The sequence below is a fragment of the Loxodonta africana genome, chromosome 11 (assembly GCF_030014295.1).
Source record: "Loxodonta africana isolate mLoxAfr1 chromosome 11, mLoxAfr1.hap2, whole genome shotgun sequence".
Classification (NCBI taxonomy): Eukaryota; Metazoa; Chordata; class Mammalia; order Proboscidea; family Elephantidae; genus Loxodonta; species Loxodonta africana.
In genome coordinates, this window is record NC_087352.1 from 78,875,076 (window position 1) to 78,947,164 (window position 72,089).

A 72,089-nucleotide genomic window follows, 5' to 3' on the forward strand; every position below is an offset into this window, starting at 1 on the left:
GGGGATGGGAAGATAGAGAGAGAGGGAAGATGGCAAAATTGGCACGAAACGAGAGACTGAAAGGGCTGACTCAATGGGGGAGAGCAAGAGGGAGAAGGGAGTAAGATGTATGTAAACCTACATGTGACAGACTGATTGGAATGGTAAATGTTCACTTGAAGCTTAATAAAAATTAATTAAAAAAAAAAGAAGGAAAAAAAGAAAATGAAAATTATTCCTATTACAGAAAGCATTATTTTTTGAAAATGCATTTATGGGGATTACTGTACAGAGATAATCAATATGCCTTTTGCAGATTTTAATTGATACATATTCATTGTGTTACTAATTAATCAAGTACGCATTATTTTATAGAACTGAATATAGGCATGCCTTAATTTCATACTCTTCATTACACCTGCCTCTGCGCATGCTTTTTCTTCAAGATTGGATTTCTGACCCATTTCTTTCTTACTACCTACTCATTATTATTCCAGGCACACTCATATGCCCGCACACCATATGAAACCATGATTTTCTTCTCAGACCACACTGATTATCAATTCCCTAAATTCCTGAAAGCCACACATGAAAAAAAAAAAAAAACCCATTGCCTTGGAGTTGATCCCGACTCATAGCAACTATATAGACAGAGTCGATCTACCACTTAGTGTTTCCAAGGAGCACCTGGTAGATTCAAACTGCCGACCTTTTGGTTAGCAGCCACAGCTGTTAACAACTATGCCACCAGGGTTTCCATAGGGCAGTGTTATATGTCACTGAGTTATTTCTCATTTAAGTAAGTGAATTTATCTGGTCCTAACAACTTTAACAACTTAAGGCATCCATAGGGTTTTCAAAGGCTGATGTTTTAGAAGTAGATCACCAGACATTTTTCTAAGGCATTTCTCGATGGACACAAATCTCTAACTTTTCATTTTGCAGCCAAGCACATAATCATTTGTTACACCCAGTGACCCAAGAAAGTAAAGGTTCCCATGAAGAACTCAGAAAACGGATATGACAAGTATGCACCAGAGAAAAGAATATGACAATGGAAAACAGAGCTTTCTCTTAGTTCTGATATAACAAAGAATATATTTTGCCTAAGAAATAGATTTTGCTCAATTTGTGAAGAAAAACAAGAATAATAACCTCCTGCACCCCAAATTTCAGAAGCTTGAACAAAATTCAGGTTAATATCTATTTTTACTCAGGTCATTGAGCTAGGAGGTTGGAAACTAGGGGGTTGGGAAATCTCTCCTTGGATTTTCTACATCCATCAGGATGCAAGGACAGGATCAGCATAGAGGATCATGTGAACTGTTTTCAAGGCAAAATGTGAAGGTGATGTACCTTATTTCCACTCATTTTATTGGTCAGAGCTCAATCACATGGCCCCATGTAATTCCAAAATGACTGGAAGTGAAGTTAAGCAGTGTTCCTAGAATGAAGATGAGAAACAAAGATATTGGTGTGTACTTGCCTTCTCTGATAGACACAGACAGACCATACCAGTGACCCCTTCTCCTGGAGTCCCTTATTAATGTGCAGACCACTTGGCACAGTATAAACAAAGAGGAAATCAAGTATATATTGACACTGTGTTGCATTAAGATGTCAGTTATGATCTCTTGTGCAGCTGTGAAGATCATTGTGCTGGTGAAATAATGTGCAATTTAAATTCAATTATGTGAGAATTTATACTTGGTTTAGGAGGGGTGTGTGAGGGTGTGAGGGTGAATTTGTGCTAAAATCCACACTTGAGTCTTCTGCAGAAGCATTGTTGTTTTAAAATGTACTGTTGACACATTAGTGTGTCCTACTGCTTGTCTGAATGAAGGAGGATGGCGCAAAGGATGGGCTCTATCCTTAGACCAGCACCTATGGGTGAGAGTAGGGTAGATTTCATTAAAGAGGAGAAAGACACACAACTCGGAGTTTACAAAAATGGGGGTGCTTCTTAGGTGAGAGACGAACTGGAGTACAGAAGTAAGTTTAGATATGAGGGCATATCTTTGCAGGCTGCACCTAGGTTAGGTTTTCTCCTTCTGTTAAAGGAATGATCATATTCAAAATATTCTTTTAATCCCATTTCTTTTTGTCCATAAATCTGTATTTTAATATCACTTATTTAACCTCAACTTATCTGTAAAGTTAGGTAAGCCTATACATACTTGGGAGCCCTGATGGTACAGTGGTTAAGTGCTATGGCTGCTAACCAAAAGGTCAGCAGTTTGAATCCACAAGCTGCTCCTTGGAAACCCTATGGGGCAGCTCTGCCCTGTCCTATGGGGTCTCTATGAGTCGGAATCGACTTGATGGCAATGAGTTTTATACATACTTAGGTATGATAATATGGGGAACAGAAATGTGGCAGTAAATAGAGATATTTATTTGATGCATTCTATGTGGAAGTAACAGATTGTTGGGCAGAAGTCCCGGACAGTGACCACTGACGAAATCAACTTTGGCCACAGAAGGCCTGGGAATTCTGCTCAAGGCACAAAATGCTATTGGATGAAGGGTTTGGAAGTTAAACTCACACTTTCACAAATAATAGTAAAAGGGATTTCTGAATTAAGAGGAGCTGTTTAACTGATACTTGAGTTATTTGGAAGAGTCTTGTAGTGCTTCAAATGCAAGATTAAGTCCAGCCTAGAGTTATGGTAAAAAGACATGAAGATACACAGAACACATTATTAAAAAAAAAGAAGAAAAAAAAGTCATCCATAAACAGATGATGAAAGAGTAAGTTGAAAATTACTTTCTCTATTTTCATGGGAATTTTTTTTTTTCCTTTACTGGGATTGAACATTCTGGATAAAGAGCCAGTTTAACACGTCTGTTGGAAGGTACAGTTTAGGTTTGGCTATGTTTCAGCTTACAGTCGTTTTCCCTTCTCTTTCTCTTCTCCCCTTACCTCATTCTATTGCCAGGAAACAGAGATCAGAACATGGAACTAAAATTAGTTTTGTAAATCTGTTGCTACGGCAACTTATAAATCAATTCAAAGTCCGACCTTTGACTCTGAAGTTTATCAACAAACTTCCTTAAATATAAATGTCTCGGTAATGGTATATGTAGTTGTAATTAAGAAAACATCATTGTGCCCTGTTTTCAACAAAAAGTTTATTTTTAAAGAAAGTCTGTCTAAAGAGTTTATTCTTTAAGAAAGGAGATGGTATAATGTTCTTTTTAAGTTAGAAGGCCCCTTTTGAAATATGACTCAACTGACACAAAAAAAGTCACAAAAATTGATACATACCTACTTTTTTTAGAAACATCAATTGGCAGCAATGTGAACAAACACTGTGAGGCCAGCAACATGAATAAACTCACTGATAAATCTGTATAATTCAATGTTTAGGTAAAATTTTCATTTTTAAATTATACTCTATTTTAGGAGGCCTGGTTGCACAGTGATTAAAACTCTTGGCTGCTAACCATAAGGTCGGTGGTTCAAACTCATTGCCATCTAGTGGATTCTGCCTTCATAGCGACCCTATAGGACAGAGTAGAACTGCCCCATAGGGTTTCCAAGGAGCAGATGGGGGATTTGAACTGCCAACCTTTTGGTTAGCAGCTGAATTCTTACATTGGAAACCCTAGGGGGCACTTCTATTCTGTCCTACAGGGTCCCTATGAGTCAGCATCAACTGAATGGCAGTGGGGTTGGTTTTCTTTTATTTTAGTCCTAAAATTCCTGTTCTCCTTTGACTCTGCTGGTTTGTGTTCTGTGAGTCATATTTCATGGCCCTAAAATATTAACTTTTATCAGAAGAAATTTCAATCATCAGGGAAAAGAAAACTTTGATGACCGTGGTTTGAAAGATAGTTCCTAATAGTGTGTGCAGTATTAGCAATTCAGAGAGGGCAGTGAATTAAAAAAGAAGAAAAAAAAGCACGTTAAAGAAAAGTAAGTTGGAGGAAAGGAGACATGTTAAGCAACAAAGTATACCTGGGAGACAAGATCTCTAAAATGAAAAACGATAATAATTAAAGCAAAATAAGAATCAGCAGTGTCTCCAAGCATGTTCTTGACTCTGCACTTTGAGAAGGTGACTTCGAGGGGTAAACATTACTATGCCTTTAGGCATATAACCTCCTAAGCCCCAATACCGTGATTAGTTATTGTAGTGTTCTTTGGAGAAAGGATCACTACATATTTTCAAATACCTAGCCCTTGAGAAGCAGTATGTATGTTTGTGTATTTCGCATAGAATCTCTTAGCTCCAGAAAGGTCTGCTATTAAGTGTTTCTTTTCAGTGCTTATCGTGTATCTGTGTTAATATGGTCTTTTTAAGATCAAAAAAGATAAAAGTGGTTTCTTACCCGACTGTTAGGTGTCAAGATTACAATGGCAGTGGGAGATCATGAAGCTAAGTGAATCTTATTAGGATTTCAGAATATATAGGAATACAGAAAAACTATCTTTTTTTTTTTATCCAAAAAGTAAATTTCTGTGGTCATGCAATAGGTGTAGGTAACACACTGACCAAGTAGGCTAAAGTAAGAAAAATGTATAAAAGCCCAATGGGTGACTAATTCGTCTGAATCCAATTCTATGGATGAGCTAGAGGATATCCATAAACTGTTTTTTGTGTCCAAATAAAGAGTTAGGTAAACAAGACACATTATAATTATTGGCAGTTAAACTAATTGTTCTACACATAGCAAGATGCTTTGTTTAAATTCACCTGATTAATTCTCTCAGAACAAGGCCAGTATGTTTTAAGCCTTTTGTTCTTAGGACTCACTGTTGCCTAAGAATAGGCACATCCATTTTCCCAACAGTGTGAAGTGGGCCTTATGACCTCTACTTCCTCCTTCCCTTCTACGATGCCATTAGCAGATTCTGTGCAATGGCCAAAGGCCCATTAAAAAGCAGAAATGTGATTTTGATCTTTTTACTTTCTCACTAAATTATAGAATCATTTCTCTAGTTGGCAGCTACAGACAATTTTATAACAGTTTATTTTTCAGTACCTCTCTGAAAAGCACCAATTTATGGTTTAAGGTGCTCATTTACATCAAGACAGAATACTCAGTAGTTCGATGGGCCATTCTTGCAAACATTTGGTTTGCAAGTGACCTTCATGCTTGGAGTTTTTTTTTTTTTTTTTCCCCTCAGAACAAGAGGAATATTAAACATGTTTTAATTTAATTTTTATTTTCAATAGAGTCACATACGTTTTTAAAAGCACTCAATTTCCTATCCTGAAGGAAGAAGTATTATCAGTTAAAAAAGTAATTTATCCAAACTCTTAAAAATGAAAGCTGTGATGCTAGATTTCTCTGCTTAAAAATATGATAGACAACACAAATTCTTTCAGTGTAACTCTGGCCTGGAGCTCTATATTTGCACACTAGTAAATCCTGTTGCGTTTTTCTTCTCATGTAATGCACTTTGTCACTTTATTTTCTTTCTTCTTAAAGTGCATATACTTTATTTCGACAATACATTTACATGTCTTAAGTGACTATCTCTCAGCTTGATTTTTAAAAATATACTTTATATATTTTGCAATTCTAGCACATGTAGCCCATTGTTTTCATAATTTATTTTTCTAAAATACAGATTAATACAAATGAAAAATAAAAAATCTTAATTTGTCTGTCAATGACATGATATTCATCATTAAGATTTAACTTGGTATTAGATTACTGAACAGGTCCAAACAGAATGCAAGCTCCTCTTGATACAGGTCAATAGCTGTATGTGCAGTTATTGTCTTTAAGTTCAACCCACAGTTATTGCATATCCATTATATTGAGGCACTGCTCAAGGTCTTGTCTTGAAAAGGGTACCGTTTAAGTCTCTATGAATCTTCTAGAGAAGTTAGATGAGATGGCATTATTTAAAATTTTAAAAAGAATAATTTCATTAAACCAGGATAAATGATATAATATGTCCAAGGTGCTGAAAAAGCACTGAAAGAATAATTATTCTAGTCATCGTTGTTCAGGAAATGTTTTCTGATGAATATAATAGCTAATCAGTAACATAGAAGACGGAAAGAAATTAACCAGATGAAGACTGGGAGAACAGTGTTTCAATCAAAGGAGCATCACAAATAAATCATGTTCATACAAAATAGCATGGTTATGTGCTGGGAGCTGCAGTTTAAAGGGCAGGACATGGAGTGGCAAATGTTGAATTAGGAGTAGACTGGGGTCGCCTCATCAAGGGCCTTTATGCCAGATGATGGAGATTAAACATTTTCCTTTAGCAGTTGGAGAGCAATTGAGAAATTTCAAACAAGGGACTGAGTAACACAGTCATATTTTATTTAAGAAGGATGAATCTGACTACAATCTGGAGCCTCATTTTAATGGTAACATGGCTGGATAAAGGGAGACCATTTAGGAAAACTAGGATAGCATATTGGAGTGTACTCAAGGCACAGCCAAGAAGCAAATTCTGCAGGACTTGGTAAAAAAAAAAAATCAAATGAAGGTGGATGAAAAACAGGGAGGAAACTAGACTAATTATTAGGTTTCTGAAATTTGTACCTGGCTTTTAGGAGGGAATAGCAGGAATGATTTTGCAGAAAAGAAGATGAATTCAGATTTGAACAATTTGAGTTTGAAGGAAGTATAAGACATTCCGCTGAACATTGGAATGCAGGTTTTCAGCTCCAGTTTCAGGTTGGAGCAAATGAATATAACTGGATCTTTGAGCTTCAAGGATTGACAGATGTCTTTAAGCTAAAAGAAATAAGATATAGTAAAAAAAAAAAAAAAAAAAAAAGATATAGTAGGACATTTTAAATCCTGCTAGATAAATTTTCCCCAGCAAAAGTGTTCCTTCATTTGCTTTCATATTCTTTGGTCTGTGCTTTTTTTTTTTTTTTTTCCATGTATTGAAAATGGTAAAGAAATAGCTAGATGTATTAAATCTGACTAATGGGGCTTTTCTTCCAGGCTTCTCATTCTTCTCTCCTCCCTTTAGTGTGAGAATTTTTTTGACAGATTTTGATGATGAAATTACCTAAATGATTAGACAATCTCTTTAGGTTTTGCGGAAACCCTGGTGGCGTAGTGGTAAAGTGCTATGGCTGCTAACCAAAAGGTCGGCAGTTCAAGTCTGCCAGGTGCTCCTTGGAAACTATGGGGCAGTTCTACTCTGTCCTATAGGGTCGCTATGAGTCGGAATCGACTTGACGGCTGTGGGTTTGGTTTTCGGTTTTAGGTTTTGCAGGTATTTCTTTTTATCATGTTTGGAAAATGTGTTCTTCTAGCAAATCAAATATTATGGTAAACTGAACAAAACTTATTAAAAACAAATTACCCACTGCTACTGAGTTGATTCCAATTCATATCAACCCCATAGGGTTTCCAAGGCTGTGAATCTCTACAGAAGCAGATTGCCATATCTTACTCCTGCAGAGCTGCTAGTGGTTTCCAATGGCTGATCTTTCAGTTAGCAGTTGAGTGTTTCACCCATAGTGCCACCGGGGCTCCTTATTATAAACCAATTGGATTGTTAAATTCTGAAGAATCAAATGTAGAACCCAAACTAAAACCCATTGCCTTTGAGTGGATGCCAATCCACAGTGGCCCTACAGGACAGAATAAACTGCCCCCTTGGGGTTTCCAAGGCTATAAACCTTTACAGAAGTAGACTGTCACATCTTTTGCTCACAGAGCTGCAGGTGGGTTCAAACATCTGACCTTTTGATGAGCAGCTGAGCACTTAATGACTACACCACCAGGACTTCTTTAGATATAGACAGTTATACTAAATATTAATGAATATTAATTCTCTAAAAGGAGTAATTTGATATTATGGTGTGCTGTTGTGCTAATTTTTAATATTGAGTTTTTAAAATGTAGTGCTCACTCATTATTAAGAAATATACTTTTAGGCTTACATTCAATTCATTTCACTTGCAGACACTGACTGATGAGCTCAGAAAGTCCAAAAATGAGTGTGTTGTTATTGGAGAGTCAGAAGAGGTAGTGTAAACACAACAGCCTCTGGAGCTGAACTCATATCCCAACTCAGCCATTCAGTAGCTTTGAAACTTTTGGTAAGTTACAGGCAGTCCCAGGTTATGAATCAGATCTACCCCTGAATCTTTTAAGTTTTTAAGTCGAATTTGTAGGTAAGTCGGAACGGGTGCACGTGGTTCTTATTTAGCGCATGAAAAAGCTCAGAGTGTTTTCAATGATTTAAAAGCTGCATGTGCAGCTAGGGAAGGTGATTGGGACAAGGAATTTGTTGCATGTAGGAATGGGTTCGATAGTTTCAAAGTGAGGGCAAATTTGCATAACATTAAACAGCAAGTATGAGTGGTCTGTAAGCTGGATGTTCATAACCCAGGGATTGCCTGTATTTAACACTGTGCCTCAGTTTTCTCTGTTGCCTCATCTCGCCACATAGTTAAGTGTTATGTAAAGAATTGATAAGTACCTACGGATGCTTATAATCTAGAATAAGTGAATAGAAAAACTACAGAATTAATTACAATGAACAAACAACAACAGTAACAACAAAAAAGCATTATAAGTCAAGAATCTGCTCCCCCCCCGCCAAAAAAAAAATCGTTGCTGTCGAGTTGATTCCAACTCATAGATGGGCCATATAGGACAGAGTAGAACTGCCCCATAGGTTTTTCATGGAGAGACCAGTGGATTCAAGCTGCCAACCTTTTGGTTAACAGCCAAGCTCTTAACCACTGTGCCACCAGGGCTCCTGCAAATCAAGAAGAATTATTAAATACATAAGGAAAGTAGAGATTCAAAATTGGGTCATGACACCTGCCTAAGGATAAGAACAAATAGACATGGTGAAGTAGATTGGATATCAAAACAGAGATTTTACTTAGTTTGTAACAGTGACAAATAAAATCTGTCAGATACTGAAAAAGCTAACAATTTTCTCATTTGTAAAATTGAATAAAATCAGCTCTAGTTAATAATGGTACTATTTAGTAATTATCATTATTTTTATAATATTTATATCATATTTTTATGCAAATAATGCACACACTATGTTATTTTGCCAACTGTACCCTCCTCCCAGGAGGTATTTTTGTAAGCGTGCTATGCTACTTTTTTACAGCAACATATAAAAAATGTAGCAGAGAGTGCTTATGAAAATACCTCACAGGGAGAGGGCATAGTTGGCAAAAGAAAAAGTAGAATGCACATGTTATTTGTGTAAAAATACAGTAATTATTTTAATATTTTATTATAATGATAAATGTCTTATTATATAATATTCATTAATGATATAGGTTCTCACTCAATTACCTAGTAATTAAATAGGTTACTATACAGCTGAATGTACAGTTAAATACAGAGAGATAGATAGGGTCTTAATTACTTTCCCAAAGTCATATGCTCTTATATAGCATATGTGAAAGTACCATATTTTTACGCAAATAGTGCATGCCTTCTACATTTGTTTGCCAACTGTGCCCTCCCCTTTGAGGTATTTTCATAAGTGCTCTATGCTAACTTTTTTACAGCAACATATTAAAAAAAATCGGCATAATGGTGTTTACAAAAATATCTCACAAGGGGCAGGGCACAGTTGGCAAACAAATGTAGAAGGCATGTGTAAAAATACAGTAGACCTGCCATCTGAATCTATTTCCAATGGTCTTTGGATTACTCTATGCATTGAGTATCAGAAGCAAATTATATACTTCCTGAGAAACTTTAAAAAAAAAAAAGCTATAAAGTATAATAGATATGTAAATTTAGGTATAAATTTAAGGCTCAACAGAATTTTAACAGATAAAGATGAGATAGAAAATTATTCTGATATAGGAAACACCATGAGGAAATACACAGTGAAGTGGCTCATAGAATATTCCAGGAAAAACTAAATTTGACTGAAGATACCATAATGTTATAAACCTGACTTACATTAAAAAATTAGGAAGTAATAATACACTATTAGACCCAAAAGCATTTCATTCATGTCCAACCCTTTTCCTTAATGTACTGAAGACAACTATATGCACAAATAAATTACTGGAAAAAAAGGAGAGTGGTATATATATTTTTTTTCCTCCTGAGAAATTAGACACAAGACTCATCCCAGAATTCTGGTGGACTGTAGGGAAGGAATCATCTCTGACTCTGCCTTTTAATCCCCAACTCAAAATTTTTGATCCAATTATGTCCCAATCAGATATACACATTTCACAGCATAGACTCGTCTAAAAACTATATGTTTGGCCCCTTGCCAGGTTCTGAATATGTTAAACATGTCTGGGGCTAGCTCTCTTGTGAACTGTCTACAGTGCAGCATTGCCTTACCTAGCAAAAGAGAAAAAAACAAAAGAAAGCAAACAACAACACAAACATGGCTGTGTGGTATGTAACTTTTATTTCATTTAAAAGTGTACTCATGAGAAAATATGACCAAATCAGTCCAACTGTCTGGGAAAAAGATTAAAAAAAAAATGGAGTTATCAATTTTGGAGTGATTCAAACAGAAGAAATACTTAAAGATATATTATGGATAATAACTTTAAAAGAAAGTATGTAGAGGGAATAAGGCGATTAAATCCATGGGAAGGAAGGATGAGGAACACATAGCATATACATAGGTAGATATATAAAGAAGTAGTGTTAGCTTATGTTCAGGAAGATTAATGACAATGGTTGGAGGGGTTGTGGGAAAGATTTCTAAATCTATTAATCTAGATGCATCTCAGTTTCTATGTTACTTCTCTACCAAGCCACACACTCTGAAAGAAATGTATCTTTAGAGAACAAGACTGGATTGCCTTTGTTTATTGTAGTCATTTTGCCTTGAAAATCAACACAATTATCTGGGGATTTGCGCTCAACAATGTGAAAGTTTTAATTTCCCCTGGCTGGATGCAACACTGAAGGCCAATACAGGAAAGGTGTGACCAGGAGCTAGCTTAGTTCCTGACTCTGTAAGTCCACAGCCACTGTCTATTCTGAAGATGACCAAGATTCAATCCAAGGTAAGCAAGCAAACCAGAGTTAGCCAGAAAAAGAGTTCCTTTGTAAGGCCAACAGTAGTGTGAGCCAAATCTTCCCCTTTTCTCACTGCAAGCTGCTCTGAGGCTACACTGCTGCCCCAGCCGTGTGGGAAAAAATGTGCTTTCACAGAGAAGGACCATGTCTACAATCTCAGAACTTTAAACCACTTTGTTCATCAATATGAAACCATTCTGACCTACAGATGTGACATAAAAAATTCCGTGCACTCGTTGTTGAGCTATTCTGAGAGGAAAAAGAAAGACTACATGTAAAAAAGCTTATTTTGTTTCCCCTAGTTCCTAAAATTAAGGGAGGCAATACTGCCTCACCCAGAAATGTAAACTTAACATATAACTATCTTCCAAATTCTCATGACACTATTGAAAGAGTAAAATTCTGCATCATTTCTAAAGAAAACTGAAGGTCAATCCTCAAGCTTCAATTGATGAGAGACTGAACTGATAGAAATGGAAAAGACAGTGAAGCAAACGGAATGTGCCAAAGTATTTTGTTCACAACACCATCTCACCTACCACAACCATTGCCTAGAATAATTTATCCTCCATCTCCTTACAGACTGATTCCTTGTTATCCATCGGGACACAGCTAAAACTTGATAGATGTTCCTACAACCATCCTTTTCAGTACCTTGAGCCCCCTAATAACCTTTTATACTTAAAAGGATCCTAAATAATCTAAGAATTTAAGTCAAACCTGGCAGGAATGAACTGATTATAAAGAAGTAGTTTGAATTTAAGCACAAAAGAAAAGATGTGCATGAAATATAAAAGAACAATTATGTTTAGTGTAATATATTTGAGAGGATAGATGAGTTACTTGAGCCTGGCCAGCCTAGCTCCTGAATGTTGCACAATGCTCCATCACAGTGAACACTCTAACTAAGTAGGTCCTTACATAGGAAGGCTTGATGGGTATCTCTCCAAGACTGCCTGAGATAACAGAGCATGCACTGGGTAGTATCTCTAGTGTTAAAACTCCAAGACATTTGTGGAAGTTTTTTCTTCCTTCCCAGATAGGCAAGAAACCACCTAGGTTTTTTCAAGGATGAAAAGTTCATCAAAACAATTTCAACTCTCTTCTCCATCATGCTCAAGAGGCAGTCATTTTGAATAGAACATGTTTTAAAATAAAAAAAGGTGTGCATCAGGGCTGTATCCTTTCACCATATTTATTCAATCTCTATGCTGAGCAAATTTGCTGAGAAGCTGGACTGTATAAAGAAGAATGACACATCAAGATTGGAGGACCAACCAAAGCCAAACCCATCAAAGTTGAGTCAATTCTGACTCATAGCGACCCTATAGGACAGAGTAGATCTGCCTCATAGAGTTTTCAAAAAACACCTGGTGGATTCAAACTGCCAATCATTTTTTGGTTAGCAGATGTAGCATTTAACCACTACACCACCAGGGCTTCCAAGATTGGAGGACGACTTATTAATAACTTGCAATATGCAGATGACATGGCCTTGCTTGCTGAAAGTGAAGAGGACTTGAAGTGCTTAAAGCTGAAGATCAAAGACTACCACCTTCAGTATGGATTACACCTCAACATAAAGAAAACAAAATTCCTCACAACTGGGCCAATAAGCAACATCATGATAAACAGAGAAAATATTGAAGTTGTCAAGGATTTCATTTAGTTGGATCCACAATCAGCGTCCATGGGAGCAGGAATCAAGAAATCAAAGAGGTACTGTGTTGGGCAAATTTGCTGCAAAAGACTTCTTTAAAGTGTTGAAAAGCAAAGAAGTCACTTTGAGGACTAAGGTGCACTTGATCCAAGCCATGACATTTTCTATCACTTCATATGCATGGGAAACCTGGACAATGAATAAGGAAGACAGAAGAAGAATTGACACATTTATCTTATGTTGTTGGGGAAGCATATTGAATCTGTGGTGGACTGCCAGAAGACCAAACAAGTCTGTCTTGGAAGAAGTATAGCTAGAGTGCTCCTTGGAAGCATGCATGGCAAGACTTCATCTCACCTGCTTTGAACATGTCCTCAGGAAGGACCAGACCGTGGAGGAGGACATCATGCTTGGTAAGGTAGAGGGTCAATGGGAAAATCCTGGACAAGATGGATTGACACAGTGGGTGTAACGATGGGCTCAAACATAGCAAAGATTGTGAGGATGACATAGAATTGGGTAGGGTTTTGTTCTGTTGTATGTAGAATCACTACGAATCGGAACCTACTCAACATCACCTAACAACAACATATAAGGGTCAAGCCGTAATTAAAATTCTCTAACTTCCTCAGCTGTATTTAGGAATAAGGACTCTTTATGGGCTAGAAGTATAGAACCCATAGAAAACATCACAGGTGTTATAGTGTCAGCTACTGATTGAGGCGAAACCATAGTTATCACAACAACAACAAAAAGAAAACAATAACAGTAGCTCATCTTTGTTGAGAAAAGTATGGCCAAAACAGACAATAAATTTCACAATCAATAATTAAAATAAAATCTATCTGATCTCAATATCTATGTTCTTAAACATTATGTTATCCTTCATGTAGAACCAAATGACTCCCAGAGGAGCCTGAATACTGCTCCCCGTTTATCAGGAGCTATCATGGATAAAGAGAAGAAAATATGAGTATGTAGGAGACTAAAGTATGCAACGAGTTGAGAGAGTCAAGCCAAACATCAACTGCTCATCTTCTCTTACCTTTAGATCCAGGGCAGTTCAGAGTGGTTTCTTAGAATATAGCACCAACCCACCCAGTAGGTTTGATAAAAAATAATCTCTGCTGTTGGGCAGGCAGTCAAAAAGGGAAACTTCTATCAGGAGAACAAGAATTGGAAAATTGTCTGTGCTTATCAAAATACCAGGCGCAAACAATTTTTGATCATTCATTTTTTTCTCTAGTCCTCATATCAATAAAAATTCCATTTATACACAAATATATTTAAAACATATTTTCAGACAAGTTTATCTCAAATTCTCAAATATTTTAAGTTATAATAATAAACACATATCAAAGGAAAACTGAAATGTCAATTACTTGATGTTTTCTTCTTGATTAAAAAATACGCTTATATACAAAAGAATCCATATTAATATCCATGAAAATTCCAAATAAATTGTATTTAGATCACATTCATATACACATGCATGCACACACATGGTTTTTCTAAAGCTGTTTAGTTCTACCTGATATTCATACCAATGAAAAAATTTCCCTATGGATATTCATGAGAATAGCCAAATAGTATCATTGCAGCCTTCATTGAAAAAGTTTCCCCAATTCTTTTTTAAAATATCAGTAAAACTCAGAAATCTCTAATATTCATAGTAATATCAAAAACTAATTTGGAAAGTGTATTTATCTTCATCATTAGGTAGGGCATTCTGTTAACTATAAGATAGCATTTTTTTTTTTTTTTAGCATGACTGAATTAATCACCGTCATTGACTGGAGACACATGAGAAATGAAGAAAACCCACCAGCGTGAAGTAAAGTAGGTAGAAATGCTCATTGTCTTTGTGGATCATGGCGCGCAGTTCTATAGCTACCACGATGTAAACAACCACAGTCTTGAGCTAAGTATCTTAAGCTGCTATAGCTCCTTTTCCACCATCAGTATTTCCACTTCACTGATGTTTCAGAGATAATCCCCTCAAGTGACAGAGGTGGGGAAAGATTTACTGTGACATACACTGAGAAATGTAATTGAAAGTGACGTAGGCAAAGGCGAAGTGAGGAAAAAATTCTATTAGTAACATGAAGATGTTTGAATGCCCTCACTCCTGAATAGCAAAGAACTAGATGATAAGGCTTAGAGGAAATTCAGTCCAGGACCACTGAAGGGATTAAACGAACACCAGCTATAAAAAATATAAAAAATAGGACGAAGAGATTTGCACATTTATCTGGCCTCTGGCTTCTCTTTCTCAAGTGGGGATACTAGAACCTTTGAAAGAGAAGTGACACACCTGTTCTTACTGCTGCAAACACTAAATCTATACAGACCATTCATTACTCTGAAATAAATTGAAACATCAGAAACATGAGTCCATGAAAAAATATTAAAGAGAAACTGAACTTTCAGTATGATGTGAAATTCCAAAGCAGAGCCATAGCTATGGAAAGTTATTGATTATAAGAACAAGGATATCATTTCAGAAAACTTTTTGGCATCCTTAATAAAATGAAAAATGGAATTAACTATATGCTGCAAAGTTAGACTGTCTTATAGGGGAGAACTAGCTGAGATAAAAAGAAAAAGAATGATATCATGAAATTTAAAGGTTTACATTATGATGAGCTTACTCTACACCAGGAACTATTATAAACATTTGGAAACCCTGGTGGCATAGTGGTTAAGACCTACAGCTGTTAACCAAAAGGTCAGCAGTTCAAATCCACCAGGCGCCCCTTGGAAACCCTATGGGGCAGTTCTAATCTGTCCTTTAGAGTCGCTATGAGTCAGAATTAACTCAATGGCAACAGGTTGATCTCTTTTTTTTTTTTTTTTTTGGTTTTATTATAAACACGCATGCCAATTAATTTGATCATCACAGAAAACCCATGGTGTAGGTATTATTACCCCCACTTTATCAACGGGAAAATTGAGGCAATAAAGGTTATGAATATGCCAAAGATGGTACAGCTAAAATTGACAAAGTCAAATTCAAATGTACTTTTTTCTGATTCCAAAGTCCATGACATTAAATCTTTTCCCGAACACTAGGCTTACTACACATCAAAACCAACTATTTGCCTTCAAGTCAGTTCTGACTCACGGCAAACTCATATGTTCCAGAGCAGAACAGTATTCCACAGAGTTTTCAGGGGTTGATTTTTCTAAATTAAATCACCAGGGTTTTCTTCTGAGATGCCTCTGGGTAGACTTGAACCTCTAACTTTTCATTAGCAGTTGAACACATTAATCATTTGCAGCACCAGGGACTCCCAAGCATCCTAAATTTATCAATTTTTATGAAAAGATAAGATTTACTTCTTAAATTCAATAACAAGGACTTATTTTTTAAAACATAAGGTAATTGTTAATAAAATTGACAACAAATATCTAAATTACTTCATTTCACAGATATTTTAGGCATCCCAATCATTGTGGGACAACATCTTTCATAACCCATCAATATAGTGATAGCTTTGTCATTCACTTATAAAGCTGTGAGAACTAACATTAGCAAACACAGATAACTGTGCATAAGGTCATTAAATTACCCATAAAATATCACTTAAGTGTTAAGAGAGACCATTTTGGTAAGGACAACAATCTTTACCTAGTTACTTTTTTTTTTTCCCCGCTTGGACACTCAATAGAGTTTTGCTGGTTTAAAATCAGGAAGAGTACTTGTGAGGACTGTATACTTTTACCAAAAACAAAACAAACCCCCCCCCCAACTGCTGCAGTTGAGTTGATTCCAACTCATAACAACCATATTTATGCAATCTGTATGCTGAACATATCATTTGAGAAGTTGGACTGTTTGAAGAATGCCACAAAAGAATTGAAGGAAGAATCATTAACAACCCGCAATATGCAGATGACACAAATTGTCTTGCTGGAAAAAAAGGGGATTTGAAGCACTTAAAAATGAAGATCAAGGACTATGGCCTTCAGTATGGATTACACATCAACATAATGAAAACAAAAATCCTCACAACTGGACCAATACACAGCATCATGAAAAATGAAGAAAATATTGACATTGTTAAGGATTTTATTTTACTTAGATCCATAATCAACGCCCATGGAAGCAGTGGCCAAGAAATCAAACGATGTATTACATTGGGTAAATATGCTGCAAAAGATCTCTTTATAATATTAAAAAGCAAAGATGTCACCTTGACTAAGGTGTTTTCAACCAAGCCCAAGCCACGGTGTTTTCAATTGCTTCATATGCATGAGAAACCTGGACAATAACTAGGAAGATCATAGAATAGTATCTTTGAATTATGGTGTTGGCAAAGAATGTTGAATATACCATGACCTGTCAGGAGAACAAACAAGTACAGGCAGAATGCTCCTTAGAAGCGAGGATGTTGAGACTTCACCTCACATACTTCAGAAGAATTATCAGGAGGGACCAAACCCTGGAGAAGGGCACCACGCTTGGTAAAGTAGATGGTCAGAAAAAAAGAGGAAGACCCTCAGTGTGGATTGACACAGTGGCTGCAACAATGGGCTCCAATATTGCAACTATTTTGTGGATGGTGCAGGTCTGGGCATTGGTTTCATTCTGTTGTACAGAGAGGGTTGCTATGAGTCAGAACTTACTCAAGGGCACCTAACAACAGCAGCAACAACAAGTAAATGAAATCAATCAATCCTCCTGCACCTCCTTCCCTGGCTCTAGCAGATAGTTTTCTTAGGCTTTCATTTCCTAACGGACTCACAACAACAGCTGCTGAGCCCTTGGGTCACTTCAAGGTACAAGGGTCACTGACTGCGTCCATCGGTGCAGTATATAGCTAGATTGTAATGCACTGACGAAGAGAACCAGCAATGTTAGCAAAGACACGCTTTTTGGCAACTAATGCTGTGAAGAAATAGTGCTAGGCAGATACATTGCTCCTGGGGGATATTCCATTTAGAAGTAACTCTCTTCAGGGAAGATTAATTTCTCAGTTTGGTCATATATTTCAATGGTATGTTTCCCTGTACTACCTGAAAATTTTATTGCTTTTTAGCACAATATATAAATTCAATACTAAGTAATACAGCAGTGTACTTTGATGGTAAGATATATTATCTAGAAATAGCATATATCTCTTCAATAATATATAGAACACATGTCTCTAGCAATCTAGCATGTCTCTAGCTCATTGAAAAAAACTTATTTATAAATTTAACCAAAAAAGAGCAAAATTCAAATATTTCTTTTGCTCAGTGTCAGTTTTACTCAGTTTCCTGAGATATAAACATATATTATAGTAGCATAAATTTATTATCATAACTACAGGAGAGTAAAGAGGCAGTCTAAAACATTGGCTTATTATAGTTCTTTGGGCAGAAAATGATTTTTAAATATGATAAGATTATCTTTTATGTTTTCAGAAATATGACTCAGATCGGGTGTCCCAAATTCTTTTGAATACATTCAAATTAAAACATACAAAGCAAATGGATATTAGCAACTCTGGTTTTAGTATTATTAACCAATTCAATTGTATTGCATAATTTTCACCAGCAGAAGATGTTTCTTTACCTCAAAATGGTAGGCTATTTGAAATATTCCATTATAATAATTTCAGCTATTAATAATTCTTCTGTATATTACCATATTTCATGTATCTATTTACCTATCTCTTGTCTATCCAACGCAAGATTCTGCTGAGCTTTTATCCTAGAGTATCAACACTGAGTGAGTTTTCTAACTGCTGTCCTAACCACTGATCTATTATTTCACATTAATCCTGAAATAATTTGTTTTTGGTTTTACTCTACACCTCATTAGGGTAAACTTTGGCTTCATATTTCTTAATATATTTATAATGTCAAGGGTAGACATTAACAGGGCACGTCAGATACTGCTTGACTCTACCGGTATTTTGGAAGTTTCCATGTTGTTCAGGGAAAAACTTGAAAAGAGAGATGGGGAAGGCAGTGAATCATCATCAACACTGCCATGTATTGTGGAATGGCTTTTAAATGTGTTTCTGTGTTTTCCTGATATTGTCTGCAAATGTTTCAATTATTTGCTAGTCTGTGACCTACTGTTAAGGTCTTCCTCACACCAAGCCTTCAATAAGCATATGAAACATAAATCAATCACTGCATGCACGGTCAAGTGGTTTACATTCTCTTAGAGTTTCAAAAATCTTTTCAAATTTTGATAACGCCATCACTTATATGCTCTCATCAAATTTGGTTTAAAGCCCTGCTGTTGTTAGGTGCCATCAAGTTGGTTCTGACTCACAGCGACCCTATGTACAGCAGAATGAAACACTGCCTGTGCCATCCTCACAGTCATTGTTATGCTTGAGCCCATTGTTGCAGCCACTGTGTCAGTCCATCTCATGGCGGGTCTTCCTTTTTTTCACTGACCCTCTGCTTTACCAAACGTGATGTCCTTCCCCAGGGACTGATCCCTCCTGATAACATGTCCAAGGTATGTGAGACATAGTCTCACCATCCTTGCTTCTAAGGAGCATGCTGGTTGTACTTCTTCCAAGATGGATTTGTTCATTTTTTTAAAGCTCTAGGTAATGACAATAAATTAAAAAATAATAATAAAATAATCAGCATTAAAAATCTCTACTAAGGAGAAACAAAATTTTTAAAATCATTTTTGATAACCATGTCTTTATCTCTTATCTCAGCTAGAGGAATTGCTGGCTTATACTTCATCCTTCAACGAAACGTGGTTCCTGAACTGTCCTGACCATGCATGGACAATGCTTTTACCCGGCATTAGTCATCATGTCACATTGAATATGTCTGTCAGTGAGTTTTGTAGTCTACAAACAGAAAGTGCTAGCAAAGTAATGATTCCCCATTGTGGTTGCTCATACAAGTATTTTGAATATGTTTTCTTGTCTTACATTTAAATTTATTGTTAACAAAATATGCTTAGATTTTAATTTCTATTTGTTGTACTGTGTGGTCTGAGAACAACGTCTGGCTCTCATTGTTCCTCATTTCCAGATAGCTGAACTCTGACTATGTGCCTACACAATGATTGTGGGATCACTGCAAAGATGTGTCACCACCATTTGGCCCATCCATAGTCAATCTTTTTTTTTTTTTTTAATGCCTTCCAATAATGGAGTATTAGATGGAAAGAACTAGATGGTACCTGGTTACCACTACTGAACATTCTGGTCAGGGACACAATAGATGAATCCTGATATAAAGGGAGAAAAAATGTTGAACAGAACTTCAAATTCTTAAAGAATCCAGACTTATTGGACCTACTGAGGCTGCAAGAGTCCCCAAGACTATGACCTTGAGTTACTGTTCAAATTTTGAATTGAAACTATCCTTTGAAGTCACCTTTAAACTAGTAACAGTGTAGCCCAAAGAATATGGATTGTCATCCTTGAGTATTATGTTTCTTTAAAAAAAAAAAAAAAATTATACAAGACCAAAGGACCAACAGCTACTTTAAAGCATAGATGAGAAGATTGGGGGCAGGGAGACGAGAACAGAAATAACAAGAATATTGACACAATGTGAAGAATGTAACCAGTGTCATTGATCATTATGTCTAGAAATTATGGAGTGAGAGCTGGTTTTGCTGTGTATATTTTTACCAAAAATAAAATTGAATAAAAAAAAAAGAAATAAAAACAGAAAAATAGTGGAGTACTAGAGTCTGCCCTAATAATATTTAAATTCAACTTCCTTCTTAAGTAGCCTTGAATTGGACTCTGTAAGGTATTTATATACATAGGGCCACCCTACATTTAAAACATTTCATCAAACTTTCATCTAACTAAGCCAGCTTCATCCACAAATCTAATAGCAAATTAAAATTCTAGCATATCTAGATGTACCAATCAGAATTACAATTCATGCCCTAGAGAGTAATTCAATAAATTCTTACATTCTTATGAAACTATTCTTTTTACCATTTGTCTTGGCATAAAATTAACTATCTAATGAAATGATCCAGGATTTGTTTCGTAAATTAATGAATTTGAAGGTTAATCACAATATTTTCTAATTTCCCCTTATGTTTTCATACATATACCTCCAATGTAATCAGGTCATATGTGTCCTAAGGACATATGTTACGTCTTATACAAGTTTCTTGTCTTCAGGATTAACTCTTCATTTGCTACATTGTGCACATGATGAGACTATGAATTCATTTAGCTCAAAAATCTTTTTTTTTCCCCTTGGCTTTCTCACTTTCTAGTATGTTATTTGGCACATAGTGGGGATTTCAGTAAATGTTTTTGAATAAATACTAACAAATAATTGTTGAACTATTTTAAAAGTGAATCATTTATATAGTAAAGGAGTAGATTTAATTTACAAACTCACATGAGATAAACTTGCCACAAGTAAATGAAGTTTGATAAGAAATTTTAATGGGGGCAAAAGATAAGTAGAGTTGTCATTTATAATGAATGTGAAAAGAATAAACTTAGAATCCTACTAGAGAAACTGAAATTGTCTATCATTTTCTTCTGATTTATGGTTTAAAATATTTTAACTTTAAAATACTTTCAAGTTAATTCATTTTTCTGTTTAACATAACAGTGAATTTTTTGTTTCTAATATTTTCATAACTCTATCCCACAATAGCATGCTTTGAATTACAAGTGATTTCATAGATATAAAGGCAATATTTATGTTCTGTTTTATGCTAGCTTTCTTTTTTTTTTTTTTCCTAATATCCTTGAATCACATACATTTATGCGGGCAGTGATATGAAATTAAGGTATTTATTAACATAAAATGATTTTTTTATGCTTTGAATTATGTTCTCTGAGTATTAATTTTGTAGGATTAACATAATGAAGTGAGGGCTGAAGTTCACATGCTCTGCATAGACATATATAACATAAATGTAAAAAAGTTGAAAATCAAGTCAAAATCAGATTATTTAGGCATGATATAATTTGACATGGCAAATAAAGAACAATAGCATTTCAACTTTGAAAAATACAGATGATTGCCTTGATTCTCCATTTCAATCAAGACGATGGAAACTGTCTAGGAACCATGTGGCTCTTCCATCTTTTAAGTGAGAGTCAGTGTTATTAAGGCTTAACAACGCTCTTTCACATATACTATTTTATTTGAATCTCGTATTATTTTGTAAGCTAGGATAGTGTAGGAGTTATGGTTTTTGTTTTAAAACTGATATAAAAGTCTCAATTGGTCTAAAAAAAAAAAAATTACCATCGAGTCGATTCCGACTCATAGTGACCCTGTAGGACAGAGTAGAACTGCTCCATAGGGTTTGCAAGGAGCAGCTAGTAGATTCAGTAGTGGATTCAAACTGCTGACCTTTTGATTAGCAGCCAAACTCTTAATCACTGCACCACTAGGGCTCCTCAGTTGGTCTCGTGGCATATAAATTTTAATTTTTTTCTGTAAGGTAATTTAAAACAAACATTTTACTATCCACATATATGTCCAATTTGTTCTTTTTCTAACAGCATGTTGACATATAATTCTCCCCAGTTCCTGGTAACCTGTAATCTAATTTTTATCTATATGAATTAGTTTACTTCGGACATTACGTATAAATGGAATCATACAATCCTTGGACTTTTGTGACTAACCTCTTCCATGTAGCATAGTATTTTCAAGATTCAACTGTGTTGTAGCATGTATCATTATTCAATCTCTTTTTATGATTAAATAATATCCTTTTTATGGATATATTACAATTTGTTTATCCATTCATCAGTTGATGGACATTTGGGTTGTTTTCTACCTTTTTGGCCATTAAGAATAATACTGCTAAAATATTTTTGTAAAAATATTTGTGTGAACATGCCTTCTTATTTTCTCTTGATTATATATCTAGGATTGGAATTACTGCAGCACAAGGTAAACGTAAGTTTATTTGGAGAACTGACAGACTACTTTCCAAAGTGACTGCATCAACTTACATATATATACATGTTGCTGTTACTGTTGTGCCGTCGGGTCAGTTCTGATTCACAGCGATCCAATGTACAACAGAACAAAACACTGCCTGGTCCTGTGCCATTCTCATGATCATTGTTATGCTTGAGAACATTGTAGCAACCACTATGTCAATCTATCTCATTGAGGGTTCCTCTTCTTGGCTGATCCTCTGCTTTACCAGGCATGATGTCCTTCTCCAGGGATGGTCCCTCCTGATAATATGTTCAAAGTATGTAAGACAAAGTCTCATTATCCTCACTTCTAAGGAGCATCTAGTGGTACTTTTTCCAAGACAGATTTGTTCATTCTTTTGGCAGTACATGGTATATTCAATATTATTCACCAACATAATTAATTCCAAAGTGTCAATTCCTCTTCTGTCTTTCTTATTCATTGTCCAGCTTCCATATGCATATGAGGCAGTTCAAATCACCATGGCTTGGGTCAGGTGCACCTTAGTCCTTAAAGTGGCCTCTTTGCTTTTTAACAGTTTAAAGAGGTCTTATCCAGCAGATTTGTCCAATGCAATGCACCGTTTGATTTCTTGACTACTGCTTCTATGGGTGTTGATTGTGGATCCAAGTAAAATGAAATCCTTGACATCTCCAGTCTTTTCTCCATTTATCACCATGTTGCGTATTGGTCCAATTGTGAAGATTTCTGTTTTCTTTATTTTGAGGTGTAATCCACGCTGAAGGCTATAGTCTTTGATCTTCATCAGTAAGTGCTTCAAGTCCTCTTCACTTTCAGCAAGCCAGGTCGTGTCATCTGCATAAAGCATGATCCTGGTGCCCAGTTCTTCCTCATATAGTCCAGTTTGCTCACCATACAGATTGTATAAATATGGTGACATGATACAACCCTGATGCACACCTTTCCTGACTTTAAACCACATAGTACGCCCAGTTTGAACGACTGCCTCTTGAGCTATGTAGAGGTTCCTCATGAGCATAATTAAGCATTCTAGAATTCCCGTTCTTAGCAACGTAATCCATAATTTGTTATGATCCACACAAATACTTTTGCATAGTCAATAAAATACATGTAAACATCTTTCTGGTATTCTGTACTTTCAGCCAAGATCCATCTGACATCAGCAATGAGATCCCTCATTCCACGTCCTCTTCTGAATCCCTCTTGAACCTCAGGATGTTGTTGATGTAGTGCTGCAACTGCTTTTGAATGATCTTTGACAAAATTTTATTTGCATGTGATATTAATGATATTGTTCAATAATTGAAGCTCTTTACTTATCCTAGATTAAAGTCCATTATAGTATATATAATTTGCAAATATTTTCTCCCGTTTTGTGGTTGTCTTTTAATTTTCCTGCGGATATTTTTTGAAACACTTTTTTTTTTATGTTTTATTATTTCCTTTGGAAACCTGGCAGTGTAGTGGTTAAGTACTATGGCTGCTAACCAAAGGGTTGGCAGTTCGAATCTGCCAGGCGCTCCTTGGAAACTCTACAGGGCAGTTCTACTCTGTCCTATAGGGTCGCTATGAGTCGGAATCGACTCGATGGTACTGGGTTTGGTTGTTTTTGGGGTTTTATTATTTTACGTCACATGTAAGAATCCTTTGGCAAATCCAATTTAAGGAGTCTGGCCCCATGTTTTTTTCTTATATAATTATTTTTTTAGCTTTTATATTTATGCCTTTATTCCATTTTGAGTTAAATTTTCTATATGGTGTGAAGTAAGGGTGTAACTTTATTCTTTTGCATTTGAAGATCCAGTTGTCCTAGAATAATTTATTGACGAGACTATTTTTCCCCGCTGAATGGTCTTGGCACCCTTATGAAAATTCAGTTGATTGTAAATACAGCGGGTTTATGTCTGAGTTCCGTATTCTATTCCGTTAATCTATAAATCTACCTTGTGCCAGTATTACACTGTCTTGACTACCATCGCTTGGTAGTAAGCTTTGAAACTGGGAAATGTGAATTCTCCTACTTTGTCCTTTTTCAAGATTGATTTAGCTATTCTTGGTTTCCTGCAACCCTACATGAATTTTAGAATCAGCTTGCCAGTTTCTCCAGAAGAGTTAGCTGGGATTCTGACAGGGATTTTATTGAATCTGTAGGTCAGCGTAGGGAGAAATGCCATGTTAAAAATGTTAAGTTTTCACCCGAACGTGAGATATTTTCCCGAGTTTTTAGATCTTCTCTACATTCTTTCAAAAATATTTTACAGTTTTCAGAGTGTAAGTTTTGGATTTTGTTAAATTTATTCCTAAGAACTTTATTTTTTGGTGCCATTATAAGCTAAATTATTTTCTTATTTTCATTTTCAGATTGTTCTTTGCAAGTGTGTAGAAATATAATTAATATTTACATATTGATCTTGTATCCAATAATCTTGCTGAATTAATTAGTTTTAATAGTTTCTTTAATGGATTCATTGGGATTTTTTTACATACAAAATCATGTCCTCTGCAAGTAGAAATAATTTTATTTCTTTCTTTCAAATCAGATGTTTTCCTTTCTTTTCTTTTTTTGTCTACTTGTCTCATTCAAGAACATTCAATAAAATGTTGAAAAGAAGTGAGAAGAGAGAGCATACTTGTGTTTATCATCTTAGGAGAAAAAAATTTTTTTAATCATTGTACATGATGTTAGCTGTGGGTATTTTGTAGGTGCACTTTATCAGATTAAGGAAGTTCGCTTCTATGCTTAGTTTACTGAGTGTTTTTATTATGAAACAGTGTTAGATCTTGTAAAATGTGTTTTTTTTTCTTTTCTGTGTATTGAGATGACCATGTTATATTTTTCTATTGATATGATGTGTTACAGGAATTCTATTTGTGCTTGGTTTCAATTTTTCCTCTTTTATTCATTCTTTTATATTGAATGTGTGTGTGTGTGATTGCATTTTATGTCCTTTTTTGAATGATTAGCCATAACTCTTGGTTGTATTTTATACTCATTGCTTTAGGCTTTAAAATACACATCTTTAACTTATAGCAGTCTATTGTCAAGTGATAAGAAACCACTTCACACAGCATAAGACCTTTACCAGAGTATGTTTCCATTTCTTCTTTCAGCCTTTGTGCTAATATTTTTTTAAAAAATAATAATACTTAGAATGTTATAAGCAACACAACAGATTTTTTAAGTTTTTATTTAGACAATCAATATTTTTAAAAGTTAAATAATCAGAAAAAAGTAGTTTATGTTTTTCCCTATAGTTACAATTTCCAGTGTTGTTTATACCTTTGTGTGATTCCAGAATTCTTTCTAAAACATTTTCTTTCAGTCTTCAGGACTTTCATATATATACATATAAAATATATAAATATATATATATATACACACACACACAGAAACCCTGGTGGTGTAGTGGTTAAGGGCCATGGCTGCTAACCAAAAGGTCAGCATTTCAAATCCACCAGGCACTCCTTGGAAACTCTATGGGGAAGTTCTACTCTGTCCTATAGGGTCAAGATGAGTCGGAATCAACTCGACGGCAATGGGATGTGTGTGTGTATATATATGTATATAGTTTGTTTATGACTTCTTTTTTTAATTGTGATAAAATCTACACAACAAAAATTTTTTTAATTTCTCATTTTCAAGTGCACAAACCTACTGGCATTAATGACATTTATAGTTTTGTGCAACCATCACCAGTATTTATCTGCAAAACTTTTTATTACCCTAGGCAGAAAGGCATTTGACAAAAACCCAAAACTCTTCTATAATAAAAAGACTCAACAAACTAAGGATAAATGGAAGGAAATCCCTCAACATGATAAGGGAGAATTGTAAAAAACCCACAGCTAACACCATCATCAATGGTGAAAGAATGAAAGCTTTCCCCCTAAGACCTTTGTCTTAATCTAGAACCTGGAAGGACAGTGCAACAGTCTCTTGGATTGATGATCCCTGATGGCTATGGAATCTGGGGAAGACTACACTTTAGAAGAAAAAGAATTGCCAGCTTTATTCAAATTTTTGATATGGGGTTTCTGAGTCCTAACTACATCTCTGAAGCCCCCAGTCCTAACACAAAAATGCAAAACATAGCTAAGGAAGCTGAAGTTATTAAGAGAAAACAGTGAGGCATTGAGAAATTGGATAAAGAACTGTGACCCAGAATAAAAGCACTGGGTGAGTGGTTGCCCTAGTAAGTTGGAAAAAAGTGATTAAAAAAAGAATCAGGCTACTCAGCTGGAAAATGGGAACTGAAATTACAAACCAACTTATTTTTCTTTTCAAAAGGAAGAAAATCAACTTAGTCTTTGGAGCTCCAGCAATTCGGATGCCTTACATGTTATCCAGAATTGACTAGAGAGTGGAAACAGTAACAGTCCGTACACATTTTTCCCCAGCTGATATTAACTGTCATAAGAGTTCTTTTCCAATACTCTGGGAAGATCCACAAAATATTGCGAAGGTGTTCTGCAGTGTGTTTTCAGTCTACAATGCTCCACACTGGTTTTTGGTTGACTTCACTTGACTAATGGAACAGGCATGATAATGACCAAAAGATAACCTCCTGCTTCAGGGAGTGCTGTGGCTTCAGAAAACCAACAATCTGCTTTTTCTAACAGTTAACAATTCAGGCTGCATCTCCTGCCTTGGAAACCCATGAGGAGGGATTGCTGACAGCAGTCCTTGAAGCTTTTCCACAGACATTGAAGTGGGAAAAACTGCACTACTACATTCAGAACTGAGTTTTCCACAGATAGTTATTAGAAGTTATTAACACTGATTTTTATTAGGGTTCTCCATTTTTGTGGCAGTCTTGTTGTCAAGAACTCATGTAATAACCAAGAGAAATGGAGTTGGATGGCAAGTTTCTCACGTATTGGTGGTAGCAACCCAGTTTGTGGGAAATATGAAGAAACTAAAAAAGAAGATAACAAAATAAAATCAACAAACAAACAAAAAAAACCCCTCAAGATTGCAGTGCTTACTGCCTAGTTAGAATTATTCACAAAGGCGACGTCTGCTTATGTGTGGCCACCAACACTAAGAGAGGGCCTCCTAATGAAAAGTTACTATGTCACTATTGACAGAAGTCAGGACACTGGATAAAGAAATGCTGAAGAAGATTGAGGAAGATGCAAGAGCTGCAACTGAGCGCTGAAGCTCTACCACCTCCTGTAGAAGGTCGGCCCCCCTCAGGAAGTTTAACGGGAAATAAAAGGCAAATGCTGCAAGCTAATTTTTTTTTTTTTTTAATGAGCAAACAGCATAATGGGGGAACCTCAGAGCCCTGAATGGGAGAATTTTACGTATCAGTTTATTTTCTCTACCTTAATCTCTCCCTGTCCTTCTTTGTGAATAATGGAGCCACATATTTTGCAATTTCTACTGATATTTCTTGTTTTGCCTGACCCAGAAAAAAAAAATTCAAATTTGTATATTTCTGGAAAACCTTCCACTTGTTCCTTCTTGCATGAAGTTATCATTGCAATTAGGTTCTCGGTTAAAGAAACATGCTTTTCTCTTGTTTCCTGATGTGCCTATTAATCTGTTGAGAAGGGACATTCTATGTAAACTAAGAGCTACCATATTCTGTACTCCGAATGAAGTGTTTTTGGAGCTCCTTCGAGACAAGCCACCTGAACCGGTAAATATTTGCTTTCTTAAACAAAAAGGAGTTGGAAAAGAGTATCCGTCTCCCCTGATTTGAAAAAAACAGGCTTAATAACAGAAAGTAGATCCATCTTTAAGGGTCTTAGGAACACATGATGCCAACTAAATAAAAGTTATCAGTCACGTTATTTTAGCTTACAACAAAGAAAAGCAATGCCTTGTAATACTCTCATGATACCTTTGAGAGAGGAAGGAAAAATTGACAAGGAAAATGAACTTATTTATATATTTGTATAAAATCTTGAAGAAATAAATATTTTTGAGGTTTCTCCAACACTTGTGGTACCCAACCATGCTACTGCCTCTATCTTTGTAACCATGTCGGCTAACTTTTTTTTTTTTCTGTAAATCTTTGGCAGAAAAATCAAGGTCTTTCTTTGTGTTTACCTATGGCACCTTTCGACATTTTTGGCAGTGGATCCTTCTGGATTCAGATATTCATCTAATCTATCTTTTTAAGGTAGATCAAAATTCAACATTTTATTCACACAGTTCAATACAATTTCAAGTTTTTTAACTTATTAGTTTGAAATAATTTTAGATTGACAATTGCAAAAATATTACAGCTTCTAGTGGTGTGATTATGCAAAAAGAAGCCTGACTATATTTCTATTGCTTACTTCTCTGTGTTATTGAATTCTGTTGCTCTAAGGATGCCCAAATGTGTATGAGTGGAAGAAGCAGTTACTCCTGTGATCGAAAGGGCTCAGGCTTTAATTCTGGCACATTTAACTTATTTACATGTACCTCATGCTGCTATTGCAATTTTACAAGTTCATAAGGCACAACATTTACCACTCTGCTGCCAGGCTACCTGTAAACCAAAAAAAAAAAAAAAACCAGACACACAAACCTGTTGCCATGGAGTTCATTCCAACTCCTGGCAACCCTATAGAACAGAGTAGATCTGCCCCATAGGGTTTCCAAGGAAAGGCTGGTAGATTCAAGCTGCTGTCCTTTTGGTTAGCAGCCAAGCTCTTAACCACTGCACTACTTATTGTCTAATCCTACTGTTAATCTTTTTTTTCTTGACAGCTATAAATTTTGAATCCAGCTACTCTGTTCCCAAAACTTCACCAAATATATGAATATGACAGTCTCACAATCACAGACGAAGATACTCAACCTCATTCTGATTTCTTTGGTATGCCTATTCGAAACATTGATTTAATACTGTTCACTGACGGATTTGTCTGAAAGACACAAAGGGAAACGTGAAAGCATCTTATACAGAAGTCAGTCTTCATGAGATGTTACAGTCTTATCTTTTCCCAAACATAAATCAGGCCAGGCGGAAGAATTTATAGCTCTTATATGACCTGTTAAATTAGTTAATCTAAAAGCGAATCTCTCTGTTGATAGTAAATATGTTTTGGGGGTATATTATGCTGCAGGCCCTGGTGGCATAGTGCTTAAGAGCTATGGTTGCGCTTAAGAGCTATGGTTGCTAACCAAAAGATCACAGTTCAAATCCACCGGGATTGCTCCTTGGAAACCCTATGGGGCTATTCTATTCTGTCCTATAGGGTTGCTATGAGTCAGAATCAACTTGATGGCAACAGGTTTGGTTAGTTTTTTATGCTACAGACTAACTTTGGAAGAACAGAGGCTTTCTAACATCAGTGAGAACTAAAATATATCATAGGGAAAAGAATTGCTGATTTATTAGAGTCATTGCAACTTCTTCAACAAATTTCTCTACTGCATTAGTGTGCTCATACCAGGTAACGAGATGCAATACGTAAAAGGGAAATAAATTTGCAGACCAAGCTGCAAAAAGGGCTATGTTTTCAACTGGGGAAATAAGCTTTCCATGACTTCTTTCTAGATACTACTATTCACAGTTTCCAAAATTTGTTACTTCCCAAGAATGAGAAAATTAGAAATCAAAGGGAGCTAAGAAAACAACACAGGAATATAGTAATCATCTGATGGAACTTTTACTCCACCAGAATTTTTGTAGGCTTGGATGAATTTTTAAGGCCACCAAAAATGTATTTGAACAAAGTGAAGGTACTGAAAATTTTGAAATAGTATCACACTTATAATAACGAATAGTTCAGCAAATAATTCAAAATCTATATTGCTTGTTTGTCAGAAAGCTTCTTTAAAGGGGACACTTAAAGCAAGTCAGGAAAGCCTAGTGAAGGCAATGTTACCTGAGACTTGGTGGTAAATGGACTTTATAGAGCTTTCACCATCAGAAGGTAAAAATATTGTTTAGTAATACTGTATATGCTGTCTGGGTGTCCAGAGTGTTTCCATTGGCTAAAGCAAAAGCTCAAATGGTGACCAAGGTTTTAGTGAATTATATCATGCCAAGCACAACAATTCCTGATCATCTAGATTACAACAGTGGAAAAAATTTAACTTCCATACAAATTCAAAGGCTCTGTATTACCATAGAAACACCAAAAACTTACCATGGTCTTTATCACCCCCAGTACCTTAGACAAGTAGAACGAATGAAGTTTATACTAGAGAATTTTTTGGTCATATGGTGGCCTATAGCCTTACCACTGGTTTTATTAAAAATTATACTAACTCCCTCTGTCAAGCACCGAGGAGTTCTGGTTGTGCAGTGGTTAAGCGCTGAGCTGCTAACCTAAAAGTTAGCAGTTCAAACCCACTAGCTGTTCCATGGGAAAAAGATGTGGCAGTCTGCTTCTGTAAAGATTTACAACCTTGAAAACCCTGTGGAATACATCAAGCATGGTATTTCTTCCTTCGAATTAATGTTTGGAAGATCTATGAACTTAGGTCTTAAGCTTACTCCATCACCTTATAGAAAATATTCAAAGTCAGATAAAATAAAAAGGCTTGCTTGTTTCTGTAGGTTCATTATTTTGACAATAATTCTTATATTTATTTTGTTTTATATTAGTTGAACATGGAGCCAATAGTATTATTCCTCCTTTTAAAAATGAGAGCATCTAGTAAAAATTGTCCTGAATATGAAATGAAGACTCAAGAAATCCCTCTCTTTGCCTACCAGTTGGATAGTTTAAATTTAGAAGAAATGGAAAATTTCAAATTTTTGCAGTCTGGAATCAGTATTACAGAAATATTAAATAATATACTCTTGAATATTATCCTCCATTGTGTTATTAAATATACCAGTTGAAAGAAATTGTTAAACAATTGAGCTCACTTTATTTTCAAATTCTCCAAGTATTACCACAAAACTCTAACTGCTCTCTCTGTTTCTTACCCTTGGGGCCTGATTTAACAAAACTGAAGATGAACGTAACATGGAAAAAAATTCCACCCCAAATAATGGGGTTATTTTCTATGAAGGGGCCAAAATATATCGTCCCATAAAATGAGCCAATCCTGCTTAGAATCTGGCAATCTCCGCTCCTCAAATTTAAGTCCCCTATTGGGGTTTATGGTAACTAATTTAGTGTCCCGGGGCAATTTCAGAAACAGATAATTCATATTAAAACAGGCTGGAATCATAACTAATACAGAATATAGCAGTAGGAGAAAAAAGGAATTGTAAAAGAACTGAACAGCTTAGAATAAAATCCTATTGTAACAAAGTATAGCTACAGAATAGTCACAAGTCTTCACATGTATAAGCAAACAATAGATACCCATTCAACAACTACAGAATATGTTAGTATCAAACGGTAGGATTGTGCCTACATATGGAAACAATTGGGTATCAGGTATGGTACCATGTATAGAGTGATTACAGAATGGTGTAATTTGATCATATTATACATACAAGAGCTGAAATTTGACATTTGAAGATTGAAACTACTGGAAAAAAAAAAAAAAAAACAGTTAACCATGAATTATGAGGTATTTCATTCTACTACTGAGAATAAGAACTACATCTGGCCATTCTAAATTCTGGGTAGCTTTCTTTTTTTTTTCCCTCTTACTTTTTGCTGGTGCTTTTCCTGGCCTTGAATTCTTTTCTTCTTTTTCTTACAGGTATATAATGGTGAATACTCTGCTGAAGACTGAAAGGGGCACCCTCTGTAGATTTCCAGGATTATTTCTAGGCACAGCTCTCTACTCTCTGGTGTTCTGTCATGAAAGCTCTAGCCACTTTGCCTCGCTGTACTCCAAGCTGCCTCTCTTTAACTCTTGGAGTCCATTGAGCTTGCCTGCATTTCCTCTTCATGTACTACAACATGGAAACTTCTCTTTAGGCAGTAAATTTGAGTAATTAAGAGCTCACATCATTTTTTTCCTCTCTCCAAGGAATAAAAAACAAAAACCCTGGTGGCGTAGTGGTTAAGTTCTACAGCTGCTAACCAAAGGGTCTGCAGTTCGAATCTGCCAATGCTCCTTGGAAACTCTATGGGGCAGTTCTACTCTGTCTTATAGGGTCGCTATTAGTCGGAATTGACTCAAAGGTGCTGGGTTTGGTTTGGGTTTTAGTATCCAAGGAATTTCTCCATTCATTGCCTTATGCCCAATGTCTTCAAAACCATTGCTTTATGTATTTTGATAGGGTTTTTACTTGTTTAATCCCCTGATTTGGGTCTTTGACATCCCCATTTTTCTAGAAGTGGACATTGATCTTGCCAGTTTTTTTTCTTTTTTTCATTTTCCATCCTTCCTTCCTTCCTTCCTCCCTCCCTCCCTCCTTTCCTTCCTTCCTTCCCCTTCCCTTCCTACCCCCTCCTTCCATCTTCCTTTCTTTCATCTTTTATTTTTTTAACATTCTGTCATAAAATTCTGTCACGCTACAATATGGATGAATACCAACATAATTATGTTGAGTAAAAGAAAGTAAACAAAACATGAATACCAACTGTATGATTGTATATAAAACGGTGCAGCTTAATTTATAGTGACAGAAAGTAGATTAGCGGTCATCTGAGGATAGGGAAGGAGTGGGGAGGCTCAGGAGAGGGGGATTACAATGGTGCACAAGGAATCTTTTGCGGGAGACAGTCAATATTTAGTAATTTTACTTATTGATAAATTCATGTACAAACACATTTACTATATTCAGAATATCATACTTGATTTCTTTATATTTAATTGTCATGCATTGTGTATTCTCAAAAAACTTCGATTTTATGTTATTTAAAAATATTTTTATGTACATATTTGGTATAATATTGTTAACATTGATTATGGGGTTGAAACCCATCATTTCTCTAAGAGGTTGAGAATAAACCATTTCCTCATTATAAAACAGAAGTTTTCTCAAATAAAACACATAAGCAATGATTAGAAATAATGAATGTTGAATTTTAAAAAATTAAATAATATATTGTCTTCCTGGGACTGCATTATTTTCTCACCACTTATATCCTAACTTAAATATGTATTTAAATGCTACATCAGAAAAGTCAGTAATACTCATGAATGTGAAAAAAACAAAGTTAAGAACTATAATACAATGTAGATCAATACCATATTACCATTTCTGGGAAAATGGCCATGCTAAGGAAGACGCTTCCCAGAAGTTAGTTTGCAATACATATTTAACATGGAAATATTTTTCTATCATTTCAAGGTCACTGATGGTAAGATGTAAAAGAAATCAACATCCTATGTTACAACAACGACTTGAACAAAATAGTTATTAAAAATTAAGCACAGTAAAAATTATTCCAAAATGTGCAATAAAAATGTATTTCTAAGCACATAAGGGAGATAAAAATATATATACATACACATATATATATATACACAGGTGCTTTATGCCACCAACTATGGAGTGCTACAGTTTCTCCTATAAAGACAGTATAAGTGCTTAATTTTATTCTTTTTTATTACACATTTGCAGAAAAATGTATTATTTAAATAGCCTCCTTTAACGATAGCATTTAAGTGACTTCCTTATCTTTTGGAAAATGTAACTATGAACTCATGACTTTGTTATATTCGAAGTATTACAATTAATTACAATCCCTTGTGTTTGTTTCAGATATTCTGAGTGTAAATAGCACACAACAGTAAGCAATACACTTCGATTTCTATCCCCAGCTGCAATTTGTGCTATATTTATCAAATATTTTACTTCTAGAAATGCTAGAAACACTGCAGTACATTATTATTTTTTGCCATTGAAAAGTAAATTGATCATTAAATGATTTAAGAAGAGAAAAAATTAATATTTCATCCATATATTATCAAATCCAATACTATTTATTTTTTTGCTGTTCATCTGAATTCACTATATGATTTCCATTGAACAACAAAAAAATCCTCTATTATTTCTTACATGATTTTGTCAGAATGAATTTCTTTTGAATAAACTTTAATATTCAATTTTTTCAGCACAACAAAGATGTCTCATTGTCTTCATTCTTTTTTTTTTTTTTAATGGTAAGAAGTGAGTCATCAATGTTAATATCAATCAGCTATGCATAATGTGTCTTTTTTCTCTAGCTTCTTTTAATATTTCCTTTACCTCTTAGTTTTTATCACTAAAAATGTGATGCTTTTGTTTTCTTTTTTAATAAATATATACACCCTCTCCTCGCTTGGAAACTCTGGTGGCGTAGTGGTTAAGTGCTACGGCTGTTAACGAAAGGGTCAGCAGTTCAAATCTGCCAGGTGCTCCTTGGAAACTCTATGGGGCAGTTCTACTCTGTTCTATAGGATCGCTATGAATCAGAATCGACTCGACAGCACTGGGTTTGGTTTTGGTTTGTCTCCTCACTTACTGACTTGGTTAGGTTCCAAAGACCAAGTTGTTGTGGAAATTGGCGTTATGTAAAATGGAAGATGACCATGTCAGATTAAAAAATGGAGAATGACTACATCATCGTGTAACTACCAAGTCACATCATTACATAACTGCCAAGTTACGTCATTATATAGCTGCCAAAGCACCGAGAATCATAGCTCAGCCAAGTTGACACATGACATTAACCACTGAAACCAAAGTTACTCTTGCTTCCCACCTCAATGTTTGTTACTGCCATACAGACATCATTAATGCACAAAATAGTCTAATAGTAGATTTTTTACTATTGTAAATACAAAATGTGCATAATGAGATAGTTGAGAAGCGAGGAGAAGGTTTATATTTATCTCGCTTGCGATTTGTTGCAATTTCTGCATAGGTAGGTAGAATTTGCTAGTTTGCTGTAATAAAATTTGGAAAGATTTTGGTCACTTATTTTTTAAATGTTCTGATCTATTTTCTTTTTCTTCTCTTTCTGGGCCTCTATTACACATATTGTAAACTATTTTATACTGTCCTACTGGCTTTTGAGATTTCTCATTTATCAAACTTGTTTTTCTCTCTCTGCTTCAGTTTGGACAATTTAAACTGACTTGTTTTCATCCCCATCGCTTCTTTCTTCTGTTGTGTCTAGTTGGATATTCATCCAAGTCACTGAGGTTTGTTAAGTATTTTACTTTGTTTGTTTTTGTATTTTTCAATTCTAAGGTTTCTATTATATGCTTTTGTTAGAGTGTCTATACATCTCCTGAAATTTTTTATTTGTTGACTCGTTTTAATCTTTTCTTGTAGATTCTTTAACATGTTTATCCCAGTAATTTTAAACTCCTTGTCTGCTTACAGCATCTGAGACCTTTTGGATCTCTTTATATTGATTGCATATTCCTCGATATGGATCATATTTTCCTGTTATTTCTTATGTGCATTAATTTGTATTAAAAACTGAAAATTGTGTTTAGGTAAAACCTGGATTCTTTTATCTTACTCTGAGAAGTGTTGAATTTTGCCCTTTTAGGGAGAGAAGCTGCTGCAAGGTCATCTTGATGTTATGAATGATTGGTTTTAACATTTAATGTGAGTTTTTCTATTAGTTTTTTGGATGTGATACTCATTTCTAATATATGCTCCTTCTAAAGTTTTAATCAAGATCCTGAGCTGCTTATCAAGTCTTTCTAATTGTGCAGAACTACAAGCTCAAACTCTGTATCTCCAGTGCCAGGTAGCTGCTAAAATGTCTGCTATAAATTTTTAGTCTTCTAACTAATATTTCCCTAGACTGCTTGGAGTCTTTCCCTGCAGAATTGAAGTTCAGGTGACAGTCAAGTATGAGTGGTGTATTGAACACATATTCTGGGATTCCCATCTTTGCAGTTCCCTTCTTTCCAATTGTTCTTACAGCTCAAACTCTAATCTCTTGACTCCTTAGTCCTAAGTTTCTGTTGATTTCTGCGTGAGCCTTATCTCCTAAATACCCTGAAAACAGTAGAGAACATTTAAGAAAAAACACCTGAATTAATGTGGGTCTCAACCATCATGTTTACCTCCTCTCAAGGGTCATATCACTTTGAAGATCTGAAGATTTTTGTCCCTCTCTTGTGCCTTCACATAGTTGGTTTTTTGTTTGTTTTTTCCACGTTTGCTTTGTGTTACTTTATTATTACTTTTGGTTTTGATTTAAAATTATCATCATCAGAAAGATAGGGGAGTCCAATAACTGTTATTTTGCCATAACTATAAGCTGGAACCCAATGCCATTTTTACTAACTACACCACCATTCACTGTTTTTTTTTTTTCTTTTTAATTGTACTTTAGATGAAGGTTTACAGCACAAGTTAATTTCTCATTATACAATTAATAAGCAAATTGTTTTGTGACATTGGTTGCCACACCCATGGCATGTCAACACTCTCTCCTTCTCGACCTTGGGTTCCCCATTACCAGTTTTCTTGTCCCCTCCTACCTTCTCATTCTTTCCCCTGGGCTGGTGTGCCCAGTTAGTCTCATTTTGTTTTATGGGCTTGTCTAATCTTTGGCTGAAGAGTGAACCTCAGGAGTGACTTCAGTAGGAGTTAAAAGTGTCTATGGGGGGCCATACCGTTGGGGTTTCTTCAGGCTCTGTCAGACCAGTAAGTCTGGTCTTCTTCTGTGAGTTTGAATTTTGTTCTACCTTTTACTCCAGCTCTGGCTGGGAACCTCTATTGTGATCCCTGTTAGAGCAGTTGGTGGTGGTAGCTGGGCACTATCTAGTTATGCTGGACTCAGTCTGGTAGAGACTGTGGTAGTTGTGGTCCATTAATCCTTTGGACTAATCTTTCCCTTGTGTTTTTCATTTTCTTCACTCTCCCTTGCTCCAGATGGGGTGGGACCAGTGGAGTATCTTAGATAGCTGCTCACAAGCTTTTAAGACCCCAATACTACTCACCAAAGTAGGATGTAGAACATTTTCTATATAAACTGTGTTATGCCAATTGGGCTATATATCCTCTGAGACCATGGTTCCTAACCCCCAGCACAGTAATTTGGTCCTCAGGGAGCCTCGCCTGGATGTGTCTAAAAGCTTCCATGATCTTGTCTTGATCAAGTTGTGCTGATTTCCCTGGTATTGCACTATTCACATTTTGGTATACATTTAAAAACCCTCAAACGTATTCTTTACCTCAAGGAAGATTTTCAGTTTACAGGGCAAAAACATACATACATGTTTATTGAAGAACTATTTATTTCCCAGCTTTTGTTTTCCTGAAGACTGATATCATATTAATGTTGACAGCAATCATAACAACAAAGAAATTGCCTTAGATTATCTTGTCACCAGAAAGGGCACACAAATTTGTGGATCTCATCATCCTAGGAGCTATGCATAGCACTATGACCAGACCAAAAACCAAAACCACTGCTGTTGAGTTGATTGTGACTCATAGTGACCCTATAGGACAGAGTAGAACTGCCTCCCATATGGTTTCCATTGCACTCCCAGGGCTTTAGCACTATGATAGTATCTGAGAAAATGGCAAATCTTCAGAGAGGAGTTGCTCCTTGGTGGGGATATTCATATAGACGACTATAAAATAAGATTAACCAGTTAACCAGTAACTGATGAATTGATTCTGACTCATGGAGGTCTTATGTGTGTCAGAGTAAAACAGTGCTCCATAAGATTTTCAATGGCTGAATTAGAGGACTTTTTCTCTGGACTCTATAAAGTCTACTTCATTCAGTATAACTCTAGAGGTAAGGAAGCTCAAGTGGTGTCTTAGTTATCTGTTGTTTTTAGGTGACTTCGAATCAGTTCTGGCTCATAGCGACCCTACAGTACAGAGTAAAACCTCCCCTTAGGGCTTCCAAGGAATGGCTGGTGGATTTGAACTGCCGACCTTTTGGTTAGCAGCTGAGCTCTTAAGTGCTGTGCCAGCAGGTATTCAAAAATATATCTCCCCTCACAAGTAACTATTAAACAATCATTCTTATCGTTACAAATCCTGTGGTACTGTCAACGGTAACCCATTGACATGGAGTTGATTCCGAGTCATAGCAACACACAGGGTTTCCAAGGAATGGCTAGTGGATTTGAACTGTCACCTTTTGGTCAGCAGCCGAGCTCTTAACCACTGTGCCACCAGGACTCCCCTTAGTTATCTAGTGTTGCTACAACAGGTGCCCTGGTGGTGTCGTGATTAAGAGCTATAGCTGTTAACCAAAAGGTCCACAGTTCAAATCCGTCAGCCGCTCCTTGGAAATCATATGGGGCAGTTCTACTCTGTCCCATAGGGTCACTATGAGTCAGAATCAGCTTGACAGCAACGGATTTGTATGGCTATAACAGAAATACCACAAGTGGATGCCTTTAACAAACAGAAATTTGTTTTCTCACAGTTTAGGAAGTTAGAAGTCTGAATTCAAGGTGCCAGCTCTAGGGGAAGGCGTTCTCTCTCTGTTCGTTTTGGAGGAAGAGTCTGATCTCCTTAAGTTTCTGCTCCTAGGCGATCTTTCATATGGCTTGGCACCTTTCTTTCCCCATCTCTGCTTTGTATTTTGTTTAATCTCTTTTGTATCTCAGAAGAGATTCACTCAAGATACATCCTTCGCTAAACTTGCCTTATTAACATAACTAAGACAACCCATTCCCAAATGGGATTATAAACACAAGTTTAGAGGTTAGAAGTTACAACACATATTTTTGGGAGACATAATTCAACCCATAATAGGAGGTGATGAGATTAAATTTCTCTTCCACCTCAGTAGAATTGGAACTTAGTGTCCATTTTAATTTAAGTTAAATAAAGAAATTAGTATTGTATGATGACCCATTTCTGCACTGAGATTTGTAATTGTTAAAATTTTTGGAAGCATTCTGAAATACCTCAGACTAAATGAACTAGATGAGTTGTATGAGAGAGAGGAAAGTGTGTGTAGTTGTTAGGTTAGTTTTGTATGTTTTTGTATATAATTGTCTTTTTGACCTATATAAAACACAAATAAATACCAGTGACAAGAGGAAAAGCTGAAACTAGGTATGAGGGGATGAAATCAGTCTTTAGTAAAGGAAATGGAAGAAAGTCTTAGCCAGCTGTATGATGTTTTTGTTTCCCCATGACAGAAGGGTTAAGTGCTTGGCTGCTAACCAAAAGATTGGTGATGCGAACCCACCCAGTGGCTTCAAACGAGAAAGACATGGCAGTCTACTCCTGTAATTTTTTCAACCTAGAAAACCCAGTGAGGAGGTTCTACTCTGTCACGTGGGGTCACTATGAGCCTGAATTGCCTCAATGGCACCTAACAACAACAGGAATAGTCAGGGGATGAATGGAAGGGAAGGTTTAAGGACAAACATCTTGAATTTTAAAATGCTTTATACAGTCAAACTGGCACATGAATACAGAAAATATCTATTTAGCATTTGAGTATGAAAGAACAAATTTTGAAGAAATCTATATCAGGAACATAAAAGGCCCTACACATTGATTTCAAAGCATTAAGGACAAGGTAGGGCAAAAGAGGAAAACTAAGGGCAATATTCTGGCAGTTCAACTTCACTTAATGGATAATTGAACATTAAAAAGAAAAAATCAATCCAAATCTGCCACTTATGAGATTTCTTAGAATTTGTATTTTTGCCCTTTTTGCAAGATTAGATCATAATACTTAGTTATCTCTCATTTCAGTGAAAAATGCTGTAAGAGTCTGCGATTACAGATGAGATTGATATTTGACATGTGATGTCAGAGGACAATTTGGCCCAAACCACTTACAATGTAGCACAAAAGACATGTTTAATGACCTTGACCTTGAAAATTTTAATGCAACTTAAATGTCAAATTAACTACTTCATGTCAAAAAAAAAAAAAAAGCTGGAAAGAGTTGGCAATTAGAGTTCTTATCTTGTATTTTCTTTCGTGTTAAAATGTAATTTGATGAAAAAAGAGAGAGGAAAGTACACAAACACGAAGTTCCCTTATGTCTCTACGTTCTGTATAAATTTGATTAGTCGAGAGGTAGATAGCCTATTGAGAAAACTGAAGTTGATGTATTTTCTAGAATTTTGGTGGAGAGACACAGAATGATATTTATTCATTTATCTGAATCCTTTTATAGTCTAGTGAAAGTTCTCAAGTTCAGAAGTACAGAGGTTTTGTTTATAATTTTGGCAGACTATAAATTAATTATGTCATTTTAAAGTATCATTCACTATATTTATGTGTCCAATAACTTCTGAACACTTAGTATATGCCCGTTACTCTTGCTGATTAATCTTAAATTTTATTCTGTTGGATAAGTGTTAAATATTTACTAGTGAAACAAAGTGTCATGTAATAGAGGACGATGATAAGGGTTTCAGAATTAGAAGAGAGATTTGAAATAAAAGAAGCATAAAGAACAGAATTTTTACTGGGGAATTAACCCAGCAATCCAAAAAGAAAGGTGGATTAAAAAAAAAAAAATTTTTTTTTCAGTTACTGTAAATAAGAACAGAGGAATTAGAAATACTAAAGAGAATAACAAGGATGTGGAGTAGTGTTTATGCAGAAAAAAATGTCTTTGGAAATTCTATTCAACTACCAATATCATGGCGTGGTATTGAATACAGGAGGAATCATGTTTAATCATGCTGGAGCTGAACACACAGACTAGTGGAGAAGATATACCCGTAAGAATGAAGCTAGAATACATTTACATGAATGCTAAAAGAGAATTGTCAAACTTCAACAAGAACGGAGAAGAGCAAAATGCTAAATCCTTTATTTTAAATCCTAAGAGAAAATATCACATCCAAGGTAGATTTGCATAAATGGTGTGTTGAAAACTGCTGAAAACTTAAAGAGCAAGGCTGCTTCTGATAACTTCACATTTTTAACCTGTGGTCAGAATGAATGGTACCTAATGAGAAGATGATGCTTGAAAGGAAGTTCAGATGGTCTGTAAGGGTCTCATGTATATAATAGGGGTTAGGTGTTGCACTGCACTAATGGTTCAGTTGGGACATTTTTTACTGGATTCATTTAATTCCTCATTGATCAGATAAACCAGGGTCTGATACACGAGTTCATATTAAACTCATTCCTTAAAGTATACAAATCTCCTATATTAGTGGAAAGAGCTGATTACAGTTGTCCTGGAAGTTGTCTAGATAGAACAGACTTATTGGGGAGAAAATACTCCTAAATAGAGTGAGACATAGATAATGACCAATGTGCTTTGATTGTTGGTTAGTGATTAATGATATTGACTTAAATTTCACATACTGTAATAATGCTGGAGAAGGGCAGAATTTGATTGGCAGAGCCTCATAGCTTTGTAGTCTCATGTGCTACCATCTATTTGATTCCTTTTCATCTTCCACTTGCTGTGATCTGTTTTATCTATTTCGTGGTAACAAAGACAAAGTTTACTCTTCAAATTCTCATATGCAGTTGAATGTTTGTATTTGGTACCTTAAAAAAAAAAAAAAAAAAAGCACCTGTGCCTAATAGTCAAATATTTTTATCCCTTGTTTCTGTTTCTGTACAGATTGACTCAGGATTATCTGGTCTGCCATACCTGCCTTGTCTGTATCAAATGGAATTTGAAACATATAAAATCATTACCAAAATGTCATTATTGTTTAAATGACCAAGTTTTATATATAATCAGTTTCTATAATGCTGGTGAGTAAAAACATTTATGGATTTCTAAAAAAAGAGTGTATTCAATATGTCCTTTTCCAGTTGTGACCATTAAGGTTATGTGGTAACTTGGCTAGGCCCCAATTCCCAGCATTGTGTAACTGCCCTCCATTTTGTGATCTAATTGTCCTCCATTTTATGGTATTATGTAGTTATCCTCCATTTTATGTGTTGTAAATCCTAAACTCCTATGTGTTAATGATGCAGGATTAGTGTGGGCTATATCTTAAGTCAATCTTTACTAATGGGCATGACAAGTCACAGCCTTATTCAAGTCACACCCTTACTCAAGTCACACCTTACTTAAGTCACACCCTTTCTCAAATCACAGCCTTACTCAAGCCACCCCCTTACTTAAGTTGCCAAGGCACAAACAAACAGCCATTATCTTTTCAAAAGTATGGTGAAAATAAGGTGATAGATCCTGAGAAGCATAGCAAAAGATATTTATAATTAACAAAGCAAAGTAAAAAGTGGAGCTGAAAAATCATAATTACATGTCCTTTTGATGAGCCAGGCACAGTACTAAATATTATATATTTAATTCCTCTCTTAGCCTTCCCCATAGGAATCCAAGAGAGAGATTATGTAGTGAAGCCTGGGAAGATTAGATATTTTATTCAAGATCATACCGCCTATAATTGATTGAGCTAAGATATGAAACCAGGCGCCTTTACTATTCACATTCAACTTAGTTTCAAGGAAGGACAATTGGGCAAAAAATGGTGAGGCCGCAAGAGAATATCAACAGAACCACAACACAGGGAGATACAAGTTTAAGGAAGACACTAATCTTTGCCACATGTCAGAGTTCTTTCTAGCTCCTATTGAAAGGAAGAAAGTTAGGAAAGAATATAATGGTGCTAGGGAGTTTTCATTGATTTATATGTGCTCTGTATGTTTCTATAATGATCTCAAATCCCAAAAAGTACAAGTCACTATTATGCTTTCAAAATACATATGTATAAGTACTCATAATATGAATTTAGAAATACAAATATGTATACTTTGTGAGGCTCTCTAGCATTAGCTATAAGTCGTTAGAAACCTACAAGTCATAAGAAAGTTATTTAGAAAAATTACAAACTTAGAAACAGAGAAGTATGTGAAAAATGTGGTAAACAAACTGTAAGTTATGTTGACTTTGACATGACATACTGTGATAATAGAAGACATAACATAGTTAATCTTTGTAAACTAGCCTTGAGACATAAATCTAAACTAACTCCCTAATCTCTAACCTTGAAGAAAAGTGGCGCCATTCAGCTAATCTCTCTCCCTGGAGAAAAAAGTGACATACTACTCTTTAACATCACACTGGCCTTTGGCGTGCGTAGCCAAGGTGACTAATTTACATATAAACCCTAAATTTCTCCTTACTGACTGAGAGAAGACAGAGGCAAACACCTAGACTCTGCTGAAACTCTGCTTGCCATTGCTAACTTTGGATCCTAGCTACAAAGGACCTCCATCAAGTTCATGCCATGGTTAAGCCTTCCTCCAAGACCTCTCCTTAAAGGTAAAAGTCTCAAGTCTAAAGATTTGAATTCTAACTATTGAACTAGCATTGTAATTATTAATCCTGATTCTCTGCTTCTAAATGAATTGTTGTGAAGTATGTCAGACCTGAGTATCTTTCTATTCATTTCTAAGATATTAAACCTTCCACAACAATATGTTTATGTTTAGATCAATTATCAAGTAAAATTTACTTAGTTCTTACATCTTAATGAAAGTTTAAGGGATCACTATCAATTTTTTTTTTATCCTTTCAAGTATTTTTGAGATATCAACAGCTGACAAGATTGGAATGATGGAGTCCGCCTGACGATTCTGACTGTTCTAGGTAAGTAGCTCTTCTACAGAGTGCTGCCTTAATACACCTTTTCTTTTTTCCGGTCAATATTTGATATATATAAGATACTTTTTTGCTGTTAGCTGCTATTGAGTCATCTCTGACTTAAAGCGATTTTATGTATAACAGAACAAAACACTGCCTGGTCCTGCACCACGCTTACAAGTTTTGGTATGTGAGCCCAGCGTTGCAGCTGTTCTGTCAATCCATCCTGTACTGGGTCTCCTTCTTTTTCACTGGCCCTCTACTTTACTAACTGTGATTTTCTTCCAACATACTTACAAACTTTTTTTTTTTCCCCCAAAAAGTTCTTTGGTAAGTAGATATTAGAAAGTAGAAACTATTTCCCCATAGTAGTAAATGCTATTAAGTGTATGCATGTTCTCAAACTATCTCCCAAAACATTACTTAATCTAAAATGCAGTAATAAAACATAATAGAAAACAACTCTCATGCAATACTACTAATTAGACAAAGCAGAAAATAATAAATTGTAATAAGAACTCATTTTAAATTTATCTCGATGCTTGATATGCAGTGATTAGCAGAAACTAACGAGAAGGGAATGAGGGGATGGAAGGAAATGATTTTACCTTTTCTGAAGGAGACTTTTGGGCATTTTCCAGGGCTTTAATGTATTATTAATATTACTGTTATTCTTATTTTCTTTTCTTGATTGAAGTTTAAAAATTCTGAAAAAAAATACCCACTCATTTTATGCTGCATGGTTAAGAATCCTTATGTACAAGACATTCATGGAATTTAACAGACTGATTTGACAATTGGCTTCTGGCATGACTGAAGTTATCACAGTCAAAATAGAACTACTCTACGCTAACTGAGGCAGAGAAGCAGCTAGCTGAGCAAATATTCTTCCATTCTCTAATGAGTAATGTGACTTCCACATTAGATATTTTCTTGGCATCTACTCCTCAATTTTTACTAATTAAAATAGCAAGTATATTGTGGAAAGAGAAGGAAACACAATACACTGTTTGAAATTTGGGTCTTATCAAATTAAAAAAAAAAACAGAGAGAGATCATAGGAGTAAACTGTGTCTTATCTCCAAGTTGTAAGACACAAAAGATAAACAGGCGATTTGCAAATTACACTCTTACAGACTCCTTTATTTATAACTGCTAAAATTCCGAGGAGTGCTTGATGGAGATTTGGGGCCAATGGGCCTTTCCATGAGTCATATCACATTCTCACAGAACCTAAGGAAACATTTTTGTTTGTTTGCTTGTTTGTTTGTTTTCTGTTTCATTTCTCGTTTTAAAGTAGCTTCCCAAAGGGCTGCAAGTGCAGAATGTTACTGACTTCATTTTTACCTTCTCCTCTGATTTTCTATAGATGGAGGCAAGGTTTTCGCTGAAGGTCCATGCCTCATTGAAAAGAGTTCGTTATCTGTTACAGAGGGAAAGGATCTTCTCTACCCTGGAACTCCTGGAACTTCTTTTGGTTGTTTATTGTGTTTTAATTGTTGCTGTTTGTTTTTTGATTTGTTTTTGTGTTAACAGAAAAATCATTTTTAGAAGGAACATCAAATCAGCTTCTCCTTACCTCGTTTTTTTCTCAATTATACTTTAAAACATTGTATATGAGTGCAAAGTAACTTGTGTGACAGATTGCATCATTTATTTGACAACTGGGGGATCAATTACATAAGCACTGCATACTGTTTGCTCTATTCTTCCTTTCAGACGGCTCTTTCCTCTTTCCTCACAACATGCACTGGTAAGTACTAGGCTGACTATTCAACAGGTAGGGAGGTCTCTTCAGATCTCAGGGTTTTCTTTCTGTGCAGCTCTTTACTCTCAGGGACTCTGTCCTGTTTGCTCAAGTTATCTTGGTCTCCATGTACTCTCCTGCTCCCATCTCTTCAACTTAATGAGTCCACTTGATATTCCCCTCCCTGAACCAATGGCCAGACACTCTCAAGGCAATTAAGCTGCTGTAACTTTAGGGCTTATGTCATGTGTTTCCTACTTCTTGGGAATTACCATCTTTCATTCCCTTATGTCTTAACTGATGTCTGACACCCAGTGTGATTCCTGAAGTCTTGAAAAATACCATTTCTTATATTTTGTTCTTTTTTTTTTTTTTGGTTGTTTCAGATGAGAAGTTAAATTCATCTTGGTCAGAAGTAAAAGTATGAAGCAGATTTTTAATATTGCAAAAATGCACTGACATCCGTCTTCCTTATTTTCTCATGTACAATCAGCCTGAGCAAGCAAATTATGTACCATTTCAGAGAGGCAAGTTTGCTATTAGCATGATGCTCTTATATAAGCAAAATTTTATTTATATTTGTTAATTTTATGTACCTTACTTTGATTTTGCCCTTCAATGATTTCTTTTTCAGAAAGTTTCCTGTAAATATACTAAAATGCCTGCAATATTATTGCATACATATTCTGCCAGTAAGGAAATCCACTGTGTCAGAAAGAAGCCTGGTAAGTACATCCTATTTTATTCTGAATGGCCTATGCCTTTCAGAGTGTATAGATCATTTCATTTATAAGACAAATGATATTCCACTTTAAAGTAGTGCTTTGAATGGCAATAGGTTCTGCATCTGTCTACAAAGACAAGCCATCAGTCCATCTGATTCCGAATCAATAGAACTACCAGTGAACATTTTATTACTCAGACTTCACTTCCCAATGCCTACGCAAATAAAATTATATTCAAGACTTTTAATTAAAGTTATGGTAAATATCTACTTCAACTAAAAATTCTCAATATTCTCATCAAGAGTGGTAAGCTGCCTTGTTTTTCAAAAAGTAAAGGACATTGAGATGGGAATCTATCAGGTAAGGTGATTGGGTTTAAAGATTGACTTGAATACCTCAAATCTTTTCTTTTTTAAGAAATCTTCATTAAAACTAATGAAAAATGATTTATTGTGGTATTAACTATCATTATGAAACAAAGCCATATATGTTCTCTCTAAATTGAAACATAGTTTTAGTTAAAAACTAAAAAGCATCATTAAAACCCCCAAACCCAGTGCCGTCAAGTTGATTCTGACCCATAGTGACCCTATAGGACAGAGTAGAACTGCCCTATAGAGTTCCCAAGGAGCGCCTGGTGGATTCAAACTGCTGACCCCTTGGTTAGCAGTCCGTAGCACTTAACCACTAAGCCACCAGGGTTTCCTAAACATCATTAAGTGTAGCTTATTGTAACAGTTTAGTTTTTATCTAAAATGAAGAGAGGCTATTATTGTTTCCAGTCTGAAAATCTGTGCCACAATCTTCCCCAAATCATGACTTGCTTCATGAGGTGATAGGGTTTTGCCTGTGTGTATATAAAATACTGTTTCCACATGTAGTGAATGGGATGGTATTTGGGAAGAATGTTGTTATTCATCCCAATCTACACCCTTTCAACAAGCTTAATCTTGGAGGTAGCTATTTCTTAAATTTTTATTTTTTTTTTCAGGTTCTCTGGAGGCTTCCTTTTGAAGGTTAGGTGAATATCCAAATGTTCCCCTTTGTTTTCCTTTTGATATCTGTGTGTACCATGAGATTCCACATGCCCTGCTTTGAAGCTATGCTTTCTGCTGTTTCTATGCTGCTTGTATTCATTTCTATTCCTGCTTGGTTTTGCCTCTTTTTCAACTTCTTTTTTTTTTCTTTTAGTTCTTTATCTGTGCTATTCTTTGGAGTCTCATGCTGAAAAGACATGACTTGACTGCTAGCATTCAAAAGTCTCAAATGAAATGAACTTAGGAACTTGAGAGATATCCTGGCACCACGTGTGAAAAATCTTTCCTAAATGCTGCAGTTGCAGCAGCCAATAATATAAACCTGTGAGGAAATGGAAAGGAAATAAAATAAAGGGAAGCACTGACTGGAATATCAGAAAAGAAAGGTAATCTTAATTTAACAAATGGTAGTTTCGTTATTGATCTTGTTCCATAGAACAAACTTCAAAGAAAGTAAAATCTATTATTCTACATTTATGAATTGAACATGCAACGAGGGATATCATTGCTGATGTCAGATGAATCTTGGCTGCAAGCAGAGAATACCAGAAAGATATTTACCTGTGTCTTACTGACTATACAAAGGCATTCAACTGTAGATCATAACAAATCATGGATAGCATTGCAAAGAATGGGAATGTCAGAGCATTTAATCGTGCTCATGCAGAACCTGTATATAGACCAAGAGGCAGTCGTTTGAACAAAACAAGGGGATACTGTATGGTTTAAAAGCAGGAAAGGTGTGTGTCAGGATTGTAGCCTTTCACCATACTTATTCAACCTACACGCTGAGTAAAAAAATAAATAAATAACTGGATAGGATACTTTTGAAGAACTTACTATCAAAATGTTAAAGAATATATAGAACTCAATTTTAAATAAGTGGATGAGTTCAAACTCTTTATTTTCTGGGGCTAATTTACAAAATATATTTTAAAACTAAAAAATATTTTATCTTGAAGATTCAGAAAAATTGAAGAAGAATCTATTAAGTACATATTAAGTATTTAATGAGTTAATTAACAGCTAGAGTTAGCTCCTGCACTCTGTGGCACTGTTATCTTATTGGGTTGTAGAATGTATGCAAAATAAATAACTTTACATTTAGCATATTATCGTCTCAAATAAATGCCTTGAACATCATTATTTACCATCTAAAAAACAGTGATACTAATAAAGGATGGTCTATCTAGTGAAATCTTCTTGTGGGATGATAGGACTTGAATTCATAAAAAGATACAAAAAAAAAGGTAATACAAAACTGTGAGGATAATAAGGTGGGTCTGAGTATAATATAATCGTGGGAAAGGTCAGTGCAAGTTCAGAAAAATTGAGACAACTGCTTAATTTACAAGTATAATATTGGACACTAGCTAGAAATTAAAATATATGACCTTTAAAATATTTTGCCTCCAACCACCCCTGAATGGATTCAACATTTTCACCTGGAAAGACCAAGCATGAGCCATATTAAACTGAAGGCAGTTTGTTATATTCCAGCTATTGTCTGTCTTTTTTTAAATTTGTTCTCTCTTTTTTTTTAAAATTGTGCTTTAAGTGAAAGTTTACAAATCAAGTCAGCCTCTCATAAAAAAATTTATATACATCTCGTTTTGTTTATATACTCCTAATTGCTCTCCCCCTAATGAGACAGCCACTCCTTCCCTCCACTTTCTCTTTTCATATCCATTCCACCAGCATATGTCCCCCTCTGCCCTCCCATTCCCCTCCAGATAGGAGATGCCAACATAGTCTCAAGTGTCTGCTTGATCCACGAAGCTTATTCTTCACCAGCATCTTTTTCTATCCCATTGTTCAGTCCAATCCCTGTCTGAAGAATTGGCTTTGGGAATGGTTCCTGTCCTGGGCTAACAGAAAGGCTGGAGACCATGACCACCAGGGTCCTTCTAGCCTCAGTCAGATCATTAAGTCCAGTCTTTTTACAAGAATTTGGGGTCTGCATCCCACTGCTCTCCTGCTCCCTCAGGGGTTCTCTGTTTTGGTCCCTGTCAGGGCAGTCATGGGTTGTAGCTGGGCACCATCTAGTTCTTCTGGTCAAGGCCGAAGTGCTCTCTGGTTTATGTGGCCCTTTCTGGTTCTTGGGCTCATAATTACCTTGTGTCCTTGATGTTCCTCATTCTCCTTTGCTCCAGGTGGGTTGAGACCAACTGATGCATCTTAGATGTCCCCTTGCTAGTGTGTAAGACCCCAGACGTCACTCTCCAAAGTGGGAGGCAGAATTTTTTTTAACAGATTTATTATGCCAACTGACTTAGATGTCCCCTGAAACCACGGCCCCCAAACCCCTGCCCCTGCTATGCTGGCCTTTGAAGCATTCAGTTTATTCAGGAAACTTCTTTGCTTTTGGTTTAGTCCAGTTGTGCTGACCTCTCCTGTATTGTGTGTTATCTTTCCTTCAGCTAAAGTAGTTCTTATCTACTATCTAATTAGTGAAAACCCGTCTCCCTCCCTGCCTCCCTCCCCCCTCTCATAACCCTCAAGGAATATTTTCTTCTCTGTTTAAACTATTTCTTGAGTTCTTATAATAGTGGTCTTATACAATATTTGTCCTTTTGCAACTGACTAATTTCACTCAGCATAATGTCTTCCAGATTCCTCCAAGTTATGAAATGTTTCACAGAATCATCCCTTTTTTTATCTGTGCGTAGCATTCCATTGTGTGAATATATCATAATTTATTTATCCATTCATCCGTTGATGGCACCTTGGTTGCTTCCATCTTTTTGCTATTGTAAACACTGCTGTGATGAATGTGGGTATACATAGATCTGTGAGTGTAAAAGCTCTTATTTCTCTAGGATATATTCCAAGGAGCAGAATTGCTGGATTGTATGGCAGTTCTATTTCTAGCTTTTTAAGGAAGTGCCAGATCAATTTCCTAAGTGGTTGTACCATTTGACATTCCCACCAGCAGTGTACAAGCATTCCAGTCTCTCCACAACCTCTCCAACATTTACTGTTTTGTGTTTTTTGGATTAATGCCAGCTTTGCTGGAGTGAAACGGAATCTCATTTTAGTTTTAATTTGCATTTCTCTAAGGGCTAATGATCGTAAGCATTTCCTCATGTATCTCTTAGCTACCTGAATGCCTTCTTTAGTAAAGTGTCTGTTCATATCTTTTGCCCATTTTTTAATTGGGTTATTTGTCTTTTTGTAGTTGAGTTTTTGCAGTATCATGTAGATTTTAGAGATCAGGCACTGATCGGAAATGTCATAGCTAAAAACTTTTCCCCAGTCTGTAGGTAATCTTTTTACTCTTGGTGAAGTCTTTGAATGAGTATAGGTGTTTGATTTTTAGGAGCTCCCACTTATCTAGTTTTTCTTCTGCATTGTCACTAATGCTTTGTGTACTGTTTATGCCATGTATTACGGCTCCTAATGTTGTCCCTATTTTTTCTTCCATGATCTTTATCATTTTATATTTAGGTCTTTAATCCATTTTGAGCTCTTTTTTGTGCATGGTGTGAGGTATGGATCTTGTTCCATTTTTTTTTTTTTGCAGATGGATAGCCAATTATGCCAGCACCGTTTGTTAAAAAGACTGTCTTTTCCCCCATTCAACTGCTTTGGGGCCTTTGTCAAATATCAACTGCTCATATATGGATGGCTTTATGCCTGGATTCTCAATTCTCTTCCATTGGTCTACGTATCTGTTGCTGTTCCATTACTAGGCTGTTTTCATTACTGTGGCAGTAGGTTCTAAAATCAGGTAGTGTGAGGCCTCCCACTTTGTTATTCTTTTTACTTATCTGGGGCCTCTTTCCCCATCATATGAACTTGGTAATTTTTTTTTCCATCTCACTAAAAAATGCCCTTGGAATTTGGATCTGAATTGCCTTGTACCTATAGATCGCTTTTTGTAGAATAGATATTTTTTACAATGTTAAGTCTTCCTATCCATGAGCAAGGCATGTTTTTCCAAATATCTAGGTCACTCTTGGTTTCTTGCAGAAGTGTTTTGTAGTCTTCTTTGTATACACCTTTTACATCTCTGGGAAGATTTATTCCTAAGTATTTTATCTTCTTGGGGACTACTGTAAATGGTATTGATTTAGTGATTTCCTCTTCGATGTTCTTTTTGTTGGTGTAGAGGAATCTAACTGATTTTTGTGTGTTTATCCTGTATTCCTTTTTTTTTAATAATTTTTATTGTGCTTTAAGTGAAAGTTTACAAATCAAGTCAGTCTGTCACATATAAGCTTATATACACCTTACTACATACTCCCATTGACTCTCCCCCTAATGAGTCAGCCCACTCCCTTCTTCCAGTCTCTCCTTTCGTGATGATTTTGCCAGTTTCTAACCCTCTCTACCCTCCCATCTCCCCTCCAGACAAGAGATGCCAACACAGTCTCAAGTGTCCACCTGATACATGTAGCTCACTCTTCATCAGCATCTCTCTCCAGCCCATTGTCGAGTCCCTTCCATGTCTGGTGAGTAGTCTTCGGGAATGGTTCCTGCCCTGGGCCAACAGAAGGTTTGGGGGCCATGACCTCCGGGATTCTTCTAGTCTCAGTCAGACCATTAAGTCTGGTCTTTTTATGAGAATTTGGGATCTGCATCCCACTGTTCTGCTCCCTCAGGAGTTCTCTGTTGTGCTCCCTGTCAGGGCAGTCATTGGTTGTGGCCAGGCACCATCTAGTTCTTCTGGTCTCAGGGTAATGTAAGTCTCTAGTTTGTGTGGCCCTTTCTGTCTCGGGCTCATAGTTACCGTGTGACGTTGATGTTCTTCATTCTCCTTTGATCCAGGTGGGTTGAGACCAATTGATGCATCTTAGATGGCTGCTTGTTAGCATTTAAGACCCCAGATGTCACAGTTCAAAGCGGGATGCAGAATGTTTTCATAATGGAGTTTATTATGCCAATTGACTTAGAAGTCCCCTTAAGCCATAGTCCCCAAACCCCCGCCCGCCCTTGCTCTGCTGACCTTCGAATCTTCAGTTTATCCCGGGAACTTCTTTGCCTTTGGTCCAGTCCAGTTGAGCTGACCCGCCCTGTATTGAGTATTGTCCTTCCCTTCAGCTAAAGTAGTTCTTATCTACTAACTAATCAGTAAATAACCCTCTCCCATCCTCCCTCCCTCCCCCCTCTCATAACCACAAAAGAATGTATTCTTCTCAGTTTATACTATTTCTCAAGATCTTATAATAGTGGTCTTATACAGTATTTGTCCTTTTGCATCTGACTGATTTCACTCAGCATAATGCCTTCCAGGTTCCTCCATGTTGTGAAATGTTTCACAGATTCGTCACTGTTCTTTATTGATGTGTAGTATTCCATTGTGTGAATGTACCATAATTTATTTAACCATTCATCTATTGATGGACACCTTGGTTCCTTCCAGCTTTTTACTATTGCAAACAGTGATGCAATAAACATGAGTGTCCATATATCTGTTCGTGTAAAGGCTCTTATTTCTCTAGGGTATATTCCGAGAAGTGGGATTTCTGGGTTGTATGGTAGTTCTATTTCTAACTTTTAAGAAAACGCCAGATCGATTTCCAAAGTGGTTGTACCATTTTACATTCCCACCAGCAGTGTATAAGAGTTCCAATCTCTCCGCAGCCTCTCCAACATTTATTATTTTGTGTTTTTTGGATTAATGCCAGCCTTGTTGGAGTGCGATGCAATCTCATCGTAGTTTTAATTTGCATTTCTCTAATGGCTAATGATCGAGAGCATTTTCTCATGTGTCTGTTAGCTGCCTGAATATCTTCTTTAGTGAAGTGCGTGTTCATACCCTTTGCCCACTTTTTGATTGGGTTGTTTGTCTTTTTGTGGTTGAGTTTTAACAGACTCATATAGATTTTAGAGATCAGGTGCTGGCAAGAGAAGTCATAGCTGAAAATTTTTTCCCAATCTGTAGGTGGTGTTTTTCCTCTTTTGGTGAGGTCTTTAGATGAGCATAGGTGTTTGATTTTTAGGAGCTCCCAGTTATCTGGTTTCTCTTCGTCATTTTTAGTAATGTTTTGTATTCTGTTTATGCCTTGTATTAGGGCTCCTAATGTTGTCCCTATTTTTTCTTCCATGATCTTTATCGTTTTAGTCTTTATGTTTAGGTCTTTGATCCACTTGGAGTTAGTTTTAGTGCATGGTGTGAGGTATGGATCCTGTTTCATTTTTTTGCAAATGGATATCCAGTTATGCCAGCACCATTTGTTAAAAAGACTATCTTTTCCCCAATTAACTGACACTGGGCCTTTGTCAAGTATCAGCTGCTCATATGTGGATGGATTTAAATCTGGGTTCTCAATTCTGTTCCATTGGTCTATGTGCCTGTTGTACCAATACCAGGCAGCTTTGACTACAGTGGCTGTATAATATGTTCCAAAATCAGGTGGAGTGAGGCCTCCCACTTTCTTCTTTTTCAGTAACGCTTTACTTATCCGGGGCTTCTTTCCCTTCCATATGAAGTTGGTGATTTGTTTCTCCATCACTTTAAAAAATGACAGAGGAATTTGTATTGGAAGTGCATTGTATGTATAGATGGCTTTTGGTAGAATAGACATTTTTACTATGTTAAGTCTTCCTATCCATGAGCAAGGTATGTTTTTCCACTTATGTAGGTCCCTTTTAGTTTCTTGCACTAGTACTTGTAGTTTACTTTGTATAGGTCTTTTACATCTTTGGTTAAGATTTATTCCTAAGTATTTTATCTTCTTGGGGGCTACTGTGAATGGTATTGATTTGGTGATTTCCTCTTTGATGTTGTTTTTGTTGATGTAGAGGAATCCAAGTGATTTTTGTATGCTTATCTTGTAACCTGAGACTCTTCCAAACTCTTCTGTTAGTTTCAGTAGTTTTCTGGAGGATTCCTTAGGGTTTTCTGTGTATAAGATCATGTCATCTGCAAATAGAGATAATTTTACTTCTTCCTCGCCAATCCGGTTGCCCTTTATTTCTTTGTCTAGCCAAATTGCTCTGACTAGGACTTCTAGCACAATGTTGAACAAGAGCGGTGATAAAGGGCATCCTTGTCTGGTTCCCGTTCTCAAGGGAAATGCGTTCAGGCTCTCTCCATTTAGGGTGATGTTGGCTGTTGGCTTTGTATAGATGCCCTTTATTATGTTGAGGAATTTTCCTTCAATTCCTATTTTGCTGAGAGTTTTTATCATGAATGGGTGTTGGACTTTGTCAAATGCCTTTTCTGCATCAATTGATAAGATCATGTGGTTTTTGTCTTTTGTTTTATTTATATGGTGGATTACATTAATGGTTTTTCTTATATTAAGCCAACCTTGCATACCTGGTATAAATCCCACTTAGTCATGGTGGATTATTTTTTGATATGTTGTTGAATTCTATGGGAGAGAATTTTGTTGAGGATTTTTGCATCTCTGTTCATTAGGGATATAGGTCTGTAATTTTCTTTTTTTGCGATGTCTTTACCTGGTTTTGGTATCAGGGAGATGGTGGCTTCATAGAATGAGTTAGGTAGTATTCCGTCATTTTCTATGCTTTGAAATAGCTTTAGTAGTAGTGGTGTTAACTCTTCTCTGAAAGTTTGATAGAACTTTGCAGTGAAGCCCGCCTGGCCAGGACTTTTTTTTTTGGTTGGGAGTTTTTTGATTACCGTTTCAATCTCTTTTTTTGTTATGGGTCTATTTAGTTGTTCTACTTCTGATTGTGTTAGTTTAGGTAGGTAGTGTTTTTCCAGGAATTCATCCATTTCTTCTAGGTTTGCAAATTTGTTACAGTACAATTTTTCATAATAATCTGATATGATTCTTTTAATTTCAGTTCGTTCTATTGTGATATGGCCCATCTCGTCCCTTGTTCGGATTATTTGTTTCCTTTCCTGTATTTCTTTAGTCAGTCTGGCCAGTGGTTTATCAATTTTGTTAATTTTTTCAAAGAACCAGCTTTTGGCTTTGTTAATTCTTTCAATTGTTTTTCTTTTCTCTATTTCATTTAGTTCAGCTCTAATTTTTATTATTTGTTTTCTTCTGGTGCCTGATGGATTCTTTTGTTGCTCCCTTTCTAATTATTCATGTTGTAGGGTCATTTCCTGATTTTGGCTCTTTCTTCTTTTTTTATGTGTGCATTTTTCGGTATAAATTGACCTCTGAGCACTGCTTTTGCTGTGTCCCAGAGGTTTTGATAGGAAGTGTTTTCTTTTTCGTTGCATTCTATGAATTGTTTTATTCCCTCCTTAATGTCTTCTATAACCCAGTCTTTTTTCAGCAGGGTATTGTTCAGTTTCCAAGTATTTGATTTCTTTCCCCTGATTTTTCTGTTATTGATTTCCACTTTCATGGCCTTGTGGTCTGAGAAGATGCTTTGTAGTATTTCGATGTTTTGGATTCTGCAAAGGTTTGTTTTATGACCTAATATGTGATCTATTCTAGAGAATGTTCCATGTGCACTAGAAAAAAAAAGTATATTTTGCAGCTGTTGGTTGGAGTGTTCTGTATAAGTCTATGAGGTCAAGTTGGTTGATTGTAGCAATTAGGTCTTCCGTGCCTCTATTGAGCTTCTTACTGGAAGTCCTATCCTTCTCCAAAAGTGGTGTGTTGAAGTCTCCTACTATAATTGTGGAGGTGTCTATCTCACTTTTCAGTTCTGTTAAAGTTTGTTTTATGTATCTTGCAGTCCTGTCATTGGGTGCATAATATTTAATATGGTTATATCTTCCTGGTCAATTGTCCCTTTATTCATTATGTAGTGTCCTTTTTTATCCTTTGTGGTGGATTTAACATTAAAGTCTATTTTGTCAGAAATTAATATTGCTACTCCTGCTCTTTTTTGCTTGTTGTTTGCTTGATATATTTTTTCCATCCTCTGAGTTTTAGTTTGTTTGTGTCTCTAAGTCTAAGGTGTGTCTCTTGTAGGCGGCATATAGACGGATTTTGTTTCTTTATCCAGTCTGAGACGCTCTGTCTCTTTACTGGTGCATTTAGTCCATTTACTTTCAGTGTAATTATAGATAAGAATGTGTTTAGTGATGTCATTTTGATGCCTTTTTGTGTGTTGTTGACAATTTCATTTTCCACTTACTTTTTTGTGCTGAGGTGCTTTTCTTTGTAAATTGTGTGTTCCTCATTTTCATAGTAGTCCAATTTATGTTTGCTGAGTCATTATGTTTTTCTTGGTTTTTATTTTGAGTTAAGGAATTGTTAGACTTCTTTGTGGTTACCTTAATATTTGCCCCTATTTTTCTAAGTAAAAACCGAACTTGTATCACTCTATATTGCCTTGTTTTCCTCTCCATATGGCAGTTCTGAGCCTCTTGACTTTGTCCCTCTTTTTGATTATTGTGATCTTTTACATAATGACTTCAATGATTCCCTGTTTTGAGCATTTTTTCCTCTTTAAAATTAATCTTATTTTGTTTTTGTGATTTCCTTTTTTAAGTTGATAACAGGATGTTCTGTTCTGTGTCTTTGTATTGTTTTGTTATCTGATGTAATTGATTTTCTGACCAAACAATATCCTTTAGTACTTTTTGTAGCTTTGGTTTGGTTTTTGCAAATTCTCTAAGCTTGTGTTTATCTGTAAATGTTTTAATTTCACCTTCATATTTGAGAGAGAGTTTTGCTGGATAAATGATCCTTGGCTGGCAGTTTTTCTCCTTCAGTGCTGTATATATGTCATCCCATTGCCTTCTTGACTGCATGGTTTCTGCTGAGTAGTCTGAACTTATTCTTATTGATTCTCCCATGAAGGAGACCTTTCTTTTATCCCTGGCTGCTTTTAAAATTTTCTCTTTATCTTTGGTTTTGGCAAGTTTCATGATAATATGTCTTGGCGATTTTCTTTTTGGATCAATCTTACATGGGGTTCGATGAGCATCTTAGATAGATATCCTTTTATCTTTCATGATGTCAGGGAAGTTTTCTGCCAACAGATCTTCAACTATTCTCTCTGCATTTTCTGTTATCTCTCCTTGTTCTGGAACTCCAATCACACGCAAGTTATTCTTCTTGATAGAGTCCCACATGATTCTTAGGGTTTCTTCATTTTTTTAAATTCTTTTATCTGATTTTTCTTCAGCTATATTGGTGTCAATTGCTTTATCCTCTAACTCCCCCACTCTGCATTTCAATTGCTTGATTCTGCTCCTCTGACTTCCTATTGAGTTGTCTAATTCTGTAATTTTACTGTTAATCTTTTGGATTTCTGAATGCTGTCTCTCTATGGATTCTTGCAGCTTATTAATTTTTCCAGTATGTTCTTGAATAGTCTTTTGATTTCTTCAACCACTTTATCAGTGTGTTCCTTGGCTTTTTTTGTAGATTGCTTTATTTCATTTTTGAGGTCATCCCTGATGTCTTGAAGCATTCTATGTATTAGTTTTTTATATTCTGCATCTGGCAATTCCTGGATTGTATCTTCATTTGGGAAAGATTTTGATGCTTTAATTTGGAGAGTTGTAGAAGCAATCATGGTCTGCTTCTTCATGTGGTTTGATATTGACTGCTGTCTCCAAGCCATCTATAAGATATTGTAATGATTTATTTTATATTTGCTCACTGAGTCTTATCTTGTTTTATTTTCTTTCAATATACATAGATGGGCTACTAGATTTTGCTGTCTTGATTGTTGTAGGCTTTGAATCACTTATGTCCTCTTACCAGCTGGTTTGGGCTGGTACCAGAAATATAAGCCTAAGAGTCCATTCACTATTCTTGAGTAGACTCTGATTTTAGGTCACTAAGTGTGTGGAGTAGACTGTCACCTATCCACCTAGAGGAGTAGAGGTGATAGTTTTGTGCACCAGATTCTAGTAGCAACAGGGGGTCACATTCCGGGGGGGCAGGATGCTGATAGCCTTCCCTCAAGTGGCAGTGAGGTAGGTGTGTCTCTATTCCTAAAGCAATTTGGTGGGTGGGCTCTGCAGCTGTACCGTAGGCACCCAATGCATGTACCTCCAGATTGGTAGATGTCACTATCCTCAGACCCCTATGACAGGAGGTTAGGAGGTTTGGGTGGAGCTTCAGCCCTCAGTTCCCTGTTGTGGGTCAGTGAGGGCTCTGTTGAATAGGCAGAGATATCAGACCTGGGAAACTTGTCTTTCCAGTAAGGTGCTAACACAATTACAGTCAGATCACTATCAGAATTGCCTTTGCATTATAATAGCCACCTTGTTCCCTGTAGGGATGAAAGCCCAAGACTGTGGATCACAAATGCTTGGCTGGAGCTGGTTCTGTATTTTTAGTCCAATTTCGGGAAGTCAGGGAAGGATTCTTGGCCCCTGGTTTTTTTGTAGCTGCTTCTCTGAGACCAGGAAAATGGGTTAACAAAAGACAAAGCAAACAAAGAAAAAAAAAATGCAGAGCACTTCACTCTTTGGGCCAGGAAATTCCAGTGTTAATGAGGCTGCCTGGGAAGTGGAGTGGAGGGATCAGATAGGTAGGAGAGAGTACACCCAGGAATATAAACAAAGTTACTTATCTTGCTTGGGATGACTGTTTTATCTGAGATTCCTTAGGGGCATGTCAACTGTGTGCGCTGGCTGGGTAGAGATTGCCCCCGAGGGTCAGGCCCACGTTCTGTGCTTGTGCTGTCCCAGAAGCCGTAGTTAGTTCCTCCACTCCCACTCCAAAGCCCAGAGCCAAGGTTCCCCAGCTGGGATGCCACACTCCCATCTCCAAAATCCGTCACTGCCTCCTGGTGACTTCTCCTCCTGTCAGCTGTGCCACTGCGCTGCCTGCGTGCACTGGCTGGGCTTCCCCCGGGGTCACTTCAGGGGCCTAGGGCTGCACCCCGTGTTTGCACCATCTCAGAAGGCCGTGCTCAGCTCCCCTGTGCCCAGACCAAAGCCCAGTGCCAAAGTTTTCTGACTGGGATGCTTGCTCCAGGCTCCGAAAACAGTCGCTGCTTCCTCATGGTTGTTCATTCTCTTGTTAGCCCCATCAGTGTGCAGCCTGCTTGTGCTGGCTGAGTCTCTACGGAGGTTACTCCAGGGGGATAGGGGTTAGGGCTGTGTCTCGTGCCTGCCCCACCTCAGCAAGCCACAATCAGCCCCGCCACTCGGCACCAGGGAACCATGGGGGCTCAAGGCTGTGGGGTGGGTCACGGGTTCCAGAAGTGGTCGCTGGTTCAGGGGGCAGCTTTTCGCTCACCTGTCACTCAGGTCAACTCTTTAAATCTGTGTTTGATGGTCAGGGTTTGTAGATTGTCATATATGTGATCGATTCACTTGTTTTTCCAATTCTTTGTTGCAAGAGGGATCTGAGGTAGCGTCTGCCTAGTCAGCCATCTTGGCCCCACCTCCTATCTTGTATTCTGATGCTCTACTGAACTCTTCCACTAGTTTCAGTAGTTTTCTGGAGGATTACTTAGGGTTTTCTGTGTATAAGATCATGTCATCTGCAAGTAGAGATACTTTTACTTCTTCCTTGCCAATCTGGATGCCCTTTATTTCTTTATCTAGCCTAATTACTCTGGCTAGTATGCCCAGCACAATGTTGAATAAGAGTGGTGATAAAGGGCATCCTTGTCTGGTTCTCAATCTCAAGGGTAATGCTTTCAGGCTGTCTCCATTTAGGACAATGTTGGCTATTGACTGTATAAATGCCCCTTATTGTGCTCTGGAATTTTCCTTCTATTCCTAGTTTGCTGAGAGTTCTTATCCTGAATCGGTGTTAAACTTTGTCAAATTCCTTTTCTGCATCAAGTGATAAAATTGCATGGTTCTTTTGTTTTATTTAAATGATGGATTACATTAATTGTTTTTCTAATGTTGTTGTTCTAATGTTGAAAGTGTGCCCCTATTCCCTAGAGCATGCAGGCTGGTGGGTTCTACAGATGCACCACTGTCACCCAATATTTTGGGTAGCACGTACTGGAGGTACCAGTTATCTTTGGATCCCTCTAGCAGGTGGCTCTGTGACCTGAGTGGAGCCACCAGTCCTTAGGCCCCTGATGTGGGTAGTTGAGGACCCTGTTTAATAGGCAGTGTCAAACATCAAACACCCAACTTTCTCCACCGCATTGCTGAAACAGTTGTAGTCTGCCAACAAGGGCCTATTCTCCTGAAAGGGGCCCACATAGGTCTATTCAGAGGGAAAAGTTACTCAAAGTCCACAGACCGTTTATGTCTAGACAGGAGCTGCTACTGTCCTGAGCTCTCCTGGTTAGTGGAGCTGGGAAGTTATCTTTTCCTCCAGTTGCAAATTTATTCCCTCTCCAAGGCTGGGAGGATGGCTGTAGGTGCTCAACAGGGCCTATCTCAGGCCCAGGGAAATCAACAGCCTCTGAAGCCAGCTTGGGGGCAGTGGACACGTTAAAATATAAAGGAGTACTTAGCTTTTGCCAAGAATGTTGTTCTTCTCTGGTTCTGCAGGTATGAGTAGGTTGTGTGGCTGGCTGCTTCTCCCTGAGGGAATTGAGCCTGAAAGCTTGTATCAGCCTTCCACAGCCTCTCCCAGGAATGGTGCCAGAGGGCTCCCAGTGACTCAGGTCCGGTAACTTCTCTCCACTTCTGAACCGTCTCTTCTTCCCCCTGCTACTGAGTTCATTTTCTAACTTTGCCTTTGATGTTCAGGGCTCCTAGCTTGTTGTAAATATACTCGCTTCACTTGTTTTTTTTTTTGGTTTTTGTTGTAAGAGGCATCGCCAGAAGCATCTGTCTATTCCACCATCTTGGCCCTACCTCGTATTGTCCGTCTCTTTTGAGAAGAAGTGCTCATATGCAAATACATAGCCTCTGCAATGAAACACTGTCATGCATGTAACCTTGAAAGTACATAAGATCTATAGGTGGATGCTGCTAGATTCAAATTCCAGTTCCACCTCACATAAACTTTGTGACACAGGATAATAGTTGACATCATCAAATGTTAAGTTTCGCATCTAAAATAGAAAGGGATGTTTATAGGAAAAAACACAGAATGTGAATATAAATATCTCCCATTGTCCTTAATACATACATATTTATTATCTACATACTTTATTCTTTCTCTGTCTTCAAAGAAAAAACACCACCAAAGAATCTCCTACTGCATCTACAAGGCCATTTTACATCCAACTACAGAGCTTTTTTCATCTCCTGGTTATTTCCAAATGCTATATATCCAAATTTTCCAATACACCATTCATGACCTCCATTTCGATGACTGTGATAAGTGGGAGATGAAAAACAAAAATAAGTTCATTCAGGGCGGTAGCTCTTAGTGAATAATTGGCATTTGCCCAGTGACATTTTCATAAGTTTCATTACTTACACAGTGATTGGAACAAAGAGAAAAAGGTAACGTTCTATCTTTGACTGATTTCCCCCAAAAAACTTCTTCATCCCTGGGTGAGTTGACAAAGAGATCTCTTCCATGCCATACAGCCCCCATGGTATGCCGTGGGTGAAGGGAACAGAGGAACAAAGGGCCCTGAGGCTTATATATTTGGGACAAAGAGGAAACTGGAGGAGCCTATGTGGTGAGGAAAGAGGGGAAGGGGTGGAAGAGGGAGGCTCCTTGATGCAGCATAGGCTCAAAGTGTGTAATGGTCTTGTGGTCAGCTTTAATGGTATCAAAGGAAGAATATTAACTCTCCTTCTGGGATCTAAGATTAGATTTTGCCAGCATGAAATGATATAGTTAATCACATAACTTACCATTAAGGCTCTAGGAGAACCTACAGCTAAATCACAAAAAAGAGATTCTGCTTCCACTAAGGTACATTCTCTCAGTTCAGTTTCAGTATAAGGGCCATGCAGGCAATGATGGGAAGAAACTGCTTTCTGCTGTCCCTTCGATCACCAAATTTTGAAAGATGATAAGAATAAACTAAATGATCTATATGTTTACTAATTACCAGCTCATCACAATATACAATTACGTAACATAAAATTGTGCTACATTAAATCCACCAAAAATCCACTATGAGGACACCGTAAAACATTAATTTGGGCTTTTACTCTGTCATAACACATTTTTTTCCTCCCCCAGCAGATATGTTTAACCCTGCCTGGATATTTTCTGGATATGAGAAACATCCAGAGAGGCTAGGACAATAAAATTCCTAGTAAAGTTTAGTGACAAATTACAGTGTGTTCCCAGGAAAACTTTCTTCATAGAGGACTCAGTTTGGTAATTTATAACTGATCATTACTTTACCTTCCTGAAACCTAGACTATTTGGAGTTTCTTACAGAAAACTGCCATAACATGGATTCAGTTATGGAATCTGTGGGATAGCTTGTCAGATTAACCTGCTTACAGGTAACCAATATGTGTTCTGCAAAATAAATAAATAAATAAATAACAATAACTACTTGAAGGTACTAAAAAGTGACCAAAAGAAGGCAGAAATTGAAAGCAATAGACTCGAGAAGGAATGGAAATATACCAGGTATGATTTGGCTTCAAAAGTCTTTCCAGTAGAAAGCAAATCCAGCCCTCACTGTGTAATTTAAACAGAGAGAGCAACCGGAAATCAGATATATACTTTGCATAAATCTTTGTCTGATCTTTGAACTGCATGAACACAGAGGAAACATCAGATTCCTCCAGGAAAAGACAACATCTGGAAGGCTAAAAGGAAAGACCATAATTTTCAGTTAGGGCCCATCAGAGGGGATATAGAGTTTGCAATTTGAGTCAAATAAAGGTCCTGTCATTTAAAACAAAAATCTACATTACTGAAAGTAAGACATTAGAATCAGAGTCTCTACAATTTTCCCATCCACAATGATAAACTCCATACAGAATCTATAGAAAAAAATGGAAATGCTAGGCAAAGAGATGAATAATTTCTAGATAGAAATTATATGAACAAGAAACTAAATGATAATTTTAGGAATTGAGATGCAATGTGTAAAATCAAAGGTTGCACTCAAACAGCTTAATGTAAGATTGGAGAAGGCAGAAGAGTCAATGAACTTGAACATAGAACAATAAAATTATCTGATCTGAAGTACAAAGAGGAAAAAAAGTTTTGTTTTTTTAAAGTAGTGTCTCAGTAGCCAGTGGAACAAAATAAAGGGTGCAAACTAATTTTTATTTGGTCTTCTAAAAGAACACAAAAAAAGAAAATGAGACAGAAAAACATTTTAAAAAGTAAAGATGAAAATATCCTAAATTTGGTGAAGAACACCAACTTACAAATCAAGGATCTGGGATAACCTAAGAAGGAAAAATATGATCTAAGCTATAAAAAAATACCAAGGCAAAATATAGTGAGAAAAACCTTGAAAACAATCAGAGAAAAAAGGACTATTTGCATATATATAGAAGAACAATGATACAAATAACAGCTTAATTAATATAAAAAAAAAATGAAAGTCAAAAGACAATGGAGTAATACATTTAAGTTCTGGGGGTGGGAGGAAGAAGTCAACCTAGACAATCTAGTGATAATATTCTTCAAAAATAATAGAAAATTGACAAAATTAAAGGGAATTTTTTAGTTCTAAAATAAGCACAGATGAATTAAAACCCATTGCTTTGAAAACACACTAATTTTTAAAACAATTTTCTCATGCATTTTCTTATGCCAATTCTTCGGTGAATTAAGAAAAGAGAAATAGTGCTTTTTCGCACCAAATGGGGACATCCTTCTTATTTTACAAAGCTCTTTATATTACCTATACCATAAAACTCTATGTTAGGCGCTCTCGAGTAGGTTGTGGCTCATAGAAATCCTATGTTCTACAGGACTAACACTGGCTGATCCTCTACCATCCTCACAAAGTTTATGATGTTTGAACATATTGTTGCAGCCACTGTGTCAAATCATCTCCTTGAGAGTTTTCCTCTTTTTGCTGACATTCTACTTTACCAAGCATGATGTCCTTTTGCAGGGAATGGTCCTCCTGATAACATGTTCAAAGTACATGAGACAAAATCTTACCATCCTACCTTCTAAGGAGTATTCCAGAAACCCTGGTGAGTACTGGTTAAGAGCTACTGCTGCTAACCAAAAGGCCAGCAGTTCAAATCCAGCGGGTGCTCCTTGGAAATCCTATAGGGCAGTTCTACTCTGTCCTATAGAGTCGCTAGGAGTCAGAATCAACTCAATGGCAATGGGTTAAGGAGTATTCTGGTCCTACTTTTTAAAAGACAGATTTGTTCATTCTTCTGACAGTCCTTGGTATAGTCAGTGTTCTTCACCAACATCATAATTCAAAGGCATCAATTCTTCTTTCATCTTTCTTATTCATTATCCAGCTTCTCAAGCATAGTAGGTGATTGAAAATACTATTGCTTGGGCCAGGCCCACCTTAGTCTTCAAAATGACATCTTTCCTTTTTAATACTTTAAAGAGGTCTTCTGAAGCAGATGTGCCCAATGCAATACATCATTTGATTTACTGACTTCTGCTTCCATGGGCATTGATGTAGATCTAAGTAGAATGAAATCCTTGATAACTTCAATATTTTCTCTGTTTATCATGATGTTGTTTATTAGTCTCATTGTGAGCATTTTTGTTTTCTTTGTATTGAGGTGTAATCCATACAGAAGGCTGTAGTCTTTTATCTTCATCGGTAAATGCTTCTAGTCTTCACTTTCACAGGCGAGGTTGTGTCATCTGCATATCATAGGTTGTTAATGAGTCTTCCTCTAATCCTGATGTGGCATTCTTCTTCACATAGTCTAGCTTCTCTGGTTTTTTGCTCAGCATACAGATTGAATGAACATTGTGAAAGGATACCATCCTGACACACTCCTTTCCTGCTTTTAAACCACGCAGTATCCCTTGTTCTATTCAAATGATTGCCTCTTGGTCTACGTACAGGTTCTGCATGAGCACAACTAAGTATTCTGAAATTTCTATTCTTTGCAACGTTATCCACAATTTTGTTCTGATCCACACAGTCAATGCCTTCACAGAGTTAATAACAACATCTTTCTGGTTTTCTCTGCTTTCAGCCAAGATTCATCTGAAATCAGCAATGATATCCCTCTTCCATGACCTCTTCTGAATCCAGTTTGAATTTCTGGCAGTTCCCTGTTGACATACTGCTGCAACCATTTTTTAATTATTTTCAACAGAATTTGGTGGCTTAAGTGCATAAGAGCTATGTCTACTAACCAAAAGGTTGGCAGTTCAAACTCACCAGGCACTCCTAGGAAACTCTATGTGGCAGTTCTACTCTGTCCCATAGGGTCGCTATGAGTCGGAATCGACTCAACGGCAGTGTTTTTTTTTTTTTCCAACAAAATTCTACTTGCACATGATGGTAGCATTATTGTTTGATGACTTGTGCTTTCTGTTGGATCACCTTTTTTTGAATGTGCACATATATGGATCTCTTCCAGTCAGTTGGCCAGGTAGCTGTCTTCCAAATCTCTTGGCATAGATGAGTGAGTACTTCCAGTGTTATATCTGTTTGTTGAAATATCTCAGTTGGTATTCTGTCAATTCCTGGAGGCTTGTTTTTCACCAATGCCTTCAGTGCAGCTTGGACTTCTTCCCTCAATGCTGTTGGTTCTTGATCATATGCTGCTCTGAAATGGTTGAATGTCAACCAACTCTTTTTGTTGCAGTGGCTCAGTGTATTTTTTCCACCTTCTTTTGATGCTTCTGGTATCATTCAATATTTTGCCCATAGAATCCTTCAATATTGCATCTTAAAGCTTGAATTTTTTTTCATCAAGTTGTTCAGCTTGAAAAAAGAGGAGCATGTTCTTCTCTTTTGGTTTGCTAACTTCATTCTTTTTACATTTCTTTATAATACTTTAATTTGTCTTCTTGAGCTGCCCTTTGAAATCTGTTCAGTTCTTTTACTTTGTCATTTCTTCCATTTGTCTTGTCTACTCTACATTTAACAACAATTTCCAGAGTGTCTTCTGACTGTGACATTCATTTTGGTCTTTTCTTTCTTTTTGGCCTTTTTAATTACCTTTTGCTTTCTTCATGTTTGATGTCCTTGATATTACACCACAACTTTTCTGGTCTTCAGTCACATACCTTAATAAAATACTGTGAGTTTCTACCTTAACCCACAGGTTTTATAAATATAATTTATAATTCACAGAGATGGAGCTATGTCTATACGACTGATTCCAATTTCCAGGTATTATGACTATAACAGAGACATAGATTTATATATCTTCATTATACTGCTATATTCATTGAAAATATTAAATTTATATAACACACTTAAACTTAAATATAATTGTTGCTATTGATCATATATTTACATGTTATTTGCATACCAGTTGGCAGTTTCAAATACATAACACATTATTTGAATCTCAAAAGAATTCAGTATGATAGGTAAGACAGACATTGAAATGCCCATTTTACAAATTAATAATCAGACATGAGATTAAGAAATGTCCCACAGCAAATAAGTGGCACAGCAATAATTTTAAATTAAATTTTTTGACTTAAGGCTTATGAATTATCTGTCCAAAGACCTGTAAGAATGTAAATGACATCACACAAATTAAAATCTAATTTCTTTCTTAAACAACACATATATTAAATAATTTGTAACCCGTATTATTTGACCACAACTTTTAGCACTTAGATTGAAAGGCGTTAATATTTTAGAAAGTTAATAATTTACCTAAAGCAATGAACTCTTTAAAGGTAGTCTCATTTTTTCTGGCTTCAGAGACTTTTGTGTGATATTCATTTTTTGCTGAGGCTATCATATAACTGCCTAGACTGGGGTTTATTCTCATATTAATAAAACTAATTTTCAGTTTTATAAAAATAATTGTAAGTATGCAATATAATTTATCTTCTTGAAAAGGACTATCTTAGTTTTTATGAATACATGAGCAAAGTCATCTGTGATGATTTGATACTAAGCCAAGTTTTAGCATGAATGCATTTTTTGAATTTATGACATCCACAAATATTACATGCAAAACCCTTCAAAGAAAACATGACTAAATCATGTCTCACAAAAAGAAAGCCAAACTCACCTAGCGATAAAAGGCATAGACACAACTAATGTAGAACATTATCTAAAATGGAATTTCAGGTTTTTAGAGTGTTATTGAGTTCTCACTCCCTTGAAATATTTTCTTATAATCATATTTTAAATGACATTCATGTTTATGAAAATGCTTTTCCTGACCCAAATTAAATAGGCAAAAATATGTATGTCTAACACAAAAACAACAACAAATGAAAGGAAAAGAAAATCCATAGATAAAACTAACCCAAGACAGAAAGCAAAGAATAACAAAGACAATGTTAACACCACAAAGTAATAATAATAACAAAATGAAAACAGTAAATTCTTACCTAGAGATAATCACGTGAATGTAAATACGTTAAAGGAGCCATTCAAGAGACAGAGGGAGGCAGAGGAGATAAAAATGCTTGACCCATCACTACATTGTATACAAGAGACACACCTTAGACACAAAGATATAAATAGGTTAAAAATCAAACACTGGAGGAAACATATGAAGCAAACAGAAAACAAAAGACAGTTAAAAAAAAAAAAAAACTTTGCCATCGAGTTGATTCCAAGTCACAGTGACCCAGTAGGACCGATTAGAACTGCCCCATAGGGTTTCCAAGGAGTAAATGGTGGATTTGAACTCCCAGCCTCAAAAGAGAGCAGGAGGGGCAATACTAATACCTGCAAAATAGACTTCAAGTTAAAAATCATTATAAGAGTCAAAGAAGGACTTTATATAGTCATTAAAGGGTCAATTCACCAGGAAGCCACAACAATTATAAATATTTATGCATCCAACACAAGATCTCCAAAATTTATAAAGCAAACTCTAACAGAAGTGAAGAGATAATTCTACTATAATAGTAGGAGATTTTAACACACCCCTTTCAAAGATTGACAGAACAACTGGAAAGAAAATCAACTCACCCTCACAGACATATGTAGAACACATCACACAACAGGATCACAATACAAATTCTTCTCTAATGCACTTGGAACATTTTCCAGAATAGACCATAATTTAGACCACAAAGCAAGATTCTATAAATTTAAAAAGACCAAAATTATACAGAGCATCTTCTCAAACCATAGTTACATGAAAAGTAAGAACAAGAAAAATAAATCAATGAAAACTAAATAGCATATTACTAAAAACTATTGGGTAATAGAAGAAATCAAAAGTGAAATTAAAATGTACCTATAATCAAACAAAAATGAAAGCACAGCATACCAAAACCTTTGGGACACAGCTTAGAAGAGAATTTACAGCAACAAAAGCATACCTTATAAAGAAGAAAGGCCCAAAATCAATAACTTAACCCCAAAACTTGATCAAATAGAAAAGGAAAGGCAAAAGAAGATGAAAGCTACCACAAAAAAGGAGATAATAAAGATCAGAGCAGAAATAATGGGATAAAAAACAGAAAAACATAAAGAATCAAGAAGTTGGTTCTTTGAGAGGATCAATAAAATTGACAAACCACTGTCCGGTTTGAGAAAAAAAAAAAGAGAGAAGAAACAAATAACCAAAATATGAAATGAAACCAGAGACATTTCAACAACTCCAGCTGACGTAAAGAGGGTTATAACAGATTACTATGAAAAATTGTACTCCAACAAATTTGAAAACCTAGAAGAAATGTACAAATTTCTGGAAACACACTACCTACCAAAACTAACACAAATAGAGGTATATAAACTAAATAGACCCATAACAGAAAAAAAAAAAAAAAAAAGATGGGAGATATCATCAAAAAACTCCCAGCAAAAAAAAATGCCAGCCCAGATGGCTTCGCTAGTCTACGCCAAGAAATTTGGAAGAGAGCTACTTGGCCAACTGACTGGAAAAAATCCATGTTTACGCCTATTCCAAAGAAAGGTGACCCAACAGGATGTGGAAATTATTGAACAATATTACTAATATCACTTGCAATGAAAATTTTGCTGAAGATAGTACAAAAGGAGCTGCAACAGTACACCCCCTGGGAGCTGCCAGAAATTCAAGCCAGATTCAGAAGAAGACGTGGAACCAAGGATATCATTGCTGATGTCCGATGGATCATGGCTGAAAGCAGAGAATACCAGAAAGATGTTTACCTGTGTTTTATTAACTATACAAAGGCATTTGGCTGTGTGGATCATAACAAATTATGGATAACTTTGTGAAGAATGGGAATTCAAGAACACTTAATCGTGCTCACGTGGAACCTGTACATAGATCAAGAGGGAGTCTTTTGAACAGAACAAGGTGACACTGTGTGGTTTAAAGTCAGGAAAGGTATGAGTCAGGGTTATATGATTTCACTGTACTTATTCAATCTGTATACTGAGCTAATAATCCGAGAAGGTGGACTGTGTGATGAAAAATGCAGCAACAAGATCAGAGGAAAACTCATTAACAACCTTCATTAGGCAGATGACACATCCTTGCTTGCTCAAAGTGAAGAGGTCTTGAAGCACTTACTGATGAAAATCAAACACTGTAGTCTTCACTATGGATTATATCTCCAACATAAAGAAAACAAAAGTCCTCACAACTGGGTCAATAAACAACAGCATGATAAAGGGAGAAAAGACTGAAGTTGTCAAAGACTTCATTTTACTTGGATTCACAATCAACACCCATGGAAACAGCAGTCAAGAAATCAAAGGATGCACTGCATTGGGCAAATCTGCTGCAAAAGTCCTCCTTAAAGTGTTAAAAAGCAAAGATGTCACCTTGAAGACTAAGAGGAACCTAACCTAAACCATGGTGTTTCAATTGCTTCAGTTGCATATGAAAACTGGACAATGAATAAGGAGACTGGAAACTGACACCTTTGAATTATGGTGTTGGCAAGGAATGTTGAATATATCATGGACTGTCAAAAGAACCAACAAATCTGACTTGGAAAAGTACAGCAAAAATGCTCATTAGAAGCAAGGATGGTGAGACTAAGTCTCACATACTTCGAACATGTTATCAAGAGGGATCAATCCCTGAAGAAAGAAAGAAATGCTTAGTAAAGCAGGGAGTCAGTGAAAAAAGAGGACCACCTTCAAGGAGATGGATTGACACAGTGGCTACAGCAATGGGCTCAAGCATAACAATGATTGCGAGGATGCGACAGGATGGGGCATTGTTTTACTCTGTTGAACACAGAATCTCTATGAGTCAGAAGCAATGTGATGGCACCTAACAATGAAAACTACTTTACCAAGCATGATGTCCTTCTCCAGGGACTGGTCCCTCCTGATAACTTGTCCAAAGTATATAAGAAGAAGTCTTACCATCCTAGCTTCCAGGGAGCATTCTGGATGTATTGCTTCTAAAAGAGATTTGTTCATTCTTCTGGCCAAACCAAAACCAAACCCAGTGCCATCAAGTCGATTCCGACTCATAGCGACCCTATAGGACAGGGTAGAACTGCCCCATAGAGTTTCCAAGGAGTGCCTGACAGATTCAAACTGCTGACCCTTTGGTTAGCAGCCGTAGCACTTAACCACTATGCCACCAGGGTTTCCATTCTTCTGGCAGTCCATGATATATTTAATATTCTTGGCCAACACATAATTCAAAGGCATCGATTCTTCTACCTTCTTCCTTTCCCATTGGCCAGCTTTTGCATGCATATGAGGCTATTGAAAATACAATATATGGGGTCAAATGCACCTTAGTCCTCAAAGTGACATCATTGTTTTTTTTAACACTTTAAAGAGGTCTTTTGCAGTAGATTTGTCCAATGCAATATGTTGCTTGATTTCTTGATTGCTGCTTGACCATAGTCTCATGGAACAATTTTTATGTCAGCTGGCATTGTCTTAGGCCGGATTCTCTATAGAAGCAAAACCAGTAAAGATATAAATATCTATATACATATATTTACGTCAAGGAAATATCTCACACAGTTGTATAGGCTGAAATGTCATAAATTCGTAGGTCAAGTTGGAGGCTTCCCCTGATTCATTTAATCAAAGTGTCTGGGGAACCCAAGATTGGCAGATCGGAAAGCAGGGCTCTCTATCAATAAAATGCAGCAGAAACACCACTCTGAATATTTTCGAGACTAACCCTTAAGACAACAAGTAACTTCTCCTTTTGCTCTCTGGAAACTCTTAGCTACCCTACAAAAAGTTTGACTACTCTCTGGTCCAGGCTCTCCAGTCATACTCACCACCCCACTGGAGTAGTCAACATGTGAGTGAAGCCACCTTGGACATTCCAGCCTAGCTTAGCTCTCAGATGAATGCAGTCACATGAGTGAGCTCAAATGACAGCACGTGGAGAACCAACCATAACTCACACAATCTTGAGAATTTTTATTTTAAGCTACTATGTTTTGAGCTGATTTATTATCCAGTCATAAGTAATGGAAACACTTTGTTTTTGTCTACATTGTTCATTTCATTTTTTGTGAGAGAGCAAATTTCTCTGACATGAAGATAGATTCTGAGATCTTTTTCTGAAGAAATTGTACACGATTATCAGGAAACCTGTGAAGTAGGTATTATTGTCCTTACTAGTTCTATGCTATTTTTTTTTTTTTTTTAGATGAGGAAATCGGGGCAGAGAGGGTTTAGGTACTTGCCAAAGTCATACATTTAAAAAGTGGCAGAGGCAAGGTTTGAACCTAATTAACTCTACATTCCAAAACGTGTCTATTTTCCACTAACACACAAGTTTGCATTAGGAACTTTGGAATCCATTCTACAGTTGAGCTATTCCGACAGTATGCTTTATAGATTCGTCAGCATCATCTAATCATAAGGCTATGGGTTCATCTGACTACTGTCTACCTTGCATCTGATAGGTTCCAGGAATCTTCTGGTTACATCAAATAGGAGATTCTCACATTTTACTATATGTCCAATGACCTTCCTCAATTTATCCCAGGACTCTGATTCTCATTGCTCATTGAGACTATTCTACTTTACAACCCATGTCATTG